At 38.4% G+C, this 72089-nt stretch overlaps 4 protein-coding genes across 13 annotated transcripts; 2 read left to right on the top strand and 2 right to left on the bottom strand.

Moving 5' to 3' along the window:
* Nucleotides 1-1483: 1483 nt before the first annotated feature.
* Nucleotides 1484-2441, bottom strand: LOC715094 (olfactory receptor 10D1B-like). The gene has a single exon (XM_015116159.3). It carries the CDS (start codon nucleotides 2439-2441, stop codon nucleotides 1506-1508), a length of 936 nt encoding a protein of 311 aa, XP_014971645.2. The 3' UTR covers nucleotides 1484-1505.
* Nucleotides 2442-13913: 11472 nt separating this feature from the next.
* Nucleotides 13914-41269, bottom strand: VWA5A (von Willebrand factor A domain containing 5A). 10 transcript variants are annotated; one of them, XR_013404360.1, is made up of 19 exons: nucleotides 40267-41269; nucleotides 40043-40157; nucleotides 39173-39230; nucleotides 38852-39054; nucleotides 38318-38540; nucleotides 38022-38197; nucleotides 37641-37755; nucleotides 33620-33789; nucleotides 33299-33387; nucleotides 32944-33088; nucleotides 32434-32513; nucleotides 26247-26361; nucleotides 25300-25464; nucleotides 24921-25021; nucleotides 24362-24615; nucleotides 19278-19605; nucleotides 18631-18761; nucleotides 15494-15620; nucleotides 13914-14994 (listed from the first exon to the last, which is right to left on the bottom strand). XR_013404360.1 is itself a non-coding variant. In XM_077964573.1 (19 exons), the coding sequence occupies exons 3-19, from the start codon at nucleotides 39213-39215 to the stop codon at nucleotides 14915-14917; spliced, it is 2361 nt and encodes a 786-aa protein (XP_077820699.1). In that variant the 5' UTR covers nucleotides 39216-39230; nucleotides 40043-40157; nucleotides 40267-41269; the 3' UTR covers nucleotides 13914-14914. The 10 variants fall into 10 exon arrangements, 8 of the variants coding, with proteins under 8 accessions (XP_077820699.1, XP_077820700.1, XP_014971505.2 ...); XR_013404359.1 differs by having other exon boundaries at nucleotides 41242-41269; XM_077964573.1 differs by having other exon boundaries at nucleotides 19462-19605.
* A 6191-nt stretch (nucleotides 41270-47460) lies between these two features.
* LOC715028 (olfactory receptor 10N1-like) lies at nucleotides 47461-48390 on the top strand. Its single transcript, XM_001105084.3, has one exon. It carries the CDS (start codon nucleotides 47461-47463, stop codon nucleotides 48388-48390), a length of 930 nt encoding a protein of 309 aa, XP_001105084.3.
* A 6593-nt stretch (nucleotides 48391-54983) lies between these two features.
* LOC709839 (putative olfactory receptor 10D4) lies at nucleotides 54984-55922 on the top strand. Its single transcript, XM_015116153.3, has one exon. It carries the CDS (start codon nucleotides 54984-54986, stop codon nucleotides 55920-55922), a length of 939 nt encoding a protein of 312 aa, XP_014971639.2.
* Nucleotides 55923-72089: the final 16167 nt, after the last annotated feature.

The following is a 72089-nucleotide window of genomic DNA, read 5'->3' as shown; positions in this document are numbered from 1 at the left end:
ACTTCCCATTTTCTAAGATGGTACAGATAATGAGCAATAAATTCTTTTTTTTTTTTTTTTTTTTTTTTGAGACGGAGTCTGGCTCTGTCGCCCGGGCTGGAGTGCAGTGGCCGGATCTCAGCTCACTGCAAGCTCCGCCTCCCGGGTTTACGCCATTCAATGAGCAATAAATTCTGAGGGAACTCAGAGACCGGTGCCGGTGCGGGTCCTCTGTATGCTGAGCGCCGGTTCCCTGGGCCCACTTTTTCTTTCTCTATACTTTGTCTCTGTGTCTCATTTCTTTTCTCAAGTCTCTCCTTCCACCTAACGAGAAACGCCCACAGGTGTGGAGGGGCAGGTCACCCCTTCAGGATCACAGCACAGTTGCCCTTGTTTGGATTCCCCTACCTACCTTCGCATCTCACTCACATGCTGCATCTTCACAGCCAGGGCCTGTTTCCAGGTCTAAGCCCGGCAGGCAGGGTTTGGAAGTGACACAGCACACTAGTATCTCTGCTTTACCCATAGGAGACTGCCTCAGGTCCCAGCCAGAAGCCTTTCTCTTTATACAACTTCCTTATGGTTCAGAAGTAACAGGATTCTATTTAAATCTATTGGGATGCACCACCATCACCACCACCACCACCACCAACAACAACAACAAAAAACCCACTTTTTCTTTTCTTTCTTTTTTTCTTTTTTTTGAGAGAGTGATTTTTTTAAATTGAGGTACAATTTACATAACAAAAAATGAACTATTTTAAAGTGAACAAATCAGTGGAGTTGTGTACATTCACATTCATATTGTACATAGCACATTCACAGAGTTGTGCAATCATCACCTCTACCTAGTTCCAAAACATTTTCATCACCCCACAATCAAACTAAAAAAAAAAAAAAATCAATTTCCTCTGTTTTAATGGATTTACCTGCTCTGGATATTTAATAGGAATGGAATCATACAATATGTGACCTATTGTGTCTGGCTTTTTTTTCCCACTGAGCATTAGCTTTTCAAGTTCATCCATATTGTAGGAGGCATTCCTCATTCCCTTTGGACTGAATAACATTTTTAACAACTTGTAGATGAATAAAAATAAGGACTTATCCAATGCAGGCATTTGAGGATATAGTCACTGCAGTCAAGATGAATAAATGTCACAGTGGGAGGGAAATGAAGAGGAGGAGGGGATGTGGGAGGATGAAGAAAATACAGATTGAGAAGCAGAAGCTCCAAGCTGTTCTGCCTGCTGAGAAGAGTTTTTTTTTTTCTCTCTCTCTCTCTCTCTCAGTATGATTTCCTCAAGAGAGCACAGGCCCCAGAGTCACAAAACCAGCTCTAGAGTCCTCATTCTGCCATTCACTCCTTACATGTCCCTGGACAAGTTACTTTGAGTGTTAGTCTCCACATTGTAAAATGGAAATAATAATACCTGTGCCCTCAATTTCAAAAATACTTGTGAGCACCAAATAAAAATTGTTATAAGCTATGAGGTGTGGTTGAAGTGGTAGTTACTTATTTCTCTCTACAACTGCTCAGGGAGGAAGCCCAGCTGATGTAGGACCCTCCTTAGTGATGATTTCACCTCCTTATTCCTGAGACTGTAGATTAAGGGGTTCAGCATGGGGGTGACCAGATTATTCAGAATCTGAACAGTTGCATCCAACCAGGGGCTGGGGGTTGGCCTCAGGTAAATGAGGACCACTGGCATGTAAAAAAGCAGGATGGCAGTGAGGTGGGCGCTGCAGGTGGAGAAGGCATGGCGTCGGCCCTCGGCAGAGTGGATCTGCAGGATGGAGAAGACGATGCGACTGTAAGAGGTGAGGACGAGAAGGAAACAGCTGAGGGGCATGAGGCCCACGCTGATGAACCCCACCATCTCCAGGGCTGAGGTATCTGCACAAGCCAGCTTCAGCATGACTGGGATATCACAGAAATAATAGTCCACCTCATTGGGGCCACAGTAAGGCAATTGGAAGGTGAGAGTGGTCAGAAAGGTGGCCTGAATGCAGCCAAAGAATGAGGTCCCCATGGCTAGGATGACGCACGCTCTGTGGCTCATGATTACGGTGTAGCGTAGAGGGTGACAAATGGCAACAAAGCGGTCGTAGGCCATCACCGTGTACAGGAAACACTCAGTGCAGCCCAGGAAATGGTAGAAGAAGAGCTGGGATGCACAGCCTGCATAGGAGATGGCTCGGCTATTCCCTGAAAGATAGCACAGCATCTTAGGGGAACTCACAGAAGGGAAAAATATGTCAAAAATAGAAAGTTTGCACAGGAAGAAGTACATGGGCGTGTGAAGCCTAGTGGAGGAGACAATAGCCAGCAAGATGAGCAGGTTCCCCATAAGGGTGAAGATGTAGAAGGACAAAAACAGGACCAAGAGCATAGTCTCCAGACCCTCTGTGTGCGGGATGCCCAGCAGGATGAATTCAGACACCACCGAGAGATTCTTCATGACTGTGAAAACATCTAACCTTGAAAAGGTACCCAAGACACCGAAGTCTAAATACCAATGTCAAGTTCTCAAGCTTTTTGCTGATGAGTGCTTTGGCTATGTTTTTAACAAGGAACAACCTGCCTTCTTATGAAAGGCAAGAGAGAGATCCATGTAAAAAAAAATCAGATAATAAGGAAATGCCTATTTTAGAGTCAGTCTATTCAACTCATGGAAGGAATGCTTTGTAAAGGCAGATGCTTGTCTTCTACAGGATGAGAAGTTTAGAGGCATATTTAAAACACTTCAACTTAAGTTAGAAGCCTATGTACCATGGATTTATTCTTTTTGAGCATATTTACTATTTGAACTCTTGTGATGTCTTTACATAAGAAACTTCTACTATCCATTGTCCTCTGCAACGTAACAGAAAAATAATTATGTTAGAAACTGGAAAACTTAATATGAATCCTGGCTTTTCCATTTATTAGCTATACTTGTTAAAACAATTTACATGACATCTTTCATAGACTTAGTTTCATCATCTGCCAAATGGAAATCATACTTATTATAACATCGGTAACACAAATATCCTAGTATTAAAGTTTATGAAGTATCTGCTAAAATGTCTGGCAAAACTATGAACCCCAATGAAAAGTTTTTTTCTTTTCTTCCATAAGTTATTGGGGTACAGGTAGTTTTTAGTTACATAAGTACATGATTTAGTGGTGATTTGTGAGATTTTGTGCACCCATGACCTGAGCAGTATACACTGCACCATATTTGTAGTATTTTACCCCTTGCCCCACTCCCACTCTTCCCCCCAAGTCCACAAAGTCCGTTGTATCATTCTTATGCCTTTGCATCTTCATAGCTTAGTTCCCTTTATTTTATGTATCTTAAACTTAATTCTTAAGTACCTTCCTTTAATGTCTGTATCCTGTAATTATTTGCAAAAAATATTTTATTAAATAACATCATTGAATAGATTTAAGATTACATACTCTTCAGATTACATCTTTCTAGACTTGAAAGGTCAATGATCTCCAACTCTAATAAGAGATGCTGTTCTGGTTCTTCTGTTTCTAAGCCGACTTAAGATGACTGAAATATTGAGAAGCAGTATCAGCAAGGAAAGCATCCAATTCATGTTCCCGTAATGAAGTAAAAAATACAGTGATCCATGTAAAGAAAGGCAAAGAACAGCACTAATGAGGTAGTTTACATAAGTTAAGAGCAGAGTATAGCACCTGAAAGATTCAGGGATCTCTCATTACTCAGTAATAATAATGGTAATACACACACACACACACACACACACACGCACGCACACCATTTAATGAATACTTACTGTGTTCCAAGGACAGGCTCAGCATTTAAAAATGTATTATTTATTTTTAAAGCATACCTATAAAAAGAAATTACTATTATTATTGCTGTTCTTATCTATAGATAGGAAAGTGAAGCTTAGAAAAATCAAGCACATTTCTCATGCTTAAAAAGCTAGTATGTGACAGATTTGTTAAATTCCATTTCCTGTGCTCTCAGTCATTAGGAAATTGTGCCCTCTGTTTGCCTCTGCTTTCTAAGACAGCCTTGCTTGGCAATGTACCCATTGCTTGGCAATGACACTCTTTCCAGATGCATTCACATCATTGCTTTATATTAAGGTAGGAAAAGTCTTCATGTCCTGTTTCCTCCTGGTCATTTCCAATCTTGACTTTAGAGCCCAATTGATACCTCATTTAGTTTTAGAGATTACATAACAGGTATTTTCTATTCCTTTAACACTAGACCTTAGTATCAGCTCCAATTAAGGAGCTTTCAAGTTGCGGAGCCACATTCAACATAGGGATCCCAATCATAAGCTGTGGCAAGTGTCATGGAAAAGCATCTCTAAAGAGAACGACCAAGCCAGAATGAGTCACCCACATATTACCCAAGAACTGGGCAAAGTAAAGACAGTATAGAAACAGTGACATTCTGGGGAAGAAATGCTTCTGCAGTCTGCCCCTTGTTATTAATTCTAGCCTCACCTGAATCATCTCTCTGAGCAACACAGATTCCCGTGAGCTTTCATCTCTTTGGTCAGCAAAGGCAAGAGGGAGAGCATCTGGTTCTTGCCTATGATCAAACACCATGATATCCTGTGATTCCATAATTTGATTTTTAAGTCCATTTCAGAAAGAAGTCACCAAAGACAAGGAAGATCTCCATGTGTGAACCCATTAGTGTGTGAGGGGAAGAGGCTAACAGTGAGACATAGGTAGAAGTTTGAACACTCACACTGTCCACCTGAGAACACAGTCAAGTTTCCCAACTGTTATAACAAGATCTCACATTTACTTTTTCTCAGCAGAGTACAGCGTCCTCCAGCCAAAGGAGCTTTAATTCTCCTATTTATAAAGAATCAAATCTCATAGGATTTGTACAATCAAGACCCATACACACTCACTCTCTCTGGATTGCTTTCTTGAAATTTCTTTTCAGAACCCCTTAAGCCCTACTTGGGACTCAGTGATAGCTCTGAGGGAGCAATTAGTTTGTCAGTAGCATTCATCACCCAATCATGAGATAACAGTAATAATATCATTGGAAAGTGATGCTCTAAAGTGGGAAATATGTTCCCCCAAGACTGTTTGCATAGTAGAAAAACACTAGTTTTAACATTAGATCGCTTGCATTGCTATCCCTTTGGTTGTCTGTTACACCTTCAAGTCTTTGCTCCAATTCAGATCAATATCATAAGTTCACGATCTCATGATAGTTTGTGTTACCACTTGCCTCATCACTTTTCAAATTATGTATACATGCATGTGACTATATGGCTAGCTCTAATAAACATCACTATTCAAGACAGAAGCCTAATCAGTAGTTATTTATTATGCATCTACTATCATGATGTATCTTCAGGTCATTACTCCTACAGAAAAACAGTCTCACATACTGGACACATTGCTGGGAAGATGACCAGTATAAATAGAGGAGCTATAAACCAAAAAACAATCAACTAAACTGTTATTATTTAATTAACAATCCACTGTAAGTACTTACCATAAACTGTCATGCTAATGTATTTAATTCATGGTCACATTTAATCTCCAAATGAAACTTTAGGAAGTAGATAGTATTACTTGACAAAGAAACTGGACAACAGATTAAATAATCTAGAGATTACACAACTAGAAAGTAAATGAGCTGAGATTGTAATTTCAAAGCCAATTATTTTAAGCACTAGGCTATGCTGAATTACAGAGATTTGAGTCTTGCACCAAAAGAAGAGAAAGAGATTTAATGTGGTCTTCAAATGCTTGCAAAGCTGGTAGGTAGACTTGGTAGGAGTTGTTTTACACAGACTCAAGAACCATGGGCAGATAGAAAGATAGATTTATTTTCAATGTAAAAAATAAATGTTTAATTATTAGAAATTTTACATCAATGAAATAAGCAACCTTTTGATGTAATGATCTCATCACTGGAAGTAATTCAAGAAGAGGTAAAGAGAACCATCTTTCAGGTATACCATTAAGGATATTCTCAATTTGAATGAATAACATGAATTCAAAAACCTTAAAGTTTTTTCTTAGTATGAAATTATTTGATTTTATTTCCACCATAAAACTTTTCAATGATTCTGACCTAACACCATACAAGTGGAGCTTTAAATTAATGATGATAATTCAACTAACCCCTAAAGCAAAAGCAATTATGAATATGCCCATAGCAGTTACAAAAGTAGTTACAAAGGTTACAAAACTGTTACCATTGTAATACCAAGGACAGGTTCAGCATTTTAAAATTTATTATTTATTTTTAAAGTATACCTATAAAAAGAAATTACTATTATTATTACCGTTCTTATCTACAGATGGGAAAGTGAAGCTTAGAAAAATCAAGCACATTTCTCATGCTTAAAAAGCTAGTATGTGACAGATTTGTTTAATTCCATTTCCTGTGTCCTCAATCATTAGGAAATTGTGCCCTCTGTTTGCCTCTGCTTTCTAAGACAGCCTTGCTTGGCAATGTACCCATTGCTTGGCAATGACACTCTTTCCAGATGCATTCACATCATTGCTTTATATTAAGGTAGGAAAAGTCTTCATGTCCTATTTCCTCCTGGTCATTTCCAATCTTGACTTTAGAGCCCAATTGATAAATACCTCATTTAGTTTTAGAGATCACATAACAGGTGTTTTCTATCCCTTTAACAGTAGACTTTAGTATTTTTAAGAGAGGAGAAAAGCAGAACCCCTTTTCTTGTGTTGTGGAGGGTGTACAGACACTGCTCAGATAGAGGCTCAGAGGATGAACGTGGTTTGTTGGGATGTCTTAGTAAGTACATCACATTTTAAATAATAGCTAACATTTTCTGTGGATTTGTTATATACTGGAATTGTGATGAGGGCTCTGTATTTAATATATCTCAATATTTACCAAAAATTTATTTCTATCTATTTTTTATAGTAGAAAGCTTAATCTCAAAGACTTTCATTAACATAACCAAGGTAACAGAGTGGGTTAATGATAGAGTTGTATCTCAAATCCAGAATAATATGGCTTCTCTCTTTGTGTTATAAAGACAAATAAGTTTATTACTAATTTTGATTTTCAAATACTCATTAATAATTAATAGCACCTAACATTTGCAGTTGTTCTAGTTTTCCAATACACTTTTATGTAGTTCTAATTAATTCTTAAGAGCTGTGTAAGGTGGATTTTCTTTTTTTTTTTTTTTTTTTTTTGAGGCGGAGTCTCGCTCTGTCGCCCAGGCTGGAGTGCAGTGGCGCGATCTCGGCTCACAGCAAGCTCCGCCTCCCGGGTTCCCGCCATTCTCCTGCCTCAGCCTCCCGAGTAGCTGGGACTACAGGCGCCGCCACCACGCCCGGCTAATTTTTTTGTATTTTTAGTGGAGACGGGGTTTCATTGTGTTAGCCAGGATGGTCTCGATCTCCTGACCTCGTGATCCGCCCGTCTCGGCCTCCCAAAGTGCTGGGATTACAGGCTTGAGCCACCGCGCCCGGCCTAGGTGGATTTTCTTAACTCCACTTTACAAATAAGGACATTAAACCTCAGAGCAATTCTGGCTTTTCTAAAGTTAAACAGTAGAAGAGCCCAGGCATTCCCAGGTTTAGCTGTCTTTCCACTACATCATCACTGCTTCCCAAAGTGACTCCATACAGAAAGCAGCTGTCTCTGGATGAGAGACAAATTATTAATAGATTCATTTGGATATTTGGTTAAGCCTTCAGTATAACCTTATGGTCATTACTGTTTTTATCGTGGATTCCCTGACAAGATTATGGCATCAAAATATAATGAGATAGGCTGGGCATGGTGGCTCATGCCTGTAATCCCAGCACTTTGGGAGGATGAGGTAGGTGGGTCACTTGAGGTCAGGAGTTCAAGACTAGCCTGGCCAACATGGTGAAACCCCACCTCTACTAAAAATGCAAAAATTAGCCGGGCATGGTGGCATGTGCCTGTAATGCCAGCTACTCGGAGGCTGAGGTGGCAAAATTGCTTAAACTAGGTGGGTAGAGGTTGCAGTGAGCCGAGATCATACTACTGCACTCCAGTCTGGTGACAGAGCGAGAGTCCGTCTCAATAATAACAATAAGAATAAGAGAAAGCGTCAGAGGAACAAACAGAGAGAGTGAGAGAAACTTATTTAGCTCATGTTCTGTTTCCTAGGGAAAAAGTCCCACTAGAAAGTTTACTACATATTTCTCAGAAGAGCTCTCTTGCCATGGTATGACTTGTGGGGAAATTTGCATTCTATTTCCATCATCTTTGTTTAAGTCTGCTTAATTTAATTCCTTTTTTTTTCCTACTCCAGGTATTCAAGTAAGTCAAGACATAGTCTAGCAACAACTGATTCCTCAACTAATCCTTCAGCAAAATTTTCTGTTTATAAATAGCAAGCTTAAGTCTAGGCGTTCTTGATCCAATGACAGGTGTTTTGTTGTTTCTTGGCAGGATAAGGGTCTGCGGTGAATTGTCAATCATGTTTCTTCCTTTGTCTGCGACAACCCAGTGGAGAAGAAGTAGGCTGCAAGCCCCAAATGGAAAGGAGTATAATGATGGCTATTTATTGGGTGACACATATCTGAAGCTGCTATTTCATTTTCTTCCTTTTGTTCTTCCTCCCTTCCTATCATTTTTTTTTTTCCTGGTGGAAAAGTTCTTGGCATCCTGAAAATTTGATGCTTTCTATGGAAGAGGTGTGATCTATCTAGTAGAGGAATATAGAACTGAAAATTTTCTGCATTTTTACTGGGGAGAGATGGAAATGAAAGCAATATCAGGGACTTGAATCCTTGGAAACTCTCTTGAATGATTTGGAATCCTCAATCATCACTAATTCCTAAACAAATTTCATGCTTCTATCTGATCCCACTCCCACTTTCAAAGCCTATAACCTGTTGGGTTATAAGTCAGGTAACCATAACAGGTTAGAATACTGGACCAGTCCTTGGAATCAGATGGAGTAGTTCAATGTCTAAAATGAATCACTAGTTTACATCTCTCAACGGAAATGTAAGCCTGAAAGTATTTGGTGCCTCAATCAATATTAACCAACTATCAGTTATTGGAGCTTCAGAAATTATTGAACCAAAATTCAGAATCTATGCCTTTAAATGTCACACCATGTCCTTTGATCATGCATTCTAATAGATATAGTTATAAGAGAATATTTCGATTTATTCCTAAGATAAATCTGATCCGCCTGAACTACAGCTTCATTTTACAATATCTTCTTTGTTTAATGTGTGTCTATTTAGTCATGGACATTAAGAAATCACAACAGCAGATGTGCTAATTTTTAGTCTATCATAACTGATAGGGTTGTTTTGAATGTGTGCAACTCTATGTATCTTGTACCAGGGTGGTAGTGTCATTCATATATTTATTTACACCTGAACATTATGATGAGATGATTATTGTTTAGAGTAAAGATTTGGTACAAAACGGAAAATATATAGCTGTGTATTAATTATATCTGTAACAGTCATTTTAATGGTTTTATGTAATAGTGATTACAGATTCTCCCAAAACCAGATAATTCAGCTAATTTATTAATAAAGTATTATAATCTTTGTTCTTAATATTCAAAACAAGTAGCTATTCATATTTTTATTTTTAAAAGTAAAAAATAGTAATATTTTCAATCATAGAGTCTTTGTATGCAGTTGTAATTGCTATTAACTTAAAACAGATGGTTTTTAACTACAAGATATTTTTATGAAAGTCTTAAGATAACCACAAAGAAAAGTCTCAAAAGATAAAGAGAAAATAATTAAACCAAAAAATAAAAAATCAAATAAAGGAAGAAAGCAAGAGAAGAACAAGCTCACTGCAAAACAAACATAAATAATTAAAATGGCAGTGATAAGTCTTCACTTATCAATAGTTATTTTAAATGTAAATGAAATAAATTCTCCAATCAAAAGACACAGACTGATCATTTTTATTTGTCTATTGTACCTCAGTAAAGCATAAAACATGCGTTAGCACCAAATGGGAAAATCCACCCCCATCATCCAGTCACCTCCCACCAGGCCTACCTCCTACCCTGGGGATTACAGTTCCACCTGAGATTTGGGCGGGGACACAAATCCAAACCATATCATGTTCATTCAGTTTTTTCTTGTGGTAATGATGAGAATGGTGATTTCCAAACTCTTTGCATGTTAGAGTTGAAACTGGCCTCCATGTAGTCTGATCTACCAAATCTCCACACTTCACTGACCCTTCATTTACAGAATTGTACTTTTTGGAACTTACGAGGTAGAAAACATTTTTTTTTCTATTGTCTATCTAAAGCTAAAAGTTTGTGTTTGTTTGTTTTGCACATAAACCAGTTTTTATTACTAAGTGATGTAACAAACAGACATCCTTAATGGTGAGATGTGAAAATGAGGTGAGGTGTGGGGAAGAACTCAGTAATGCAGTGAGGGTCCGTAAATAGACAGAGTCTCAGGGAGGGATGAGGGTATAATGTTAGGCAATTCTTCGTAAATAATAGTAAGCATAGTCATAAAGCTGAAAGTGGAATTGTATAGGAATACAGTCAGGCTTACATGAGATTATATATATATATATATTTAAAACCTTTGTCAGATATCAAACTCTGTATGGAGTTTGGAATCCATGCTTTTTTAAGCCTTTATTTTACCTTTTTTAAAAAAAAGCTTAATGAAGTGTAGTTTATGTACTGTAAAATCCATTCATTCACTTTAATCGTTTTTTGAGGTATTGTAATATTCAGTAGATTTTTAGGGTAAAAACGCTTACATTTACAACTATAATATTCAAACTGCAGAAAACAAAAGACAAAAAGAAAATCCTGAAAGAAGTCTGCGGGGTGGAAGGGGGAGAACACTTTACCTATAGAGGAAAAAGAAGAGCAGCATGTTTCTTGCCAAAAACTATTCATGCTAAAAGAGATTGAAGTAAAATATTTAAAGTGTTAAAAGACAAGACGGCTGGATGCGGTGGCTCACGCCTGTAATCATAGCACTTTGGGAGGTCAAGGCAGGTGGATCACAAGGTCAGGAGATCGAGATCATTCTGGCTAACGTGGTGAAACCCTGTCTCTACTAAAAATACAAAAAATTAGCCAGGTGTGGTGGTATGTGCCTGTAGTCCCAGTTACTCGGGAGGCTGAGGCAGGAGAATCACTTGAACCCAGGAGGTGGAAGTTGCAGTGAGCCAAGATCGTGCCATTGCACCCCAGCCTGGGTGACAGATCAAGACTCTGTCTCAAAAAAAAAAAAAAAAAAAATTGACACACACACACACACACACGGAGCTATATGTTCAGCACAATTAAGCTTCAAAAGTGAAGAAGAAATAAGGACTTTCCCAGACAAAAAGAAAAACTAAGGGAATCCATTGCCCACAGATCTGTTCTACAAGAAGTATTAAGACAAATTCTTCAGGAAAAAGAAAAAGGATACAGGTAAGAAACTCAGATCTATGTAAAGAAAGGAAATGTCAGGGAAGAAATAAATAAAAGTGAAATGCATATTCTTATTAATCGATGTGAAAGATAACTGTTTAAAGTTATAATAGTAACAATTGGGTAGTTAAAATATAGATATAAGTGAAATTAATGGCAGTGATGTCATAGTGGATGGGAAGAAGGACTTAGGAATGCTCTGTTATAAGGTAACTGCACTACATGTAAAGTGATATAGTGTAATTTGAAGGTGGGCTTAAATTAGTGATAAATGCATATTGCAAACTCCAGAGGCACAACTAAAAGTATTCGTAAGAAACATGATGGATATATTGAATGGAGATAAAATGAAATCGCATAAAATGCCTGGTTAAAGTGAGAAAAGACAAAAATAAAAGTCAAAGAGAAAAATGCAATAAATAGTAAACAGTTGACAAACATGGTAGATATTAACCTAATTTTATCAATAATTACTCTAAATATAAATGATATGGGTAGATAATTTAAAAGTAGTGATTGCCAAAGTGGATTAAAAACAAACAAAAACAAATAAATAAGACCCAACCATATCATGTTTCCAAAAATCCACTTTAAATAAAAAGACTCATATAGGCTAAAAGTGAAGGGATGGAGAAAGATATACCCTGCCAAAATCAATCAGCAGAAATCTGCTGTAGTTACATAAATTTCAGACAAAGTCAACTTCAGAACAACAACAACAACAACAATCAGGGATAAAGTTGAGCATTAAATAATGATAAAAGAGTCAACTTTCCAAGGATGTATAATAATTTTAAATGTGTATGCACTTAGGAGAATATCAAAATATATGAGGCAAAAACTGATAAAATACATAGTTCACTGCACGGTTTTTTTTTTTTCCCTTGGTTTTCTCCTGGTCAATCGATACTCCAGAAAGCAGATGGACTGTTTTTAAGGAAGTAACTGATGTGAGTTGGGAGAGGAAGAGCAGATGCTTAGTGACCCTGAGTAGGACTGTGTTAGAGTTGGGGAAGACAGGGGATGAATTTCATTAATAAGTCTATGTAGAACAGAGAACTCTCCAGGGGAGCTCCTGGGCTGTTTGAGTGGAAGAATCTTGAGGGAATGGTATCCGCCACTTTTCCTGTGGCCAAGTCTGCTGCTATGGGGAAACAAGTACTAGATAAAGGCAACCAATGGGAGATGAGAACAGCTTCTCTCCTGGGCTCCTTGCCTGGACTACCAGTTTCTGAAATTACAGATGGCTCTTCATACTTTCCCCAAACATAAAGCATCAGGCTTGAAATGGGGTTTCAACAAATGTGCCAAAATGCCATTTGCTGATTATGAAGACTGACACTTGTTTAGATTCGAGGAATTTACAGTTGGCACAACATTTCATTGTGCAGAAGCCCAAGTGGAAAAATAAAACCATGCCACTTTAAAACTGTAGTTGTCTTATTTTAAAGAGGACAAAAGACAGGTTGATAATTTTTTTTTGTTTCTTTTGGTTCATTTTGTTTTTTGTTTTAGAAGGCCCTGCACTAAGTCCTCAAGCCCCAGTCTGGAAGCTGAAGGGTGAGAAAAAAGGAGATAAACAATAAATGCTCTGCATAATAAATGTAAAGTTGCAGCACTGTGTGCACAGAGGTTAACTATACAAGTTTCATGGTCCTTAGAAAACTATTTTCTGAGATTACATAGGTAGGGTCTATCTAGATGGCAGACTTGGATACAAGCCTATTTCATGAAAACACTAAGCCTTTACTTCTCAAACTTCAATGTGCATGCATGCTACCTGGGAGCCTTGTTAAATAAAGTAGTTCCTGGTATTGACTAAAATTCTGCATTTCTAACAAGCTTCTAGGTAGTGCTACAACCCTGTTCCACAGATCACATTCAGCATAATCAAACTTGAAGAAAGACTGAGAGATTAGATTCCACTGTGCAAGTCACACAAGTCTTCCTAATACCAGGTAACTCAACAACTTAAAGAAACTCAGGCCTAGTCTACCCATTTTCTGAGTGAAACGGCACTGATGTTCCTCTAGGAATTCTGAGTGGAATTCAAAAGTGTTAATAAAGTTCAAGTTTAATCCCTTGGTTTTACAGATGAGGATATTAAGTGCCTGAGGGTGAAATCATTTGCCCATCATCACATAACTATTTAAGGGTATGGTCAGGATTCTACAGTGGTTTTCTCATTAGTATCCTTTACTTGCTTCATGTAAGAGAAGTCAGCCTACAACAGAAGAATAGAGGGACAGGATACCATGGGAACAGTGGAGGCATCAGAAAAGCTGGGACAGAAAACAAGGGATAATAAAACCAATATAAGTTCAATAAATGAATCTATGGAAGAGTAGACCTCTTACTAAGCTTTTTTTCCCGACTCTTTAAAGTTGTATTTCACTAACTTCAGGTGAAATTTCCACGACTGTGTTCTGGTCAATTTACTATCCTAGCTTAGCTTCCCAAAATGGCAGTAGCAAAAGCTTTGTGGGGTAGGGAGATGAGACCACTTTAAGAACCACTGCATTTACTCATCAAAGGGTAGAAATAGTCGTTTTAATATTGATACAAGTTATTTTAAGGGACAGCATTGATATGAGTTATTTTAAGGGATAGCATATCAAACAGGATCATTTCCACTAGGATAGGGTACATGAGACACAAGGGTCAGGAGCGATCATGGGGAGTTCCTTTCTTCCTAATGTGGTAAGTCCTCCAGGTTCAGGTCCCAGGCAAAGCTCCCATTAAGCCCACCCTTCCCTTTACTGCACTAGATCAGGGCCTGACTTAGAGGACTCATAGGTTCAGGGTAGGACTAAGGATTGCATTATAGACTTCTTCCTAAGGTGTTTCATGATTAAGGAGGAACATCTCTCTCCAACAATTAGAGTTCAAACCAAGTCTTTCAGGCAGTGGAAGAAAAGGCATGTAGGTTGTGCAGGCTAGCAAAGCCCAGGCAGAATGAATCAGGAAGGTCCCCAACAGTGCCACCTCTCACAGAGGACCCCTGGAGTCTCTCTTTTTGTGATCTTGACATTACATTGATCCAGATGTTGGCTTTCAACTTCCCTCTAACTCCTCCTACACACGGAAAACTTCAAAGCTTACCAGTATAGTCCTGACAAGTATATAAGATAGAAAGTGAACAGACAAAGATAATGCAGAAAATTCTCTAGTTCAGGCATTCCCTAACATCAAGGCTGCAATCTTTAGTCTGTAGTTCATGTCACCTGTTTTTCATGTTGTTTCCCTGGAAACCCTGGGAGGAACATTACAAGCCTACGCATGGTTTGAACTCCTTCAAGAAAGGGAATAGGTTCTGGGACCACTGTCACTTTTCTGAGGGGATATGTTGGGAAAAGAAAGATCATATCCAAAGTGAACCTGGAGCAGAGAAGCAAAGTGGAGTAAGCATCCTTTACTTTCATGGCAAAAAATAAAGAGTTATAAAACACAAGAACACATTATCACAGAAGAAGTGATAATAGAGGAAATGACAGTAGCAAATTAAAGGCACTTCTTTTTCTGGATGGTATCTTCAAAAGGCAAAGATAGCAGGATCCACAGATGACTTCAGGAAAGTAATAGCAGCTTTCACAACCAAAGGCATGGTGGAGCCTGTGGTGAGGAAAAACAAGAATCAGGGATGAAGGATCGCAATGAGAGGCTCCTCCAAACCTCCCAGATCATCTAGGAGTTGTGCTTTTCTCTGTCCTCAATATCCCTGCTTTTTCTCCTCTTACTGCCCAGATTCTCCTTGAATCTTCTCTGGCCCCAGATACACTCAGCTGCAGTGAGATAACAAACAGCCAGGAGAATACACTCCAACTCTAGTCTTCTACTCAGCTTGGTACTGAGACAGTAAGGAGAATCAATGCCACTTGTCCTTCTCACAGTTCACACTCCCCATTCGTGTCCCTCTCCCTCCCTACTCACCCGCCTACCTTGTCCCCAATTTAAGATTTCACCCTTGTCCCCCCAAGAAAAGAACTAGCAGGCAGATTAGTAAAGATCTGAAGCAGGATGGTGGAGACAGGTGACAATGGGACTCTCTTGTGGTAACCTTCTGCCAGGCCAGGGAAGGGGAAGGAGACAGGCCTTAGGATTGTGCTCCTACCTGCATGGACACGCATCCAGGCCATGGCCTTCCTTTCCAGAAGCTCCCATTCACACTTCAAGTCCTTACCATTGCCATGCAGCCAGATCACAGCCAGGATGGTGGCCCAGCCTGAGGAATCCACAAGCTGCACAATAGATAGAGAGCTCCAGTTGGCGCAGGAAGTCCCTCAAAAGGATGCAAAAAGATTCGCTCCCTCCTCACTTAGCATCCTTCTAAATGCTACTAGATGGAGTTACCTGGTCTCTCTGTACCTCCAGATACTACTTGCAAGGCATAATGCCAGGCCTTAAACCTCAGGGCAGCAATCCACTGAGTCTCGAAATAGAAAATCCTAAGTTTTAAATCCAGTGTAACCACCAGGACAGTTCTGGAAACCCCTAAGACAAGGCTTACCCAGCTCTAGTAAGAGAAACATAGGCAAAATTACTTTATAGTTTATAAAGTACCTTCATGAGTCTTTTTAATTGTAACCCTTATACCCCCCCAAAAAAACATGAAAAAGTATCAATAAACATTTTTAAGAAAGAAAACTGATTTCAAATAGAAGTATTAACAAAATGATTTGCCCAAACTTAGCCATCTAGCAAATGACAGAAGTGAGACTAAAGGCCAAATATTCTGATTCTAGTTGTATTGCTCTTATTTCTCAATAGAAAATCTCAGCCATACAGCAGAAAATTGTCTCCCATGAGTTTACACCCACTGCTCCCAGCTTCAGTTTTTAGAGTCAGGAGATCAAGGGAAATTCCTATTTTATATCATGACCTTTAAAACTTGGAAATGGGGCCGGGCGCGGTGGCTCACACCGGTAATCCCAGCACTCTGGGAGGCCGAAGCGGGCGGATCACTAGGTCAGGAGATGGAGATCATCCTGGCTAACACGGTGAAACCCTGCCTCTACTAAAACACAAATACAAAAAATTAGCCGGGCTTGGTGGCAGGTGCCTGTAGTCCCAGCTACTTGGGAGGCTGAGGCAGGAGAATGGTGAGAACCCGGGAGGTGGAGCTTGCAGTGAGCGGAGATCGTGCCACTGCACTCCAGCCTGGGCGACAGAGCGAGACTCTATCTCGAAAATAAATAAATAAATAAACAAACTTGGAAATGGTTATCATGTCCTCTCTGAGTGGTCTTATTTCACATTAGAATTCTCAATTCCTCCATTTCTTCCTTAAGAGGACTGCTTAAGTCAAAGCAGCAAACATCCCCATGCTTGTTCTCCTAGTCTAAAAACAAACAGCATAATGATTCCAAAAATACAGCTCCTTAAATAGTCTATCTGGAGGTAAATGCACTTACAGAATTCTACAATCACAGCCCAAGAATACGGTAGCATTTCAGGTAACCCTGTTGTCCTCCATTACTTAGTTAAATATTCTGACTCATACAGTTGTAGTCATCTAAAACCTCTGATTTTCATGTGCAAATGCTCTCTTCTCTACCTGTAGAGTTGGGAATTTGCAACTCAAAACAGTACTTAGCTTTTATTCCTACTATATTGTTTTTCTTTTTTTTTTTAATGAAAAATTGTAACTCATTATTCAGAGGTTTTTTGGGATCCTGATTCTTTTGACTGATAGTTTATCTCCCAGTTTTGTCATCTACAAATAGGAAAGCCTTGGTCTTTATCTTCATCTAAATCTTTATTGAAACTGTGAATCTCCAGAGAATTCAGAGCCTGGTGGGTCTAAAAATCTGTTTCAAGTTTGAAATCAATTCATCATTCAGTGCCATGGGTTTTCAACTAGTTTGTACTTGGTCCATGTTCTCATCATTAAAAAAAATGTATATCAAATTCCTTACTGAAATTCAGACATACCAGGTCTGTTGGTTCACTTGATTCCATTGGCCTGGATACCATTCCAAAGAAGGAAATGTCAATCTGATGTTTTTTGTTCCCAGTGCATCTAAATAATCCCTGTATCCTCTTCCAAGTGTGTATGAATTATCATCTTAATTACTTTTTCTATAACAGCATTTTCCAATAAAAATATAATGCTAGACACATATGTAATTTTAAATTTTCTAGTAGCCAAATTTTAAAAAGTAAAAATAAAAAGGTATAATTACTTTACTGATATATTTTATTTAACCCAATCTATTAAAAAGTCACCATTTTAACATGCAATCAATATACAAATAATTATTGATGAAATGTTTTATTCCTTTTTATATAAAGTCTTTGCAATTAGTATGGATTTCCCACCATAGCACCCCTCTATTCAATTAAAAATTTAGTTCCTCATTGGTATTAGCCACGTTTCAAAGGCACAATAGCCACATGTGACTAGTGGACACTGCATTGGACAGTGGAATTGCAGAATATCTTAAATTTATTTGATCTCTTTCCACATTTTGAAAGTTTAGAATGATATTTGTCCTTCAGGCTTTTTGCACCTGTCTCATGCCTGACAATTTCTCAATGAGTGTTAGAAGATTTTGCAAGTTACCTTGAAATTCTGGAAAGCAATTTATCCTCATCAGTATATTTAAATACATCTGAAACAACTAGGTGGTTCCTATTAACAACACTTCATGTATCCTGACTTCAGTTAACTTTGCCAATGTCTGGACCACTTTCATCAGTATGAAGAGGAGCAACAACGAGGTTATTATTGGGAGTTCTCAAGATAGTCTTAGAACTGAATCTGGCTCTGCTACTGATGGGCTAGGTAAACTCAAGACACCTTTTTAGACCTCCCTAGACTTCAGTTTCTTCATCTATAAACAGCAACACAAATGGGATCTACCTTATTAAATTAATGTGTGAAATAAATAAGCTCACGAATATTAATTGCTTAGTACAGTGCTTGGCACAGAGTAATTGCTCACTAAATATTAGTTATATAACCAAGACCATTGGCAGGGAATACGATTAAAGTGGAGGAGAATGTTGCTTTTCCTTTATCATCCACCAACAAAAAAACCATCAATTCCTACTAGCTTCCCCATTAATCCCTTGCTCTTTCTGCTCTAACATGACCAGAAAAACCTTCAGCCTCTATTTATTACAAATTAATTTACTCTATGGCTCCCTATATTTTCCTTCCTCAGATAGGTCCTGAATCACCTCCATTCTCAATGATGACCTTTCTCTCTCAAAAACATACATACTCCTTTTTCCACTGAATCTTACCTCAGCAGGGTGTGCAGCCGTTATTTCTTCCAAACTCACACCTAGGACCTTGGCTAGATCTTCATTCAGATCCCAGGAACCATTTGCATTTTGGTGGTAAATCAGCTGCACAAGATGATTCTCTCCAAAGCCTTTGAGGAGAAAGAAAAGGGGAGGATGAGAAATTATGGAGCTATTGGCCCCTCAGCATACTTGAATTTAGGGCTGCTAAATTCAGAGACAGGCCATAGCAAGAATGCCATAGAAAGAAAGTCATCAGACAACATCCAGAAGATCAGTCTTCAAACCCTACTTGTGAAAGGATGACCAGTGGAACAGGAGCTCACAGGGGGTGGCAGTAGGGCTCTGCCGGGGGGCGGGGGGAGCCCGCAGGCAAGCCGTGTGAGCTGAGATCGTCAAGGGAGTTTGTTCAACTAGGGGTCACCCTAGACTCCACTGAGATAGCAGGTTTCAGGGTCCTATATGATACACTAATGAAGCTACTTGGGCTGACCCTGGGAAACATAGGGGTGGAACAGATCTGACCATCTGCCCGCTGCTTTTCAAACAGATGACCTCCTGGGTAAAGAAAGCCAGAGGCAGCAGAACATTGAAGGTTAGTTTCTCAGTCCCGATAGATTGGAGGGGTGAACCAAGGCCTGCCTCACCTGCATGGTAAGTTTCCAAGTTGGTTCTGTGGGTGGAGGAATGAGTCCTTTCCAACAGACAGGGGAACTTTTCGAGAGACATCCATGTCTTGTCATAGCTGTAACTACAAGCTTTTAGCTTGCCTAGTCCTATATGTGTGACAGAAAAACACTGTTGAGAAAATGTTCCTATTAAGGTACTCACCTGGACTGTGCCGGTCCTTGTGATTTATCAACCCACAGAGACTGTAATTGTCCACCTGGAATGAGACGGCCTCACAACACATAACTCTCCTTATGGGCTGAGATGCAGAAGGAGGACGGTCGGAGGGTAAGGCCTTTCGAAAACCTGAAAAAATCCATACAAACATTAAGACGGTGGCACTCCCTGCTCTCTGCAGTGGACGAAGGACCCTGACAATTCGAGATACCCTCCCGTCCACATGGGCTTCAGTCACCACCCTTACTGTGCTATTTTTCTCTCATATGCCCACCTCCTGTACAAACCCTCGCCCTCCTTCTAGTGTGTCCTCTGGAACTCCTGACACACGCTAAACAATTTTTCCTGCATCTTTAGTTTGACTACAGGAGGCTTCTGCCAGCTAAGTCTCAACTTAAAACTGAATTTATCCTCCCAAAAGACTATTCTCCTTCCATCACTCTCAAATGGTTGTTGCTCAATGTACCACACTTCAAGTAGGGAGGTAGGGTTGGCAACCTCTTCAGTCCCTCATGCTGCATCCAGATCATTAAATGTGGCTTACCTTCCACATGTCGTCACTATTGTCTACTTCTAATCCCTTTGTTACTTCCAATCATTCACTAAAGTATCTGAAAACTAGACCATAGACTTCCACTCCATTGAAAGGCCAACCATCATCTTGAGAGATTTCATCACCCATGTTGATACCCTACCCGACACCCTAATGCAAAGCTTCTTTGACTTCATCAAATCCAATGACTTCCACTTCATTCTACTGCTGCCACTTCCTCCCGAGCCATGAAGACCTTGTTATTAGAATTGTCCCACTCATAAAAAATAAACTGAAAAATTGAAGCTGGGTACAGTGGTTCACGCTTGTAATTCTGACCCTTTGGGAGGCTGAGGTGGCAGGATCACTTGTGCCTACAAGCTTGATACCAGCCTGGACAAAGTAGCAAGGTCCCATATTTGTAAAAAGTTTTAAGAATTATCTGGGCATGGTGACATATGCCTACAGTCCCAGGCAGAAGGATCATGCAAGGTCAAAAGTTTGAGACCAGTCTAGGCAATGTAGTGAGACCTCATCTCTAAACAATATAAAAATTAAAAATTAGCCAGGCATAGTGGTGCATGTCTAGAGTCCTACCTACATGGGAGGCTGATGTGGGAGAATCACTTTAGCCCAAGAGATCGCAGCTGCAGTGAACTACAATCACACCACTGCACTCCAACCTGAGCAGCAGAGTGAGATCCTGACTCAAAAAAAAAAATTTTTTTTTAAATTCCTAGTTTTAAAATACAATATCTGATTTTTCTAGTTTTCTAACTTAGAGATTTCTGTTTTACCTGATCTTTGACCTCATCTGGACTACTAAGTTCTTGACTTCTCTACTTTTTTTCCTATATGTCAGCTTGCTTCCATCAAGCTGTCTAGTGTTACCCTAAAAACAAGCTTCCTAGCATTACCCTGATACCAAAACCAGATAAAACAACAAAAGTAAAATTATAGGCCAATATCCTTGATTAACACAGACGCACAATCCTCAAAAAAAATACTAGCAAACCACATTCAGCAGTACATTAAAATGATCATGCATCATTATCAAATGGGATTCATCCAAGAGATGAAAAGTTGGTTCAATAAACATAAATTGATAAACATGGATTGCACTAACAGAAAAAAGGACAAAAACATATGATCATTTCAATAGATGCAGAAAAAGTATTAAACAAATTCAACATCCCTTCATGATAAAAACTCTCAGCAAATTAGGTACAGATGAAATGTACCTCAACATAATAAAGACAATTATGGCAAACTCACAACTAATATATTGAAGAGGGAAAAGTTGAAAGCGTTTCCTCTAAAATCAGAAACAAGACAAGGATGCCCACTTTCACCACTTCTATTCAACATAGTACTTGAAGTGCTAGCCAGCACAATGAGGCAAGAGAAATAAATAAAAAGAATCTAGATTGGAAAAGAGGAAGTTGCCGGGCGCGGTGGCTCAAGCCTGTAATCCCAGCACTTTGGGAGGCCGAGACTGGGGGATCACAAGGTCAGGAGATCGAGACCATCCTGGCTAACCCAGTGAAACCCCGTCTCTACTAAAAAATACAAAAAACTAGCCGGGCGTGGTGGCGGGCGCCTACAGTCCCAGCTACTCGGGAGGCTGAGACAGGAGAATGGCGTGAATCTGAAAGGCGGAGCTTGCAGTGAGCTGAGATCCGGCCACTGCACTCCAGCCTGGGTGACAGAGCAAGACTCTGTCTCAAAAAAAAAAAAAAAAAAAAAGAGGAAGTTAAACTACCCCTGTTTGCAGATGACACGATCTTATACATAGAAAACCCTGAAGACTCTATAAAAAAAAAAAAAACTGTTAAATATAATAAACAAACTCAGCAAAGTTGAAGGATATAAAATCAACATACAAAAGTCATTAGTGTTTCTATACACAAATAGCAAGCTCTCTGAAACAGAAATCAAGAAAACAATCTCATTTGCAATGGCTACAAAATAATTAAAACATTTAGGAATAAATTTAACTGAGGAGGTAAAACACCTCTATACTGAAAATCGTAAGATATTGATGAAGGAAATTGAAGAAGACACAAATAAATGTAAAGATATCTCACATTCATGGACTGGCAGAATAAATATTGCTAAAATGGCCATAATACCCAAATCTATTTACAGATTCAATGCAATCCCTATGAAAATATCAAAGACATTCTTCACAGAATTAAAAAATCATAAATTTGTATGGAATTATAAAAAAAAAGTCAAAGTAACCTTGAGAAAACACACACACACACACACACACACACACACACACACACACAAATAAAATGCTGGACGCATCGCACCATCTGACTTTAAAATATACTACAAAGCTATAGTAATCAAAACAGCATAGTACTTGCATAAAAACAGACACAGACCAATGGAACAGAAATGGAGAGCCAGAAATAAATCCACACATGTACAGCCAACTAATTTTTGACAAAAGTGCTAAGAACACAATAGGTGAAAGACAGTCTCTTCAATAAATGACATCGAGAAAACTGGATATGCACATATGAAAGAATAATATTAGACCCTTATCTCTCATCACATAGAAAAACCAACTCAAATGAACTAAAGGCTTAAATGTAAGAGGTGAAACTATGAAACAACTAGAAGAAAACATAAAGGAAAATATCTTTGACATTGGTCTGGGCAATTATTTTTGGATATGAGCTCAAAAGCATGGGTGACAAAAGCAAAAATAGATAAATGAGGTTACCTCTTGTGTATAGCAAAGAAAACAATCAACAGGGTGAAGAGACAACCTACGGAATGGGAGAAAATATTTGCAAACCAAACATCTGATAAGAGTTTAATATATGCAAAATACACAAGGAATTTAACTCAAAACCAAGAAAGCAAATAACCCTATTTAAAAACGGACAAAAGATTTGAATAGACCATTTCTCAAAAGAAGACACACAAATGGCCAATAGGTATATGAAAAAATGTTCAGCATTACCAATCATCAGGAAATTGCAAATCAAAACCACAATGAGCTATCACCTCACACCTGTCAGAATGACTACCACCAAAAAGACAAAAAATAACAAGTACTGGTGAGGACATGGGGAAAAGGGAATGCTTGTACACCGTTGGTGAGAATGTAAATTAGTATAGCCATTGTGGAAAACTGTGGCTCCTTAAAACGTTAAAAATGGAACTACTATATGATCCAGCAATCCCACTGCTGGATATACAGCCAAAAGAAAGGAAATCAGTAATATCAAAGAGATATCAGCACTATTCACAACAGTCAAGTCATGGAATCAACCTAGGTATCCATCAGTGGATGAATGAATGATGAAAATGTACTATATATACACAATGTCACATTATTCAGCCATAACAAAGAACAAAATTCTGTTATTTGCGACAACATAGATGAACTTGGAGAACATTATGTTAAGTGAAATAAGCCAGCCACAGCCTGGGTAAAATGGCAAAACCCCATCTCTACGAAAAATACAAAAAATTAGCTGGGCATGGTGGCATGGTAGTCCCAGCCACTCAGGAGGCTGAGGTGGGAGGATTGCTTGAGCCTGGGAGGTTGAGGCTACAGTAAGCCATAGCAACAGTAAGCCAGTAAACCATGATTGTGCCACTGCACTCCAGCCTGGGCAACAGAGCAAGACCCTGTCTCAAAAACAAAGAAAGAAAATAAGTCCAGAACAAATATATAAAGACAGGATAGGCAAATATATAGAGATAGAAAGTAGGTAAGTGATTACTGGGACTGGTGGGGAGGGGAGTGGAGGAGAAGATAGGTGGGGTCAGGGAGAGAAATGGGAAATGTCTGTTAATAGTTATGAAGTTTATTTCTTGGTGATGAAAATGCTCTAAAATTGATTGTGGCAATCAACGGTTGCACAACTCTGTGAACATACTAAAACACATTGTATTATACATTTTAAATGGGTGAATTGTATGATATTTGAATTATATCTAAATAAAAAAGGTATCTATACATATAAAACTCAAAACCAAGAAAGCAAATAATCTTATTTAAAAATGGACAAAAGACTTGAATAGACACTTCTCAAAAGAAGACACACAGATTAGGCAGTTTGGTTACTCAGTGTTTACCTGCACTTTCTGCATTTTAATGTTTGTTTTTTTGTTTTCTCTTGGATTATTTTAAATCTCCTTGCCAATGTGATGCATTCTAGTTCCCTGGGACAGAAAAGTTTAACACTAACCAGAAATCCTAGATGTCGAGGTAGAAGGAAAACAAAGCAACTTAAGAACATTTCACAGCCTTTTCCTTTAAATAATGTGCTCAGATAGTCAGAACCTTTTATTATATACGAGTCTGAATAGAATAAAACTCATTACCTGATCGGCATCTTATCTTCAATGGGGTAGAAGCACCCAACAGCATTGGCCTTGGGATGTCCCTATGAGCCAGAGGCCCCTGAACTGGCTTGTTGAGCTCCTTATTGATAGCAATGAAAGCTGTGAAGGAGCTTATGACACCAGACTCAAGGCTGAGGTTCAATGCATCTTTTTTATCACTTGCTGGAGTCTCCCTGAGGCCCATGTCCTTGGTCTGGAGCAAGGACTTGGCAGCAAGGCGGTGAATGGTGAAGCTAAAAGGAAAAAATTAAAAAGTACTGAAATGTTGGGAAAGACACCCATATACCAGTTTCTCAGGGCTCCTAAAAGTTAGGAATAGAAGAGTTAAGATAAAGTCAGATAAGGGGAGAGATAAGACTTGGGTGGTTTAGAAATAAAAAATGATTGTAGGAAAACAATTACAATGAAGCCCAAAATTAAGAGAAGAAATCTAATCCCCAAAGATGGCAGAGGAAAGAAGGAAGGAAGGAGGGAGGGAGAGAGGGAGGAAAGGAAGGAAGGAAGGAAGGAAGGAAGGAAGGGAAAACTGAATTCTCACTTGACATCAGGCTTGGGTTGTAGAAGAAATGTCGCTTTATCCTCAAAAGTCTTGCCCTGGAGTGTGTATTTGAGGCATACTTTTCCTGTTGTCTCTGCTGCCTGCAAATTAGAGATGAGTAGAAATGATGGAAGAAGGAGATCATCCATGGAAGGATCAGAACAGGGGCAGGTACCCAAAACAATGTATTAAAATATCTGATGAAGAATCGGGTAGCCTAGGAAACCAGAGACCTGAAACGATGGGAAGGAAGTAGGCTAGCTCTACTTGGCAAGTGCCATCATCTCTGGTTGAGATTGAAATCCACCTACCAGCTTTAGTGAAATGGTCAAGTGTGGTAGCTCTGTGACTAGAGGAACAAACAAGAATGGGAACTCACTGGCATCCTCCCGGTCAGTTGGGCATAGATGATTAATCTCTGACCCCTAAAGATGACGGTCTGTTCTGGGGAAAGCATTTTAGCAGACAGACCAGGAGGCAAATGCCAGCTCAGAGAGACATCCTCTACCACAGGCTGCAGAGAGCGTTTCAGAGTCCTGAGAGCCTAATGGAGGGAAGAGAACAGAATAAACACAAATGATATGGACAATGGCAGCTACCATTAACTGAACATTTATTTATGTATCAGATATGGTACAATATAATACATGTCATGCCTACTCCTCAATACTATTCCAGGAGATGGGCTTTATGTATGAAGAAGCTTTACATATGAATAAGCCAAAGCTGAAATATTTAGTACCATAAATGTAAATAAAGAAAACGTTTGAGTAACGAGACCCTTGGAGAAGGGGATTAGATAACAGGTGGCACCAACTGGGAAAGAGGAGCTTAGAAATACCACCAGAGGGGTCTTCTCCTTGTGCAGAAAGATGAAATGGAATAGCAATTTACTACCTCTTCCAATCCATTAGATCTATCACGATTATTCCTTCTCCTTCTCTTTGTATAGTTTGCATGCAGGATGCGTGTAGTACAAAAAGAGGTTCTAAAGTGCAGACCTAGAATCTTAGTCATGAATGACAGTCAAAGCTCTTAGTTTGTCCATGTCTGGTCTTAAATGCAAAGGCCCCGATCCCTTTCAGCATCTTGTCTCTGCGCTTGCAGCTATTGGGACCAGATGTCATATTTCCAGATACTACAGAGGGCTTCTATTACATGAGGCCAAAAGTAGCCTGACGAAGTATACAGCCTAAGGCCTTGGGGATATAGGAACAGGTATCCTGGAGGAAAGTTGCTACCCCTGCCCTTGCACAGTGTCCCCACCCCATTCCACTTTGGTCTGGATTGCCACCTCCGGACAGACACAGCCAGTCTGTCCCTCACCTTGGACTGCATCCTGTCTTTGCCTGTGATAAATTCTGAGGTGCCGCCTGATGCCCGGGCAATACCTTTTATTAGGCTGGTGGAGGCACCTTCTCCGATACCGAATGAGAAACACCTGCAATTGTAAAAGGACAGAGGTTAGACGCAAGTATTAAAGAATAAACATATAAAATTAATACATATGGCCAAAAATACATAAGGAAATAGTCTACTTTCTTGACCAAAAGTGTAATAGCTACCATTTACTGAGTATATTCTATATTTTAGGAGGTATAAAAATGCCTTAAATCAATGATTCAATTTAATCATCACAAATCCCCTAAAAAGCAGGCTTCTGCTTCACTTTGCAGATAAGAAACTGAGGCCCAGAAAGTTTAAGAAATCTTTCCAAGATCATGCAACTACTAAATGATAGCAACGTCACTGGAGCACTGATCTACCTTACTGCAAGATCCCTCTGGCAAACTAACAGAAAGATAGAAACTAACACCAGTTCCTACCTAATGATGTGCTGGTACCGTATCTCCCCCAGCAAGATTATTCTTAGGGAAAGGAAGTGTGCCTCCTGCTCTTCTAACTGGAGAGTTCTTGCCCTGCCTTAGTCCATGTGCACCAAGTAACTTCTTAAACATAATGTGATTTCCCAAATAGAATTATATATAAACAAAGAATATATTGGTAGTACTAGCACAGGTGCTTTTGGAAGGCATGTCAGACAGAGTTTTCATTGCAAATTAATACCCTGCAATTTTGGTTTATGTATCAGTCTCTCTTCGATTAGTGTGAGTCATCATCTCCAAGTCTAGTGGCATCAGCATTAGGATCAATGCTCTACACTTGTTAGACTCAGGAACAGACTTCTAACTGGACCTACCTGTAACGAGACTTCCTAAATACTACGACCTGACAGCATCTTCATATCACAACCTTTAAATTTCTAACATGATCTTTGAATTGTAGCCTATGTTATAAAGTGCTGTTATTTTTTTAAGGTCTTTTGTATAAAATCAAAACTAAACAATTTTGGCTGGGTGTGGTGGCTCACAATTTGGGAGGCCAGTGCCAAGAGTTCAAGAGCAGCCTAGGCAACAAAGTGACAGACCCTATCTCTAAACAATCAAACAACAAAAAATTGATGACTGACTAGAACTCACGACAGTGCTACATGTGGATGATAATAAAAATCAAAATATTACAATAATAGCAAAAGTTTATATAGCACTTACTTTTTATCTAGCGCAGTTCCTAATACATTCCCTAGGTATACTCTTTTAACCATAACAATAAATCTGTAAAGTGAGTACTATTAGGATCCTAATTTTCATGTGAGGAAACTAAGGCATAGAGAGATTAGTTGATTTATGTTCTGCAGGCAAGCAGAAGAACTGTAACTTAAATCAATGACTTCTGACTTAAAATATAACACCCTAGGAAAGTTCTGCTCACAGCAATGCCACTGTAAATTGTTTCAGGCCAGCAGAGAACTAGGAAAGCCATATACAATATTTACAACAACTTGTTTGAAAACATCAAAGGTCTACCAAGACAAAAATCTATGGGCCAAGACCTGGGAGAGGAGAGAAGCCAAGAGAAATGAGCCCAGCATCTGATGTTCCTTGACCCTTCGAAGCAAGTGCCAAGTACAAAGACAGATGACTCAAAACCCAAGCGGTTACACGCAGGCGGGAGGAACAAAATAGCAATTCGCGCTTTTCATAGCAAAGGTGTTCTTGTAAACACCTAAGAACTGAGGATACAACCCTAAAGGACTACATCCCAGAGGTAGAGGTGAATCCGAAATAGACCAGCCATCACCGTGCCTGAAGTTCATCAGACCCTCACTGGATTAAGATTATCTGTTCCCAGTCTATCCAGTGACCATTCAGAAGCAAAGAATGAAAAGAATGCATCCTCTCAGAGGGAAGATGTCATCTAGAGGATCATCTAATTTCTATAATTTTTTATTTGACAACTAACAAAAATAGAAAATCCTCAAATATTGGGAAATTAGGCACTGTACTTATAAATTATACAAGCTTAAAAATCATAATGATAATTGGAAAATATTCTTAAGTGGATGACAATGGCAAATGGCATATCCACATTTAAAATTCAGCTACAGATGTGCTTAGATCTATGGCTCTCAATATGCAATTAGAAAAGAAAGTCTAAAACTCAACTATCAAGCATCTTTCTCAAGATGTTAAAAAAGGATGGCCAATAAACCCAAGGTATGTAAAAGAAAGAAAATAATAAAGATAGATAGGAGTAGATATTAATGAAATAGAAAACACTTATATGATAGAAAGTACCAACAAACACAAAGGTGCTGGTGTTTTGAAATTATTATTAAAACTGATAAATATCCAGTGCAAGGAAAGAAATATTAATAGAAAAGGCACAAATAACCAACATTAGAAAAGAAAAGGTAATATCACTACATATTCTACAAAATTTAATAATATTATTAGGCAATATAATAGACAATTTAATGCAAATAAGTTCAGTAAAATATACAAACTTTTATAAAAAATAACACATAAAATATGAATAGTTCAAAACAAATACTTCCTCAAAAAAATATCCAGGCCAAGAGAGCTTTGCTGGCAAATTATAATAAATAGTTATGAAAGAAAATCTTTTGGAGCAAGGAAAAAAGGCAACCTTCACAGCTCATTTTATGATACTAGCATAAAATTGATATCAAAACCTGACAAGATAAGACAATATATGTCAATATTTCCCACGAAAATAGATTCAAACTCCTAAAAAATGTATTATCCAAAGGAATCAAAAAATATATGAAAGAGATTAATATATCACAACTACTTTGGGTTTATTCCAGAAATTCAAGGTTGGTCTAACATTTAAGAATTATCATTAGAATTCAGACTTTAAAAGAAGAAAGGATAAAATCATACATTAATCTAAACAGATACATAAAATACATTTGATGAAATTCAACAATCATTCATTATTCAAAACGTAAGAAAAGAGAGAAAAGAACCCTCAAAACAGAAATAAAAGGGAATTTCCTTAATCGTAGAAAGGATAACTACAAAAAAAAACAAAAAACAAAAAACCCTTATGGCAAACACCATACTTAATTGTGCAAAGTTGAAATGTTCCCGTTGAAGTCCAAAATGAAATAAGGATATGATCATTTTGATTCAGATTTCTACTAGAGGTTCTCTCCAGGCTAATCCAGAAGGGAAGAAAAAATTTTAAAAAAATAAGAAAAAGAGAATATTTTTAAAAATACGAAAAATAAAACTGATATTTTTTGCAAATGTGATTCTTCATGGAATATCTAAAAGAGCCTGCAAATATATTATATTTGCAGACTCTTAAATTAAAATATAATTTAATTAATATCTAAATTAATTAACATCATTAAATACAAGTCAAGGTAAAACAAGCTATAGAAATTCATTTCTAAATAGAAATAAACAACCAGTAAATAAAATTATTAAAAAATACTATTTAAAATAGCATCAAACACCTAGGGAAACAATTTAATAAAAAAATGCACGAAGCCCTCTACACAGAGAATTATAAAATATTACAGAGAGATTTTGTGTGTACAGGCTTCCCTTATCTGCAGTTTTATATTCTATAGTTTCAGTTACCTGCGGTCCACTGCAGTCCAAGCATATTAAATAAAAAATTCCCAAAATAGACAATTCATACATTTTAAATTGTATCCCATTCTGAGTCGTATGATGAAATATTGTGCCATGCTGCCCAATGCCACCCTGGACATGAATCCTCTATGTCCAGTGTCTCCATGCTGTCTATATGACCGTTAGTCACTTAGCAGCAGTCTCAGGTAACAGACAGATACATGTGGTATTGCAGTACTTAGGCTCAAGTGACCTTTATTTTACTTAACTGTTCATTTTATTATTAGTTATTGCTAATCTCTTCCTGTGCGTAATTTATAAGTCAAATTTTATCATAGGTATGTATGTATAGACAAAAAACATAGCTGAAACAAATGTGGTAAAAGGTTGACAACTGGTAGACCCAGGTGAAGGGTATATGGTGTCCATTGTACTTTTTTTTTTTTTTTCAAGATGGATTCTCGCTCTGTCACCCAGGCTGGAGTGCAGTGGTGCGATCTCAGCTCACTGCAACCTCCATCTCCCGGGTTCAAGCAATTCTCCCACTTCAGCCTCCTGAGTAGCTGGGATTACAGGCACACACTACCATGCCCTGGCTAATTTTTGTATTTTTAGTAGAGATAGGGTTTCACCATGTTGGCCAGGCTGGTCTCAAACTCCTGACCTCGTGGTCTGCCCGCCTCGGCCTCCCAAAGTGCTGGGATTACAGGCACGAATCACTGCGGCCAGCCCATGCCATTGTTCTCCATTGTTCTATTTTTGCAACACCTCTATATGTTTAAGGTTTCTTAATAAAATGTTGGAAACAAACACTTCGAGAAATCAGAGACCAAAGTGAATGAAAGGATATACTATGTGAATAGATTGGAATGCTCAATATTGCTTAAATAGATCTAGTCAATGCAATTCTGGCCCATATACTAATACGTTTCCTTTTCTGGTAAAAACCGACAAGCTAATGCTAAAATACAATTACTAACAGTCAAGTGTAACCAAGACAGTCTTGGTTATGAAATGAACAAAACTGAGGGCTTATCACTATTGGAAATCAAGATTTATCATGAACCTGTACTAATTTATATGGTGTAGTTCTAGCACACATCTAGATGAATAGACCAATGCAATGGAACAGAGGATCCAGAAACAATGTACATGTGCATAGATGCTTATTGATGACAGAGATGACACTGTGGAAAGGACCAACATTTCCATAAATGGAATAGGGTCAATTTGATATCCACATTACAAAAATACAAAACCTTGGATAGGGAAAGACTTTTTAACAGGACACAGAAAACACTAACCATAAGGGAAAAGATTAGAAAGTATCGAACTACATTAAAATTAACAACTATTACTTGAATACATTTTGAAGCTAAGAGCAAACTATAGAGTATTTCTAGAACATACAATCAACAAAGAGCTTGTATCCAGACTACAGAATGAACTATAGATCAATAAGAAAATCAACCTAATAGGAATAAATAAGTAACAGGAAAAAGACTTGAAAACACATCATGAAAGAGGACATACAACTGGTGAACAAATATGAAGTAGTGCTAAACTTCATTCATCGGCAGGAAAATGTAAATTAAAACTATAATAAGACACCACGACACACACACAAAACTAAAATTTAAAGACAATATCATGTTTTGGATAGGAAATGAGGTGATTGGAACACTCCTACAATAAATAATTAAATTAGTACAACCATTTGGAAAAATGTTTGGCGTTCCCTAGAAACTCCACAACTCTTGTCTACTCAGAGAAAAATCTACGTATATAAATATGTATGTATGCATATACACGCGTGTGCAAAACAATAATGTACAAGAATACAAAACTGTTCACAGCAGCATCATTTTTAACAGCCAAATCAAAGTCCTACAGCATTAAAATCAATAGATAAATTATGGTATAGTCATTTTATGGAATACCATACATCAGTGAAAATTAACTATGGCTATACTTAAAGTATATATGAATTTCTCAACATATTGCTGAAAGAAAAGAAACAATATACACAGAAACAAAAACATATTGTATAACTCATTTATTTTCACTCAAAAACAAGCACAAATAACCCATGATGTTGTAAGTCAGGAAAGTTTTAGTGTGTAGTGACAGGGAATAGGACATGATGGAAAAGGGTACAGATGGAGAGGCCTACTACCATTCCAGGTTTTACCTATGTGGTGATGACACAGTGCATTCACTGTGATAATTTATCCAGTTGTATACTTATAATTTTTGTAGTTTTCTGCATGTTTTACTTCCCTAAAAATGTTTATAGTAAAAAAAAAAATTAACATCTTACTATTCAATTCTCGTGTCCATTGTAGTTTAGAAAGAATAAGAAACAATGGTTTTGCTGTGTTGTTGATGTTATTTGGAAAACTGTTTTTAATTTTTATAGGAAAAAATAAATTTTCAGCTGCTAAAACTAAATTCTGAAATCATTTGGTCCTCTTTAAGGAATGTCAACAGTGGCATCATGTAGCACTACAGTCTGTATGCCACTACTTAGCTCCAATTACCCAGAAATCACATTTTCTTCATACCTGTGTTTCTGTCTGTTGATCCTAACTTCTTTAATTACACTAAACGTGTCTGTAACTTCTCCATCTGTAAAGACAAAAAGCTGTACAAAGAAAGAAAATGTTCATCAGGTCTTTGTCAAGTTCATTTTAAGAAACCAGAATTTGCCCTTGAAAAATCCACCTATTTCATTGCAGAGGCTCTGGTACCTCTTCAAAGAGGCATGAAATCCCTAACGTTTCAGTCGCTAGCACCACATTCGCACATGATCTGTTCAGAACCCAGGGAATTTTTAGCATCTCCCCTCCTAGCTGCATCTAAGTTATTGTGGCCTCCATAAAAGGCCTTCCAGTGTCCATTGCATGGAGTTAAGGAAGAAGAAAAATGCATCGTCTTTTTTTTTCTATTTACTATATGATAGAAGACTGTGAATTACAAACCATATTTCAACACACTGCATGAAGCTCAGGGGCACAGATTCTTAGGGATTTCACATTTGCAGTCTCTTTTGTGAGCTCTGTTCCACTTCTTACCTGTAGGGGGTGGCCTGGGATGGAGGGTCCTCTGTAAATGTTCTGGAGTGGTGCCAAGATTTCAGTGCCCCCTAGGTCGGCCTGCATAAGCTTAACTCTCCCCAGAGCCTCCTCCATTGTTTGCTGAGTGTACTTCACACTCTTCCTGAGAAAAACAAACACACCCAGTTACATGAGGGCTACTTAACTTTGCCCGGTATAGAGTCCCTGAACTGAATTGAAAAACCCCCATGAAAAGACAGTCTTATCCGAAACCCCCAATGCCAAAGTCAACTCCGCAGTAACCCCTTTAACAATTTAGTCGCTTTCTTTAAAGTCTCATTCTGTACTCCCTATTGTCTTTCCAGAAACTTACGGAAAGTATGCCTCATAGGAAGAGCCAAATCCATAGATGTTGAAATAACAGCCCATAGGTAAACTCTTCAGCAGCAAAATCAGTGTTTCCTGAAGGTAAGAGAGCATGAGGAGACAGAGCGAGAGAGGCTCGTCAAAACACACGGGCCCTGCCAATCGACTCTGGAGGATGTAGGCCATCACCCACCTTGTGCCTTCTTACATTCCAAAGCTAACCTCGGGGTCGTCATGCTGCTGTCTCAGGCTCCAGATAGACCCTAATTTAACCCCTCAGATTCATCCTCACTTGAGCATGTGACCCAGAAGAGGAAAGAAGCTTTACCTTGGCTGCCTGGATGCGCAGCTGAGATGTATCCTGGCTACTCATGGGGCTCTGCATACTTCCTGAGCGGTCCATGAGGAAGACAAACTCTCCACAGGTATTTGATGGTTGATCTTCCGGGATATTTGGATAGAAACTCACCATTGCGGATGGATCTCCCATCAAACGACCTGTTCAGAAAGGATACAGCCATTGTAAGACAAAAAGGAACTCAAGAATCCTAGTACCTAAGAATCAATGGTAGTGAATTCAATTAAGAGCTAAGAAAACTGAAATCTAAAACACTATGATGATTCGTATACCATAACTGCTTGCAACGGGGTCGAGGTGAGTTATAAATATATAAGACAGACAAAAGCAGAATAGATATGAAAAAGAAGAAAGAGGATAGAAGTTAGTAGACACAAGCAATAGTTAAAACATTATCACTGATTACCAGTTTCCTGGCAGCTAGGCAAATGAATGAAACACATTAGGTTAAAATGTTCCAGCATTTGCCAAAAGAATCAGACAAGTTTATCTACAGAATCAAACCTTTTCTTCAAATCAAATAAACAGGAAATGTATCACATGGGCCTTAAGTCTTTAATTACAGCTTTGAAAAAAGTGATACTCACATGGACAATTTTTCAGTTGACAATTTACAAGAGTTGAGAGTATAAGTATTACACCCACTGAGGTAAGTCTGTCTGCTTTGGCTATGAATAACTCGCTGATAGTCCCCAGAAGAAAGGGAATACGTGAGATACGTGTTGGATTCTATGAGCATCATCCAAACAATGGTGTGGGGGTGACCACAGGATCCCAGTCTATCTGGCCACATTGTCAAAGCCATAGCTGTGACTATTTTTAGAAGCAAGTGAGGGCTGATACAGGAACTGAAATGCTAGTATTGAGATAGTGATGCAATGAGAATGGCTGGGTTAACTCCAACTTTACAGAAAATATAAGAGGCTATATAATTAAATTCCATTATCCCGTTTTTACAAAGTGGTTCCAGGATCATAGGTTTATATTCTCAGTAGACCCGGGATTTGGTATGACAAGAGAATGTGGCTCAGTTTAATTTCTTTCCCATAGGATATGTCAATCACCAAACTGGCTTCTGAATAAGATGGATGTTGCCCATCAAATATATGATAGGACACTGGTTCAAAAATAACATTTATACAATCCAGATGTCTGGATATATGACAGAGGAGGAGCTTTTTTGGTGAGCAAGGTTCCTTTCCATTCTCAGAGACAGCTGTTTTAAATGGAGCTGGTGCTATACTGAGGAGTCAGAAAGGGTGGCATGAGTATGATATGGGGTAACACATTTAACCTGTTTACAACAATGCCAGATGAATTGTAAGCGTTATATGTGGATTATCTACTATAATTTTAGCCTGGCTCAAATTATTTTCACCTCCATGAGTCTCAGCTTCTTTGTTTTCAAATGAGGCATTTCAAACTTCAGCTCCTCTGCTTGCTAGCCTCATGTCTTCCTCTAGCCTCATGTCTTCCTCTGAAAAACCAAGGTAGTACCACCTACGTCAAGATTATTTTAAGCAGGGGTATCCAATCTTTTGGCTTCCCTGGGCCATATAAGAAGAAGAATAATTGTCTTGGGCCACACATAAAATACACTAACACTAAATATAGCTGATGAGCTTAAAAAAAATCACAAAATAATTTCATAATGTTTTAAGAAAGTTTACAGATCTGTGTTGGGCTCCATTCAAAGCTGTCCTGGGCCCCGTGCGGACCCCAGACTCTGAGTTGAACAAGCTTGATTTTAAGAGTTAAGTAATATAATATACTTAAGGAACTCAGTTTAGGGCTCAACTCAGATTAAACCCGTAATAACAATATTATTAAATTATTTCTAAATTGTATTTTTACACACTTTTAAAATTAAATTATAAATTTAATTTTAGAAAGACATTATGTTCTTAATATCATAAGTACATCTGTTCTAAGTTTGTAAAAAAATAACATACTGTGTTTTTGTCATATAGCTGTAGGTTTCATTTGGCAGAACTCTAAATGGTTTTAGTGAGCCAAGCTGCCGCTTAAAGTTGTCATTTGCTTCCTTGTGTGGATGAGAACAGCAAGTCGTTTTGACTAAATATATGACCTGGGAAGCAAAACTTGAGCAGTCCTGCTGGAAGGGATTCACAAGACTGTAAAGACTGTCCCTGATGTTCCCCCTTGGCCTTCAGAACTGGTCATGGGGACTAGATGAGAAAATCTACATAGGGACCAAGGGAACTTCTTAGAAAAACAGGGACTGAGATCTCAATGCTTACCTTTTGAGATCCAACGTCATGGAACTTTCTCTGGTGAAGACAGTCCTTTAAAATAATCTTAACTGACAAGTAGGTCACTGTTGTGGGAGTATTTCATGGACACCCAAGGAAACAGTCACCATAAGGAAAGGAAAAAGCAGAACACTAATGTACAGAGACAGAGCATGGAGCTTCATGGAAGAGGAGCTGGTTACAGCAAATCTGGTGGAAACTGGGAGCCCCTTGAATGACCTTAGCATGGAGAGCTGGCCCTGAGGAAGAGTGGTTGAACAAGTGAGGGAAAACTAAAAAGTTCAATTTGTGAGCTCAAGTATGAAGCTACTTTGGAAGCAAACATTAACAATGAGAGAGTAGGGTACTCTGCAGAAAAACAACTATAGGGTATTTTCTTGATAACAGTTATAATTATAAAAGCAAGAGCCTAACTCAAGTCATCTCACTTTGAATATGATTGTCACCAAGGACATGTCCATTCCACCACGTGTAAATGCTTCAGAAGTCGCAATAGCACTCCAGTCCTGCGTCATTGAAACCCAGGAGCATGGCAGCCCAGGAAGCCCCCAAGAACACAGCAAACTGACATGGGTTATACCAATTTAAATTCCAAGAAAGAGTGTGTATACATAAAGGAAAATTTCAAAAGCAAGAAACATTAAAAGAAAACAAGAAACTAAAGTTATTAAGAAGCTAAACTTAGTCTTAGGAATTAAAAAGCTGGGGCAAAACAAAAAGTTTTGGAGATGAAGGGTGGTGATGGTTGTACAAAGTGAATGTCCTGAAGACCACAGAATTGTACACTTAAAAATAGTTAAAATGGTCAATTTTGTTATGTATATTTTATTTCAAAAAAGAGAGAAAAAAAACTTCAGTTGAGACTGCATGTAGCTGTGATGAATCAATCAATAAAAATTATTTATTAGATAAAAAAGAAATTAAGAACTAAACTTAGTCAATCTAATCACAATTACTGCTTGCATTCTTCCCGTGTTTTAAAATGTTTTTCCTAAAGCACAGATTATTTTATAGTGGTAATCTGTCTATAACTTACTTTTCTTTTACTTAACATTCTTTGGAGGTCATTTTTCCAATTACTTCAATCTGTCAGTGTACATTATTTTAGGAGCTGCATAATAACTCATGAAGTATACCTAGCATAGGAAATTTAGCCACTAAGAGACATTTTGATTGCTTACTAGTACTTGATATTATTAAAATGGTGGGGGACATCTCAATGCATATTTTTACTTATATCTAGATTTATTTCCTTAGGCAAGATTTCTAAACGTGAAATTATGAAAGTTAACATTTATTTAACATATATGGCCAAATTTATCCTCAAAAGGTTAATTCACCACACCTTTTAAAGCATGAAGCATCAGATTTGGAAATCATTGATAATTTGAAAGGTGAAAATGTCACATGATTATTTGGATTTCTGTCAATACTGATCATTGCCACATGTTTATAAACTGGCCATGTTTTCTCTTGTAAATTATCTGTTCCTGGCTTTTGCCCAATTATCTACTGATCTACTTAAATTTGCCTACAAGACGTATCACATGACAGTCATTAAACCTAACCATTTTGGCATGACATAGTGTAAACTATTTCAGTTTTCACACGTATTAACCACCACTGGAGGGAAGGAAAGAAAAGAGAGTAATTTGACAGTAATTCTAAGACAGGGAGGTGCCCCTTAGAGGATTACTACAAAGGAAGAAAGAAAATACCTGGCTTCATTTTAGGCATCTCCATCTCCAAAACCACGCTGGGGGTATGCACCTCACTGTAGTAAATCAGGAGTTCCACGTCCCGATCAAACTTGTGTCCAGCAGCCAGGGAAACCTGAGTTGGGGACAGGTAAAGGAGCCACATTAGAATCATCACTGCTTGCTACTTGGGGCTGAGGTCAGGGCTACAGTCCTCCTCCATGAGAGACATGACCAGGAACAGAGGTGAGGCTGGAGAGAAGGCTCTGGAGATTAAACGAGGATATGGAAGGAACATGTGGGACCCCCTCTGGGTTATCATTTGGGAAGAACTGGGTGGGGACTAAGTCAAGACTCAAGCAACAGAGGAACTGACAACAGCAGTATTCTCTCATTAACTACCTGAGCGGAAGTCTTGTCTTCTCCTAGGTACTCAGTGGGACTCAAGGGGCAGTTGGATTGGACCTTCTCAATGCCATGCTTGGAATCTATGGTGGCGACCATGCTGAGTGTGTAGGGCAGGTCCTCCACAGGGACTATAGGAGTCTTCACATTAAGGCAACTGTCCTTCGACGACCCTATAAAAAGTGAACTAGTTCTGTTTTCCTTGCCAACACTTTTTAAGACACTCTCAACCTTAAGAAAATTTCCCCATTTATGTCACCCACCACTAGTATTCAAAGGGGAGAGATACTCACCAGAGAATTGGTATCTAGGATTCAGGACAGCTGGGAGGACAAAGCGCAGAGCCCCATCTGTTTCCAGAGGCAGCTCCTGCACATACTTCAGGGTGACTGAGGCCTTCGACCCAGGTTGGAGGTTACCCACATTGCAAGAGAAGATATCCCTGGAGCTGCTGTCCTCCTCCAATAAGAAGGCCTGGTGGCCCTGGGAGATGGCTTTCTCGTAGTTGGTGCGGGCCTGAGAAGAACAGGGCGAGGGATGGGAAAGAAAGGGAACATCCAAGGTGACATGGCTGAAAAAGAGACGAGTAGTGCAGAGTGACTGTGATTGGTCTTGTCTAATCACAGCTATACTTTGAATGCCTCTGATTGATTTTTCCCCCCAAATGATTTTAGAAAAATGGCGGTTAGAAAAGAGTGGAAGAAAGAGCTTTCAACATCAGCATGTTTTGTGAAAGTATATTTAGTAGAGATCATAAAGAGTATGCATTAAGGAAATAAGAAGGGAGGAGGTAATGTAATAAGAAGGGAGGAGGTAATTTCTACTACCTTCATCTTGTCTTGTAATTCTGCTACAATTTTCTTCCCATCCACCAAGGCCTCAAAGCTGTAAACAGCAGAGTCTTCATCCATGGGGAACAGAAAGACGGCCTCCAAAGGAACTTTCTCCGCGTTCTCATAGTTCAAGGTTGCAGACACATCAGCCACAAACTCGTAAATGGACACGCTCACAGAGATACTCTTCAGTGGCACTGTAGATAGACCAGAATTCAAGTTCATCAAGCTTCAGTAGGATGCTTCCTTGTAGATCAAGCCTTGTGCTAAGTGCCGAAGATTCAATGGCGAGTAAGAGTCACAAAGTAAGCTTACCTGGCTCCCGTTGGAGGGTGAGTAGGCCATAGAAGTGCACCATGGTGATGCAAGATTTCTGCAGAAAAGACATATCACAAACAGGGAGACATGTTGGAAGTTATCTGTTCAAACACCAGTACTTTATGTGCTTTTCTCTGGCATAAGAATACAGTCAAAGGGTTAATGTTGGAGTTAGGAAGTTGGAACCTTTAAAAAAAGGAGACAAAGATTTCCATCAAAAGGCTCCCTTTAAATGGCAGTTCTAGGTGGGGAAGGTATAAGATTCACTGGTATCTACTAAACAGGAAATCTCTGAAACACCCTGAGGCTGTTTCAAATACCAATTCCACTTTCTCAAAAGTGTGTTTAATTCACCACTCCTTAGGCATATGGAACAGGTGTCACTAACCCCTCTGAGTCTCAGTATTTTCTTTCTAAAATGAGTAGCATCATATCCACACATCATATATGAATTAATACATGTGAAGTCCCTAGAATAGCACATGGCCCATGGGAGGCATTTATTCAATGATGACAGACATCACTATTGCCCCTATTATTATTGTAACTGTTAATCAATAAACCTCTGCCGTCATTCACTTTGGATCATGGCATTCAGGGACATGCTGCATGTGAGAAGCTGTGTGATCCAATATGGACTCCTGCCACAGGCCATTTATCTTGTGGCTTTTCTTTGGGACTCAAAATTAAAAGATACCAGTATATTTGTTTGTATCCATCCAAGATATTCTAATATATATAAATATTATATATGCACATAGCCTACATTGGCACCCCAACTAAACAGCACCAGTAAATCAGGCTTTTCATTCCATATCTGTTATTTTGAGAAATTGGATAAAAACTGAGTGTGGCAAAATGACTCACAATTTGACAGCAATGCAGAGGACAGCAGCAGGTGTGAGGAGAGAAGAGGATGCTCAGAAAAGGGCTTCTCTGCAGACCTCTGACCTGGGCAAGTTCTCTGGTAGAACAGGCTGGGCTGGGAGAGGGAAGAATTTCCAATAACTCATTAAGCAGACAGCCTAAAGCAGGAGACTCACAGGAGTGAAACAGCTGAAAGAGAAGCTCTCAGGCTGGGCAATACTCACCAACGGTGGCTTGAGTAAAAGAGAGAGACGCAGAGGGTGTCCCCTACAAGGAAATAGCCTTCACTTCCTGATTCTAAGCTCAGAAAAAAATCCTCCGTTGAGGAAAACTTGCTATTCTGCACCCTTGCCCCCACTCTTCCGAGTACAAACAAAATTAGTTTGGGTCAGAATTAGTTCTGTCTTTCAGGATGGCACTTCAGAAAGGCAACTTGCAAGGCTTAGGTAGAGACTGGCCACCAAGCTGAAAGCCATGAATCTGACGCAGCTGGGAGAATACAAGTCTTCTGGCCTAGCCAGGTAGCCGCTTCGGGAATGCAGTCCCAGCAGGGGCTGCTCAGCGGCTAGAAGGGAGGGAGCGGAGCTGGGTGGCACCACCGGCCACACACACTCCTGCGACCTGTGGCAGGGGTTGAAGTGGAGAACCCGGAACCAGACAAGAAGGAGATTTGGGGTAAGAAGTGGGGCTTGGATAAAATCAGAGATTGATTTAACCTTTCCATTTCAGTCCCAGATTTCCAATGTCCACGTATTTACAGAAGGGACTGCGTCAGTCTCTTACATCTCTATATAGAAGGGCTTAGAGGCTGCAGTTGATTGGAGTAGATGGAGGCTTACAGCCTCATTTCCTCAGCTTACACTACCTTGAAATTCAGAAAACATCAACTGTGTATATCAAAGAAAGAAAGGGGGTGAAAAAGTAAAGTAAAAGAGAAGGAAAGTAGGAAGAAGGGCCTTCAGATTAGGAGATGCCTAAATCCCTCCTTCAGCCTCCAAAAGATTTCCCTAAACTACCAAACTTGCAGGAAACCTTCCTGGGGTTCATACATCAGGATGAAATCCTCCACCCGTGGGGCGTGCAGTTCAAGGAGCCCCTACAAATTTGGGCACTGGGGAAAGGGAGCTAGAATGCGCAGCTCTCAGTCTTCCAGAGCAGGGGATGGAGCCAGGCCCTGCACCGACAGCTTGGTCCCCTACCTTTTTCTCCTGCAATCCGGAGTGCTCTGAGTCACAGCGGAGTGAGAACAGCTGCGGTCACAATTTCCGGAAAGAACCGCCCCTTTCTAGGGACCGTTTATAAAGTAGGGACTACAAGACTAAGGGATCAACGGAAAATTATTAAACAAATAATCGAACTTTCCCTTGTTTGTATCAAGGGAAAAGTCTTCGACTTTGGAACGTTTGCTTTTTTTATTTGCTCTTTGCTAAGGAACAATCAGAGAACCGGCAAAGAGAGAAAGGGAAAATGCTGCAACAGGAACAACATCAACAATGACATGAAAAACTGCATATTTCTGTAAAAGCTTAATTGCCAAGGGCTTACTGTGTCCTGGGCCCTGTTAATCAAAACTTTATGGACATTATATCATTGACACCTTATCTCTAATGTGAGTCATTTTTCCCCAAGTTGCACCTTCCCTAAAGCACGGGGAAAGATAAGGAGATAGTGCAAGGCACACACATCTGCTCTAATGAGAGACGCTCTAGCCAGGGAATCCCTAGTCTTCCTGTCATGGGTCACTTATGGGATCCTGAAACCAAATGTTTGGGTTAACAATGTAAGTAACTGAGAATGTCTATGCTCATTTACCTGGCTAAAGCACATTAGAAGTTATCAAGGTCCCCATGACTTCCCTATTTCAAAACAACCTATTAAATCTGGGACTTAAAGTGTCATATTGCTGTAGAGAATCTATAGGGAAAGAATACATGATACATATGGAAAACACAGCTTGATTTTGGTCTCTGTGGTGTATTTTTTGTGGATATGTTACTTTCCCCAAGTTATTTGTTCTCTCGTCTGAAACATGGGGATAATGACATACCTCCACTGATTGTGTTTTTGAGATCTAATGAATCTTAGTGGCCATAAAAGTTATATATATATATATACACACACACCCGCATTTATATACATGCATGTGCATGCATAGATGTATATATGTGTATGTATGTACACCACACATGTATATACAGTTACATGCATGTAATATATGCATATATAGTAAAGCATAACATAAGTAAAAATTCTATTTTATCAGTACTGGGCCCTACAACCATGTTTTTTAGATGTACTAAACTAATTATGAGAGGAAATTATCCTTTTCTCTGGAGAGAAATCATGTCTGGTATTGTTCCTTGTAACTGTGCCTTCTTTCCATTGACTGAAACATCTGAGCAACAAAAGGGAGGAGCTGGAAACATGGGCAGAGTTCATCATCTGATCCTGCTGGGCTTAGAGCTTAGCACTAAAAGTCTGCCACAGACCAGGCATGCAGCATGGTTAGAGGGCACTGAATCAGGAAACACACAGAAGATGCTGGTTGTTGAAAAGACAACTATGTGAAAATTCCCGTAACCGAGCACAATATACACAATTAAACCGACATAGATGAGGTATCTTCACTTAAAAGTCTGTCCTTGTGCCTTAGTGTTGCCAGGCATTCCTCAAGATTGATTCTCACCTTCTTTTTTATACTAATAGGGACCCCAAGTTTCACAAGGTCTATGACCATTCAGAATGAAAACATTGCCCAGCCTCCCTTAAAGCTGGTATGGCCTTGTAACTAAGCTCTGGCCAATAGGGTACAAGAAATAATTGCAACACCATGTCATGCCCTTTCAAAGAAAAGAGGATGGCCTCCCATTCACTTTACCCTCTTCCTGCTCACTGGTGTGAATGCAGGTATATCCTGAGCCAGCTTGAACCATAAAGACTAGACCATAAAGCCTAGAGTATTTCCCCTAAAACTGGAGAAGCAACAAGATAGAAAGATCCTGAGTCCCTGACACTCTCATAGAGCAAGTCACCGTATCGTCACAGAATTTTACAGGATAAAGTAATGAATTTCTCCATGGTTTATTACAGCTCTTTGGGTCCTTATCCTACCCTAATACATTTAATTATGATTAATTAAAAAGTAGGCTTTTAAGGAAACCGTCTTCTTCGGAATATGAAAAGCACATTTGCTTATAATGGAAATAGAAATCTGTATATTATGAGAACAATATCCAATTTACTTTAGCACCCACCACTGTAACACATGTGTCCTGAATTATGCTGGTGTGTGTTGATTATGTTTATCATAGTTTGCTATTTATTTTTCTTTACTTCTTCTGAGAGCCATTTCCCTTCTTGAAATAAAAAGGCTGTCATAGAGTTCTTAGCACTCTATGACACTCTGTTCTGGTTCAGAACAGGCTTTCAATAAACTGTTTTGCTCATTGTCTCATTTCTGTTATTCTCTTTCTTCGATGTTCTATATCTTTATCATCACGGAGAGTTTTAAGTGTACGGTTCTGCTTGTTGTCTCTCCTCTGATGTTTCCATAGCAATTCATCTAAAACTTCCTGCTGTTCTTATCAAACCTGAGCCCTTTATGTGGCTCAGGTTTGATAAGAACAGCAAAAATTGTAAACCTTTAAGAAAATAAGTTCTTAAAATGCATGAAGTTATTTGATTAATTTATAAATACGTATAAATTCCGGTGGTTGAATATACGCTTAGGCCTTGTAATTGCAATCTACTATCGATATTGGAGAATAGATTTCAAAAGATCAAATAACAAATGCTCAGACATGTGCACAAATCTTATAAGCATTTATTACATATTGGTGATAACAATTGTAATAATAGGTATAATTTTCATAAGATCACTGATAACTTGGAAATTTCATGTTTGAAGATATCACATACAACCTGGGCTCAGCAGAAACTTATAAATGAATGGATAGGTAGGGTGGATTTACAAATATGTATAGTACTATATATTGAGTTTCTACTTGAAACCAGTGCTAATTATTTTACATAGTATGTCAAATTACATTAAAGACAGGAATAAAGCCGTGTCATCACAAATGATTAGTTGTTTGTCAGAAATTTCTTGGATAATGGTGACCATTGCTTAAGAGGAGCAATTTTCATTGATTACAAGCAAATATGCTCCTGACAAACCCAAAGCATAGATAAATGCCAAAGGAGATAGGCAGGATGCAGCTCAAGGGTCTAAAAATCTATGAGGGCTTGTAAAGAACATACGTTGCTCATCCAGAGGTTCAGAAAATTGTAGAGAAAACAAGAAACCAGGTTCTAATTTATCAGGATCAACTTGGCTCTGTCACAGAATTGAGTCTGTGAGCTTCAGATTCAGTCTGGGGCTTAATTCCTACCTCTAGTACTTAATAGTTGTATAATCATGAGAAAGCAATTTAACTACTCTGAGTTCATGTCATCATTTGTCATAGAATGTAATACTATCCTTATTTTAAAGATAAGCAAATTGAAGGCACGGCAGAGTCACAGAATTAGTAAGTAAGAGCCTAGATGTTAAACAAAATCTGCCAGGCTTAAAATCTTGTCTTCCCTTATTGGCTCCTCTCATCCAAGCAGAGAACAATAGAATTCTCTATCTTTTTCAAGGTTATGTCAGGAGTATCATCATATGTAATCCTTACACAATTGTGTGAGGTAAGTATTATCTCAGTTCGTCAAAAACAAACATTAGTGGATACTCACTATATACCAAGCACAATATAAGAACATCCCACATTTTGGCAATATTTTTCCATTCACTGGATCTTGATTTCCAACATCTAACTACTTTTGTCATTTATCCCCTACATTTTCTTAGTTTAAAAGTCACATAGTACACTCCACTTTTCTGTACTGAGTTATTAAACCTCTTTTTCTAGGAATATGTTAAAATAACTACACAGCAGTTAACTCTATTTGCCCTCTGTTCATTAAGCCTAACTGAAATTGTTCAGAAACCTCCCAAGATACCTACGTGAAGAGATGACTAATCCGGATCTTGGAGGCCACCCAGTGGCCATGCACTTGTTCTTTAACAACTAAGGCAAACATACAAACTCATTTCAGGTCCAGATGATCCCCCAGAGAAAGCAGACGAAAGGATCCTGGGGTGGGGAGTTGGGATACTGGGGAGAATGAAGAATAGTAGCTTTCCCCCAACAAGAAACCCCAAAGGACCCCAAAATTCAAAGAACTCGATACAATAAACAGAATCTCTATAGACTTGAGGCCTTAAGACAATAATAGAGTACATCAATTTCATTAAGATCTTGTGATAACACTTTTCCAGGTTTGATTATCACATGATCTAAGACATGTGATCTAAATCTGGTACCTAAGATTGTGTGAATAATTTTGTCCTATTTAAGATATTTTTTACAATAATTCCTTTTCACATTCTTTAGTTGTTGCTGTGACAGAACTTTCCACTAATCGTAATTTCATTCTTTTCCTTCTCTTCAGAAAGGTCCATTTGCCTTCCTTAACTCTCCTCCAGCAAGAGGTAATTATGAGTTACAGCAATTTTGAAGATATTCAAAGCTCATCCTCTCTCTCCTAGCTCAGCAATTAGGTACTCTACATTTCAATGAATATCTAAATTCCTTTTACTAGGCATGGTATCTGAAGCCTAAAGTAGGCTGACTACAACCATTGTTGGCTGGGGTTAAGAAAAAAGACTTAAAATAGTTGAAGGACCAAAGGAATAATTCTAGAGAATTTAAAAAGTTGATCGAAATAAACACACTTGTTGGATGCTGCTATTTCTTAAATCCTAGTGATACAATGATGAGCAAGAATAAACATGGTCTCTTCATAGAACTCACAGTCAGATAATATCCATAAATTCATTTCCAACTTTTCATTCATTCATTCCTCTAACAAATATTTAAATTCCAGCTATTCAGAAGTACTATGGTACGTGCTGCAGATTCAATGACAAATTATAGCCACTACTTTCAGGGATCTAACAGTCTAACAGAACCTGAACTACATTCCTTCAGTATTTCCTGTGTATATGTGGATTATATTCATCTATCTTACCACTTCCATATTTTTAGAGGCTAAAATTATCAATCAATAACTATTACTTATAAAGAGAATCAGAGAAATTGACCAGGAATTGTAAGTGGAAATAAGGGCAATTATTAGTTTTCATATTTGGGAGTATCAAAAATAAATACATCAAAAAAGTAAAAACTGGAAATGAAAATATCCTTCTTGAATGATTCACAAGAGCCTTTATATTCAAGCATTGTCATACCCCAGCGGCAGTTACATGTTCTCAGCATATACAGTTAACTCTTTCCCTTAAAATAAAACAGTCAAATTCATAGAAGCAGTGAGCAAAATGATGGTTGTCATGGGCAGAGAAGAGAGGAAAATGGAGAGTTACTAATCAATGACTCTAAAGTTTTAGTAATGCAAGATGAGTCTAGAGATCTGTTGTACAATATTGTCCCTATATTGTTAATAATAATATTGTATTGTATTCTATACTGAAAATCTGGTAAGAGAGTACCTCTCATGTTAAGTGCTCTTACACAACAAAATCATAAAAAAATTTTAAAAGACAAAAACACACAAAAAGCTTCAGAATTGAAATATTTTAGTTTCATTATTCTAAGGATTCAAAAATTCCAATTGTTAGCAAAGATGAAATATTTCATATCTGCGTCTTTATATATGATGTGACTTCACTCAAACCTAAAACTAGGATATGATAATACATCTCAGCTGCTAATCTCTAAGCAATTTAAAACCCTAGAGTAACAACAAAATTAGTCACTGCTAGTGTCTTTTCAGACAAATGAATATTTCCAAATAAGAATGTGCCAAAACTAAAAAACTAAAAACTTTATCTATAATTAGAATGATATTAACACAATCCAAATCTTAATGCTCATTGCATTGTATCTCAGTCCATCATTCTTATTAGAAATGTCAATGACAAAATTGACTTTTGGTGAATAATTAGTGCATCTGATCACATCTTCGAGTAACTGTAGAAATATTGTGAAGAGGAATCAGGAGGATCTGACTTAAAAGTTGGTCTTTTTAGGGCATTCATTATTGTATCATTAGTTGCGGACATTAATTATGTTCTCTGTTCTCTTAGCCCATCCAACATTTCACCATATTAATGTTTCATTTTGTTTGCTGTCTATAATCACGAACAAATATATCTCAAGATGTGAAGGCATATGCATGCTTTACTAATCCCTAAATGTCTGCGGAAGAATCTCTAATTCTTAATTTCAACATCAACTTAATGTTTAAACGAAAATTGGTGCCAATGAATGTATTGGTATTGTACTTATCCCAATCTGCCTCCACATTCATATTTTCACATATTTTGTGAAAACCCAGACTACCCTTCCATGAACATGAAGAATCACACATTGCTGAATGAGTTCATTCTACGGGGAATACCTCAGACAGAGGGACTGGAGGCTGTACTCTGTGCTGTCTTCTCATTCATCTACCTCTTCAACCTACTTGGAAACTTACTCATCCTTGTAGCAATTGTTTCTTCCTCTACCCTTCACATGCCTATGTATTTCTTCTTGGGACTCCTGTCTATTTTTGACATATTGTTCCCATCTGTAACATGTCCCAAGATGCTATTGTATCTCTCTGGCCAGAGCCCAGTCATTTCTTACAAGGGATGTGCTTCACAGCTCTACTTCTATCACTTATTGGGTTCTGCTGAAGGCTGCCTCTATTCTGTAATGTCCTGTGATCGCTTTGTTGCCATATGTCACCCACTGAGGTATATGCTCATCATGAAGCCTGGAGTCTGTGTCAGCCTGGTCGTGGTAGCCGGGTTGGTGGGTTGTCTTCACGGCACCATTCTGACCTCCTTTACCTTTCAGTTGTCCTACTGTGGCCCCAATCAGGTGGACTACTTCTGTGACATTCCTGCTGTTTTACCCCTGGCTTGCACTGACAGTGCCCTGGCCCAGAGGGTGGGTTCCATAAATGTTGGCTTTCTGGCTTTAACACTTTTGATCAGTATCTGTGTCTGCTACACTCTCACTGGGATTACCATATTGAGAATCCATTCAGCAGAGGGCAGGCAGAAAGCCTTCTCCACCTGCAGTGCTCACCTCATTGCAATCCTCTGTGCCTATGGACCTGTAATCATCATCTATCTGAAGTCCACACCCAACCCCTTGCTTGGTGCCATGGTGCAAATATTAAATAATATTGTCTCACCCATGCTGAACTTGTTAATCTATTCCTTAAGGAACAAGGAAGTGAAAAGGTCCCTGAAAAGAGTATTCCGAAATGTTTTACTTACTGTCTGTGAATAAATTATGAGATATTATTGGGAATAAATGTTATAATTAACATTATTCTTTGTCTCTTAATTCTGGATAAGGAATCCAAAGGGCATAGCAAGCACTTGGAGACAGATTTCTTGTCTCTATAATGGGTAGCCAACTTTTCCTGGTTGAGGACAGAGAGGATCTGTAGCAGTCCAAGAAGTACCCTTCAATAGTTCCTCTCTGTATAAATCAACATTCAATTTTACCTTATTTTTTTGCTCCAATTAAAATGTAATTGTTCCTCTTTTCTGTGTATAAGCATTTCAGTTCTTCCATCTTGCGAAGAAGAAGGTTAGCTAACATTCATAGAGCATGATCTGTCTTCTGGGCATTGTGATGAGCATTTCACATACATCATCTTATTAAATCTTCACCCCTATAAAGTAGATTTTATGTAACGTAGAAAAGAGTTTTGAGGATTAAAGTCTTCAAATAGTGAACCCAATGTTACACATTAAGCATCAAATCAGACCTCAAACTCAGCTCCAGTTAACTCCAAATCACCTCCCTGCTATAGATTCCTGTACCACATAGCTACCTTAAGTGACCTGCATGGCAATTTACTCATCCTAATTACTTCTCTCATGATACAAATAAGTTGTTCGATAAATAACTGGTAAAGTAAGTACTGACAGAGGTTACATCTATATACAGTCAGCCCTCAATATTCATGGGTTCTGCCTTTATGAATTCAACCACTGCGATTCAAAAATATTCAGAAAATAAATTTTACAAAGTTCCAAAAAGCAAAACTTGAATTTGCCTCATGTGAGTACTACATTGAATTCATGTGCATGAAATGGCGGTAGGCATTGTACTAAGTATTACAAGTAATCTAGAGATGATTTAAGGCATACAGGAGGATGCGCATAGGTTATATGCAAATACTACACCATTTTAAATAAGGGACATGAGCATATTTGGATTGTGGTATTTATGGGGGTCCTAAAACCAATCTCCTGAGGATACTGAAGGACGACTGATTTGACTTTATTATTATCTCCACTTACTCTATTCTATTACCAATTGTTCCCACCTGTAGATGGTGGCACTGAGATACAGCAATAAGTGTCTTCCTTGTGTACTACATCTAGTTATGCTAAAGCCAGCCCTAGATCCAAGTCCTCTTAAGTCCTGCTGTGTCATCATTTTCCTATTGCACCACACTGCCAATATATCAAAATACTCTTTAGTGTAAAAGCAAGGGGAAAGTCTTTCCATCCAGTGTTGTTGAAGAGAAGATGGTCTAATTATGGGGCTTAATTAGCATGCTCATTTGATTCTCCCAGCAAGTTACATTTTGTAACTTAACTTCCAACAAGACTGGAGTTGATAACTGTTTCTCAATTTTCTCAGAATCTAAAGTGAAAGAACGGGTACTATTAACTGGGGATCCCACAGACACGCCAGCTCCTAGTTTCCATGACATTTTAGTTATTTGTAGTTCTTCTATTCCATTTGTAGTCTCCAAAGTTCCCTTCCTATTTGAAACCAGTAAACAAAAACAAGTAAAAATCTCTAATAAAAATGCTTACTTTACAAATAGCATGAAGCTAAAAGGATAAAATGATAAAGTGAAGCTCCTTCAAGCATAGTTAAATGGTTTTAGTGCACTAGGAGGATTCTAGGGCTCCTCCTAACTTGATTGGCAAAAATCCAAGATGCCACAGCATCTTATTCCCACACATTGGGGATGCCTATTAGAGACAATATGCTGAATTCAAATAACCCTAGTGTTAGTTTGCTGTTCTACTAATGCAGGATATTTGTAGAAGAATCTACATGTCATGATATCTGGTAAAGCCTGACTAGTGTTTAGGGACAGATATTCAACACACTGATACTTCTATAATAGATTTGTTTTCTAGACAATGGAAAGTTTCATAAAAGTAGAGATTATGTGTGTCTTGCTCATCACTGTATCCATAAGACATAGCCCAGTGACATAGTAAGCTTCCAGTGTAGGTTTGTTGAATTAATGAATGGATACCTCTTTACCCATTAAATTATGATGCAATTGTATATTTATTGATACAGAGGAATATGTGTGAAATAATTAAGGTACGGAATAATATTATGTCTGAATTTAAATATACATTCATGTTTAGGTAAAATTGATGATATATGAAAAACAAAATCTGAATGACCAACTTTTTGGCTTTTTCTAAATTAATGTTGCAATGGCTGGCACTGAAAACAAACACTAACCATTTAAATCTTTCCTGGATCTAAAAGCACACAACATGAGATTTTATTTAAAACACAAATGCACACATACAAAAACACACACAGACACACACAATCACTTTTTAAAATCTTACCTCATTAACAACTACAGCAGCAAAACCAAATCACCTGATTGAAAAATGGGTAAGGGACTTAAATAGACATTTATCCAAAGAAGGTACACAAACGGCAAATAAGCACATGGAAAGATGTTCAATACCACTAAGCACTAAGGAAATGCAAAATAAAGCCACAATGACATATCACTTCAATAAGGATGGCTACTATTTTTAAAATTACCGTAGTAATAAGCTTTGGCTATGATGTCAGAAATTGGAACCCTTGTACTCTAATGATGAGAATGTAAAATGGTGCAGCTGGTATGAAAAACAGTATTGTATTTTCTTAAAATAGTAAAAATAGAATTACCATATGATCCAGCAATTCCAGCTCTTGGTATATATACAAAAGAAATAAAAGTAGGGTCTTGAAGACACATTTGAACACCCACATTCCTAGCAGCGTTAATCACAATAGGCAAGGGCTGAAAGCAACCCAGCATTCACTCAATGAATGGATACACTAAACGTGGTATACACACACAACAAAACATTATTCAGACTTAGAAAGGAAGTTCTGACACATGCCACAACATGGATGAGCCTCAATGTTGACATTATGACATTATGCTAAGTGAAATAAGCGAGTCACAAAAAGACTGTATAAATCCAGTAATATGAGGTATCCAGAATAGTCACATTCATGGAAAAAGAAACTAGAATGTTGGTTCCCAGGAGCCACTGATGTTGGAAGGAAATGGAGAAGTTGTTTAATGGTTATAGAGTTTCAGTTCTGCAAGATGAAAAAGTCCAGGAGATTAGTTGGGCAACGATGTAAACAGTTGATCATCAATGGAAATATACTTAACATTACTGTACCATATATTTCAAAATGGTTAAGACGTTAAATTTTATGCTTTGTGTATTTTACCACAATTTTCTTTTTCTGAGACAGGATCTTGCTCTGTTACCCAGGCTGGAGTGCAGTGGTGCAATCATGGTTCACTATAGCCTGGACTTCCGCGCTCAAGAGATCCTCCCACCTCAGCCTCCAGAGTAGCTGGGACTACAGGTGCACACCCAACACCCAGCCAATTTTTGAAATGTCTTTTAGAAATGAGATCTCATTATGTTGCCCCCAGGCTGGTCTCAAATTCCTGGGCTAAAGGGATCCTCCCATATTGGCCTTTCAAAGTACGGGGCTTACAGGCATGAGCCACCACACCTGGCCTACATTTTTTTTTTAAAGGTTGCTTATGCAGTTTTCACACATTCTGTGATTTATTAGTTGTCTCCTTTTTCCTATAACTACATCTACTTTAGTTGAACCCTCCCAAATCACTGTTTCTTTATATTTTATACCTCCACTTGGTGTGGGGAGAGAGTTTGAGAAATGTAGTCAAAGGTAGCTTTTCAGAAGATCTGCCTAGAGTAATAATCATAAGTTACCATTAATTGAGTCCTTACTCCTTACCAGGCACTGTGTAATTGCTTTTTATGTATTATCTACTGTAATCTACATATGAGTTCTGTAAGATCATTTTACAGAAGATGAAATGAGATTTAGGGATGTTAGGTAATTTTCTTCAAGCCACACAATTAGTTTGTGGATGTAAATGGGCATCTGTCTCAGATCTTCATGCAGCTATGCACAATACAGCAAATTTGTTGAAACTTTAGAATAAACATTTGGCCTTCCACATCCCCCCAAAAAAACTTATCCTAACTTTTTTTTTTGCCATTCAATCTCTCAGATGCGTATTGAAGGTATTTAACTCGGAAGCTTTAATAGATGTCAGGAAGTATAAGGACAGATACTTCAAGTGCTAGCTTAACATTATTTTTGAACTCCCAGCATATTTCTTCCGTCTTTCTTTTTTTTAGGATGTTTTCTTTTTTTTTTTTTAATTATACTTTAAGTTCTAGGGTACATGTGTACAACGTGCAGGTTTGTTACATATGTGTACATGTGCCATGTTGGTGTGCTGTACCCATTAACTTGTCATTTACATTAGGTATATCTCCTAATGCTATCCCTCCCCCCTCCCCCCTCCCCACAATAGGCCCCGGTGTGTGATGTTCCCCTTCCTGTGTCCAAGTGATCTCATTGTTCAATTCCCACCTATGAGTGAGAACATGCGGTGTTTGGTTTTCTGTTCTTGCGAGAGTTTGCTGAGAATGATGATTTCCAGCTGCATTTCTTCTGGCAACAGCCTCTTTCACTCCCTGCTGGAGAACTGCCCATCTCCATCCCACCGTTTAGCCTGTACCCTGCTCACAGAGATCGGCATGTGACTCAGCCAAGGAAGTCAGAGTCCAATCTTGGGGTGAGGCACACAGAAGCAAAGGTAGCTGAGGTAGAACTGGCTGATGGCGATGCCCTGAGGCTGCTCCATGAATTCTAACAGCTAAGGTCCCTCCAGCTGCCCTACTTCCCACCCTTCCTGGGCCTAGTTTTCCATTAGTTTCTTTAGTTCTCTAAGCTACCCCAGTTACTGTTGCTCACAATAGTCAATTCTGTCAATACTAGGTAGGAAAATAAGGTATAATTTATTTATTAAAAAAGTATGCACACATGAAACGCAGTAAATATAAAAACACACAACAAATATGTGTGATATATGTGTCAAAGGAATGTTTAAAAATATTCTTCCACAGAAGTATATTTTACAAAGGAAATGATACTAATCAGGCTCTCTCTCTTTCTCTCTCCCTTTCTCTCTTCTCTTCTCTCATTCATTTCTAAGGTGTAATTATACCAAGTAGTTAATTGCTCCCTTGCTCAAAAAGTTCCCTGAGTTGAGGGATTAATACCCCAGGGAAGACCAAGGTTATTTAAAATGTCCTGTATTGAGGAATGATTGCAGTTCCTAGAGTTAGACAGGAAATTAGTGTAAGGCAGCTGATGCATATTTAGATTTGTGGCATTCTATTTGAAAGTGGTTGAAAAGTAAAAGAATTCAAATCACCTACTTGTAGACTCTAGGCTGATTGGGATTTCGGCACAAACTTCTTCCTTCTGCTGGGGAAGGAAAGGAAGACAACGCTCACAAGCAGCCGACAATTATGTTCCCTGTTTCCCACGTAAGTGCACACATTTTGTCCTTCACTTTTTATCTTGGCTTTCACTCTCTTTCTCCCTTCACAATCTCCAGGAAAAAAGAGAGAGAGAGAGAGAGAAAGGGAATCATCTTAGGTACTAGAATATATGAGTTGATCTATAATCTGTAGATCTCACTGCTGAAAAAAATTAAAACAAGTAGAAAAATATATTCGCTTTTTTTAAAGTAGGAAACTGGGAAAGGAAAGGAGTCTTTACTACTGCTACCCTGTACCTTCTGCTGCCACAAAATTAGGATGTGGCTTAACTTGGGTCTGGTTAGACAATTACAGACTTTGGAGACAGAAATGAAGTCTATCGGTTACTCACGTGCACTGAATTCAGGTGACTGCAGAGGATAAGGAACTTGTGATTGCAATTTTCTGTTCATTAAGAGCTATCTGAGATCCTTCTTTTGAATAATTTCTCACTGTCGACCCTCATGGCCAGGGAGACAATGAGGGAAAGATACTCTACATTTTGTATATGTCTTACTGAATTATAACTGTAAGCAAATTGTTTTAGATGAATATAAGAAATTTAGATGAGACCTTGTTTGTTATAAAGACATTAAGTATTTACATTTGTCCTTTTAGAGCATGTATAATTTATGCTATTTAATGGTAAATATGAAGAATGGCAGCTACGAGACATCGTGCAAGGCTTCTTGGTGAAATTATTAAATGAGAGGCATCTGCAATTAGAAACTGCACTGCAGTCTTCTCACTTGTAAGTGGGAGCTAAACAATGGGCACATGTGGACGTACAGAGTGGAATAACTCTAAAAGTTGATTTGGGTGGGAGGGGGCTTGGTGAGGAAAGAAAAATTACCTATCGGGTGCGATGTACACCATTTGGGTGAAGGGTGTGCTATAAACCCAGACTTCAGTACTTGGCAATATATCCGTGTAACAAAATATATCCATGTAACAAAAATGCGCTTGTACCTCTGAAATCTGTAAAAATAAAAACTTACAAACAAGAAAAGAAACCACGGCAGAATGATATCCATATCAGTACAGAGCAAAGCAGGCAGATCAAGATGATTCTACCAGGAAGCATTCCTCTGTAACTATCTAGATCTCTTGCTGCTTTTCCATTTCATTGATCTAAACACAGGTAATTTACATGCATATTAAATTTAACCACATATTTCTTTTCACAGACACCCAAGAGTTGATTCCTCCCTAGGAATGAGAAATCACACAATGGTGACTGAATTCATCCTTCTGGGAATCCCTGAGACAGAGGGCCTAGAGACGGCCCTTTTATTCCTGTTCTCCTCATTTTATTTCTGCACCCTCTTGGGAAATGTGCTTATCCTTACAGCTATCGTCGCCTCCACTTGGCTTCACACTCCTATGTATTTTTTCTTGGGAAACCTCTCCATCTTTGACCTGGGTTTCTTCTCTTCGACAACTGTTCCCAAGATGCTGCTCTGCCTTTCGGGGAACAGCCGTGCTATCTCATATGCGGGCTGCGTGTCCCAGCTTTTCTTCTACCATTTCCTAGGCTGTACCGAGTGTTTCCTCTACACAGTGATGGCCTGTGACCGCTTTGTTGCCGTATGTTTTCGTTTGAGATACATGGTCATTATGAACCACAAGGTGTGCTTTACGTTGGCCACAGGGACCTGGATGAGTGGCTGTGTCCATGCCACGATCCTAACCTCCCTCACCTTCCAGTTACCTTACTGTGGTTCTGACAAGGTGGGCCATTACTTCTGTGATATTCCTGCAGTGTTACCGCTAGCCTGTAAGGACACATCCTTAGCCCAGAGGGTAGGTTTTACAAATGTTGGTCTTTTGGCTCTCATATGCTTTTTTCTCATCCTTGTTTCCTATACTTGCATTGGGATTTCCATATCAAAAATCCACTCAGCAGGGGGCAGGCAACGAGCCTTCTCCACCTGCAGCGCCCACCTCACTGCAATCGTTTGTGCTTACGGGCCAGTCATCGTTAACTATCTACAACCCAATCCCAGTGCCTTGCTTGGTGCCATAATTCAGATATTGAATAATCTGGTAACCCCAATGTTGAATCCACTAATCTATAGCCTTAGGAATAAGGATGTAAAATCAGCCCTGAGGAATGTATTTCCCAAGAAAAGCTTTGCTCTGGGAAATAAATGAGACAATTTAAAGCTTTGCCGGATTTAAGATTTTGATTACATTTTAAAGTTTGATTCTCCATTCCCTAAGGATATTACCCATCTACTGCCGCCAAGGCATGTTGAAATGAAATGTACTCCGAATCAATCTACTACTCAACCTCGTTGTTTTAAAATATGTGCCTGTTGGTATATTTCCCTATACTTTAGAATTATTATTATTATTATTTTTACTTTTGGAGGGCTTCAAGATAGGAATAAGAAATAATGTGTAATTGCCGCTCTCCAGGATGGAGTGCAGTTGTGTGATCTCAGCTCACTGCAACCTCCGCCTCCCAGGCTCAAGCGGTTCTCCTGCCTCATCTTCCTGAGTATCGGGGACCACACCCGGCTAATTTTTGTATTTTTAGTAGGGCCGGGATTTCACTGTCTCAAACTCCTGGCTTCAAGTGATCTGCCCGCCTTGGCCTTCCAAAGTACTGGGATTACAGGCATGAGCCACTAAGCCCAGCCTAGAATTAAATATAATTAATAGAGTAATTTAGCCGACATTGCACATCTTTCTTTCTTTCTTTCTTTTTTTCTTTCTTTCTTTCTTTCTTTCTTTCTTTCTTTCTTTCTTTCTTTTTCTTTCTTTCTTTCTTCTTTCTCTTTCTTTCTTTTCCTTCCTTCCTTCCTTCCTTCCTTGGCTTGCTTCCTTCCTTCCTTCCTTTCTTTCTTTCTTTCTTTCTTTCTTTCTTTCTTTCTTTCTTTCTTTCTTTCTTTCTTTCTCTTTCTTTCTTTCTTTCTTTCTTTCTTTCTTTCTTTCTTTCTTTCTTTCTTTCTTTCTTTCTTTCTTTCCTTCCTTCCTTCCTTCCTTCCTTCCTTCCTTCCTTCCTTCTTTCTTTCTTTCTTTCTTTCTTTCTTTCTTTCTTTCTTTCTTTCTTTCATTCTTTCTTTCGTTCTTTCTTTCTTTTTCTTTTTTGTCAGGGTCTTGCTCTGTAACCCAGTCTGGATCGCAGTGGTGCAACAGTAGCTCACTGCAACCCGCATGGGCTCAATTCTTTTGTGGTAAGGATTCTGTTAACACCATGGACACACACCTTCACCTCAAACATTTCTTTGTTCTTTAAACCTTTTAAAGAGTTAAGAGAACACATTTGCTTTCTCCTATCATAGTCCCAGTTAAAAGTACATATATATATACATATACATATATATATATATATATATATATATATATATATATATATATATAAAGGAAGGGGAGAATGAAAGAAAAGAAATCAGAAAATCCTATTTTACTGCAGATTATGATCTTTAATTTTCTGCCAATCAATATTAAAACTCAAAGTAACTTAAGTACTGTTTAAGGTAATCCTTCTACTATTCAGTCTTGTGCGACTTCAAGATTTTTCCAGCATACAGATTCCTTTGGAATCTATATATTTTCCTTGTGTTATTAAATCCCTGGAGAGCTATGTGTACATTTTTTCCTGAAAAAAAAGTATTTTAATTTAATTAAAAAAGGAATGTAGATGTATTTCTATGTCTGTCATAGAAAGCCCATGTTAGAATTTTCATTGAAATCCAGGTAACAATAATAAATTTGTACACCTGAGAAAAAGCACATTTCTTTTTTTCTCGTAATACAGCCTATATAGTTTATTTTTCTTCTTCTAATCTCTGTGTTCCATAATGCTGGGAAAAAGTAGGTAAATTTTGCTTATGGAAATAATGTTACATTTTATAATGAATGTATTCTTGTTTCTCTTTTCCTGATTTTGTTTTCTGTTTGTTTTTATATTTTACTTCCAAGTTGTCTGCCTTTTCTTTTAAGCTATATTAAGTCCTTTTTGTAAACAAGCAGACAAAAAGAAAGATGGAGGGAGGGAGGGAGGAAGGAAGGAAGGGAGAGAGAGAGGGTGGGGGGAGAGAGAGAGACAGAGAGAGAGAAAGAGGAAGGAAAGAAAGAAAGAAGGAAAGAAAAAAAGAAAGAAAGAAAAGAAAGAAAGAATGAAGAAAGGAAGGAAGGAGGGAAGAAAGGAAGGAAGAAAGGAGGGAAGAAAAGAAGGAAGAAAGGAGGGAAGAAAGGAAGGAAGGAAGGAAGGAGGGGGACGCAGGGTGGAGGGAGGAAAGAAAGAAAAGAAAGAGAAAGAAAGGAAGGAAGGAAGGAGGGAGAGAAGAAAGGAAGGAGGGAAGGAAGAAAGGAAGGAAGGAAGGAAGGAAGGAAGGAAAGAGGGGGACACAGGGTAGAGGGAAGAAAGAAAGAAAGAAAGAAAGAAAGAAAGAAAGAAAGAAAGAAAGAAAGAAAGAAAGAAAGAAAGAAAGAAAGAAAGAAAGAGAGAGAAAGAAAATAAGGGAGATAGAAAGCAAGCTTATTTAGAGCTCAAATAGTACTTCATGACGGAATGATTATTACCTTCCTTCTCTTATCTTCAATTCCTATCAACACAGGTGATTGAACATCAGCTCTCCAAGTGGAAACTATAAGCCATCACACTGAGCATGCAGTGAGCTATTAAAAGATATTAAATGAGCTCCACTGAAGGCACATTGGTGGCCGGTGACTTGTGATGTGCTATGTAACAGTCTCTAAGATGAGTTAACCATAAGTGTACCTCACAAGCAATCAGGTAGTCAGTGACTCTATCTAGAAATAAAATAGACACTAATTCAATTTCAAGAAGTCTTTGTAACACTGATGTTCCTTCCAGATAAGTAATAATTGGATTGTAATATTAAACATGTCACACATTAAAAGATAAAATGTAAATAATGGCTTTATTTCCCTTTATCTCGAATATAAACATCGAAACAGGCAATAACCGTCCATTACAGCAAGGTTGTTGTAATTTTAAATGTTCTGTTAACCAAGACACATAATAGTCACTCCTATCTTCAATGTCCATGTTTTCTTTCCTGGCCTTCTCTTTTTGGCAGGCAAGTGCTGAAACAGCCATATGCTTCACAACCTCCACTCTTCTGTCTTTTAACACGCACATGTGCACGCACGCACACTTCTGTTTTAAGCATGTCACCACTTGTCACTACAAAGAAACAGATGGCAATACTAAAAAATAATAATCACTTGTAAAGTTACAATGGTTTAGAAAATCTCTTTGAATTTTTCCCTGACAGTTTCCTCTAATGAACATCAAAATGTCATTCCAGCTCTTCTCTCCAGTTACTTCACTTTTCATCCAAGGGTCTGGTTTACAGGCTAAGCACCTGGATTCAGAAATTTCTTTAGTTAATCGAAGAACCACAAGTAGAATCCGGGTCTTCTGATTTTCAGTTCAGTTCTCATTTTACTTCACAAACTTATAATGCCAAGTGAGAAATTTATGGATAACCTTGATGCAACATAAGTTTAATTAATCTTTGCACAAGTTATAACAGCAATAAATATACTAAATAAAAATAAATATTTTATTGTAAGAAGGTAACTTTATTGAATCAGAATGTTTCTTTCTTCTAATATAAAACATTGAAAGGTTTTAAAAAAAATTTTGACACAAATAATTTCTAGTTCTTCTGTTCTGAGAAAAGCATTCCTAGAAGTTTCATCAAATTGACTTTTAAAGAGTTAAACAATTTCAGACTTACGGAAAAGTTGAAAAAGTAATATAAAGTCCATATATATTTGTTACTCAGATTCCCAATGTTATCAGCATATTGTATTTGTTTTATTTCTTCTCTTTCTCATTCTCTCTCTGCCCCTCCAATATTTTGTGTGTGTGTGTGTGTGTGTGTGTGTACATTTTATTCTGAACGAGTTGCAATCATGTGGTCTTTTTCCCCGTGTCTTACTTAAAGTGTATTTCCTAAAACAAAGGGTGTCCCCTTATATAACTATAATATAGTTATCAAAACCAGAAAATGAATATGGATACAATACTATCATCCAATCTACAGGTATTCTTTAGCTTTTCCCAATTATTCTAATAATGTTCTTTATAGCACAAAATGTCCAGGATTATATATTGCATAATGTTATTTATCTTTTTTTAAAATCTGGAATAGTTCCTGAGTCCTTTGTATTCCAGGACATTACTGTTTTTGAATATTTTAGGATGCGTACTTTGTAGAACATATATCAGTTTAAGTTTGTCTAATGTTTTCTCCTGATTAGATTCGGGTAATGTGCTTTTTTTTTTTTTTTGCCAGTTCTTCCTTTATTTTATTTTATTATTATTATTATTATTATACTTCCTGTTCTAGGGTACATGTACACAACATGCAGGTTTGTTACATATGTAATGTGTTTTCGATGGAGCCAACTCTGAAATGATACTGTGTTCTTTCTAGTATATTATATCAGGAGGTACTTGCTGTGAATTTGTTCCATTAGTAGTGAGGTTAATTTTGATCATTTGGTTAAGGTAGTGTCTGTCAGACTACTCAACCATAAAAATTATTATTTTACCTTCCCAATTAATAGTGATTTTTTGGAGGGATAGAAACTTTGCAATTATGTACATATCCTATTACTTCTCAATTTTACCTGCTAGTTTTAGCATCCATAGATGATTCTTGTCTGAATTGATTATTGTTATAATTGCCAAATAATAACTTTCCAAATTAATTATTCTTACCACATTAGGTAATTGGTTTTCTATTATAAAGAAATCTTTATCGCTCCCTCTATTTGTATGAAAATGCCACTGTAACTAACTGAATAAAGCATGCGATACCAATCTTTTTGTTCTGTCAGCTGGAATCATGGGAAAAGATGATTACACTAGGACATTATCTCTCATCGGAGGAAAAACATCCCCTTTTAAGAGAGGAGATGTAAAAAAATATTAAAGGGAGATCCTTCCACTAAACTAGATGACTTTTAAGTTACCTTCCAACTCTGAAATACTAATTCTGTGATTCCATATGGCTGTCTCATAACTGTAAAATCACTTACGTCGTTGGAAAAATGGAAATATAGACAGAGGAAGAAATGGCATATGGGAAGCCTGGGAGGGAGGGGTGTTAGGAAGCCTTTGTAAATCAGCCAACAAATAAAAAAATTCTTCTTTCAGTTGCTTGGCACCCACCAGTTGTAAACATTAAATATTAAATACTAGGCAATAACGGCAGTCAAACAAATAACAGGATTTATTTGTTTTAAGAAGAGACATGATCAGAATATATTATAGACAGATCACCAACATTTTTGAAGACAGGAGATGCAAGTTCCCTGGACCCAAATCTCGCCATTGAACACAGGGCTGTTCATGAGAATAAAGGAATGAATAAGTTTACATTAGAGCCTCTGGAAACACCATTCACTCACTTCAGAGTGTACATTAGAATATAAGGCTTGACTATTCCTGTATGTATGTGTTGCCGACTACCTCAGCCAGGAGCAGTTATACCTCATTAACCTCAGCATTATACAAGTACACAATACGATTATAGAATAGTGTGCACAGTAAACTCAGATCGTGACAAAGTCCTAAACCACTGCTTTCAGTCTCTGAAATGCGGTCTACAGCATTTGCTATGAAAACATTTCTGAGTTAGGTGCTGCAGAATTAGAAAATGAACCTGTTTCCCAGAGTTCTTGGGAAATCACATCAAGAATTCCATCGTCCATCTCAATCAGGACTTTATTTCTATCTATACTTTTACATCATCCAAAGCTGTTTAAAAATTTCACAGTTTCTACAAAATATAATTGTCTTGCACGCTATACTAATCAAAAGGCCTAAGTCAAGTGCACTGGGAATAGAACACTTTTTTTTTATTTTTGTTTTTTGATGGAATCTCTCTCTGTCGCCCAGGCTGGAGTGCAGTGGCGCAATCTCAGCTCACTGCAAGCTCTGCCTCCCGGGTTCACGCTATTCTCCTGCCTCAGCTTCCCAAGTAGCTGTGACTACAGGCGCCCACCACCAAGTCTGGCTAATATTTTGTATTTTTAATAGAGACAGGGTTTCACCATGTTGGCCAGGATGGTCTGGATCTCCTGACCTTGTGATCCACCCACTTCGGTCTCCCAAGTGCTGGGATTACAGGCATGAGCCACCGCGCCCGGCCCAGAACACTTTAAAAACGTGATTTCTTTGTCCATTAAAATCTTAATAAACCTTTATGGTTTTCTGTAAATTATCACCTTCAGCACATGATATGAAATAACTTTGTCTAAAACCCACTTACGTGGGCAATAAGTTAAATGGCAGACCCCTACACGGTTTTTGGACATTTGTAAGGGATGGGCACTGAGGAGCCTGTGATACAACCGAACGTAGAGCAAATCACCTCTGTAGAATGAAGGAGATTTTGTCTGGAGAGAATGCAAAACCATAAACATGGCTTGCAGAGTTATAAATGTAGGGTCCCCTGATTATAAGATGAGTTAGAATAACTGTACTTCATTTATAATTGGTGTGTCAGAAACACAAGGCTCAAAAGGAATGGAAATTAATAGGTTAAGCATATACTGAATTGCGTGTTATTATTCAGCACTTATTTGTTGACATACTCTGTGCAATAGTTAGGATCTTCAGGTACAGAGGTGAATAAAACTAACATGGGCCCTACCTTTAAGAAACTTACATTAAAGGAAGAAGGGAGCCTTAAGTAAAACTTGGAGACTATGATGTCACCACTGTAAATTTCTAAATATCTCATGAAAACAGGAATACCTGACATTTCTTTACCAAAGAGAGAAAGAAGTATCTATTGGCAAATTATTTCCCAGGATATGGCAGGCTAATAGCCTATGAATCTCTCAATAAGATATTACTGGCAGTTGAATTCTAAATCCAGACTCACTGTTTATGGGTTCCAGGCAACCTGCACAGACTGTACCCTGACAGGATGACATCAGGATTTTTCTCCTTTCTCTCACATTGTCTCTGTTTACACTCCTAACTTCCAGACCACTAGTTCTCTCATATAATTTTTGCAGCAGCAGTTGGTTGAAATTATACCATATACTGGGTCCTGGGAATATTATTTTGCTTGAAGCTTGAAATGTTACTAGGATTTTTTTTATTGGTTTTTACTATTTTAGGTACTGAGTTGGTACTGCGAAATTCATATATTTCCACTTGGAAAAGCAGAAACTAACAAACAGCCTCCTCGTTGGAGCATTCAAATTTGGAAGTACTAAAAGGAGCCTCACCCTATTTCATCAAGAGAAAGCCCAGAGGTTAGCCACAGAAGAAGGACCTTTGGCCTCAAATAAGGCACTCAGCCTTAGAGTAACATGAATATAAAATTGTGGAGGGAGAAATGTCGGACTTGTCATTCTTTGGACTTTAATATACAACAAAAGGATATTTCATATTTGTATTTTAATTTCTTTCTGAAAATTTAATAAGAAAAATTCATATTCAGAATTGATATTTGTGTGCAGTTTAATTTTGTTGGCATTATATTATTTGGCATATTTTAACGCTTGTGAATGTTCGTTTTACAGTTTTTTCTTTGGGGCTATATTGAATGCCATGACTAGACAATTTGTGACGAGAAATAGATCAGAGAATGCATTTTTGGCTGAGAGTGAAGCGTGTCCTTGATATTAAATCAATGTACACTGTGTTCTGAAGAGAGCCAAGCAGGGCATCCTGCTAGCTGATTCCTGCAGCTCTCCCTGGGTTGCCTGGCAACAAGCTGGCTGAAGTCAGAGTCGTGCTTCCCCTCCAGCAATGGAGAAGGCAATCTGAGATGCTGCTGGTTCCAAGGCTTTAGAAGAAGAGAGCTAGGATTTTGCCTTGCATTCTTAATCGAGTTTTATCATTAATGATACTAACATTTGCTCCAATTGGATCTTCATTTCTATTTATCGATGTTTGGTACACAGAGACAACGAAGTAGGCAGAAAGGTGACTGATTAGGCTCCCTCGGCATACGCTATCACATCATTCTATTCCCAGGTCGCTATGGCGCTTCCTACAATCCAAGTTGCTTATAGGCAAGCGAATGGATTTATGAACCAGAATTCAATAACCATGTTTAAATTTCTTCCTAACCTCAGCCTAATATGTATAATGAAGCATCACAAATACTTTCTAAAGTGCATACCAAGCTAAGCTTCATGCTGAACACACTACAAAGAAGGTGATCTATCAGTTGTCAGAGCCTCTTAATGAGGCTCAAGATGTGATAGTGCCTGTGATAAATTAGCATTTTCTTCTCTCTTCCATCTTTAGAGTAATGACTTTACATCATGCTGAGATGCCCGAGTCAGAAACTAAGAGCACACCTCTACCTTTTCACACTCCCACTCGGCTGATCATCCATTCAGTTCCATAACTCTATTTTAAAATCTTTTTTGTATTATCATCCACGGTCCCTATCAATTGGTCCCACTTTGTTTCACACCTTGATCACACCCTGACGTCCTCTTAAAAAGAATCTTAGCCACTACACTGGCCCCTGTCCAGCTGCCTGTCCACACTGATTCATATTTTAACACATTTTCAAAACACCGTCTGATTACATTGCTCACTGGCGACTCTTCACAGCCCGGAGGATGAAGTACAAACATCATAGCACATCGGGTAAGAATCTTTATCGCCAGATCCTGCAGGCCTTTCTGTTCACATGTCCGTGTATGAAACTGAGTTGTGGCTTCTCAAACACACTCTGCTGTGGGACCAAGAGTGTTTGATAAACCTCTACTAAACTCTTCAATCTAGACTGCTCTCAAATGGTGTCTCTTCCATAATCCCAGCTCTGGAGAAGTTCATTTCTCCTTCATTTCTCTCTAGTTTGTAGGTTACTGATGGACTTCCTTCAGCAGCATACTTTAGAGACTGTGGGGAATGCAGACCCGAGTTGAATTCCCAGAAACTCTTCTTACTCTCTGTGTGGCATTGGGCCTATTACGTGAACTCCCTGAGCCTCGGTTTCCTCCCTTTTGGTTCTGAATAATACAGCTCCTACCTCCCCTCATGTGGATATTGGCAGGATGATGTAATATCTATTAAGTACATCACAATGCTGGCTCATAGAGCTGAAGCAGTAATTTTTAATTATTTTATTTAATTCCCTCTCCTTCTTAGCTAGGTTATGAGATTCTTAATGAAATTGTAAATCTTAAACATCTAGTACAATGCCTTAAGCACCTAGTACAATGCCAAGTACAATAATAAGCAGTCAATAAAGTAATGAAATATTACTAATAGATACATTCATAAGCCAATGTCAATTAACAAACATTTATTGATTAACTATGATGCTAAAGAAAATTAATCGATATGCTGTCAGAGATACAAAGCAACTTGAAATTAGCCTTGGAAGAACAAGAAATAATTATATAAAATGATCATAACTATTATACTATGACACAGGCCAACTAAATAGCTCTGACAACAGCAATCATGGTCTCCAGTTAAAACTGATTTTACAAAGACATCATAACCATGTTTCATTCTAAAATTAAGAGTCTTATTATCACCAATAATAAGACTTATATATATATATATTATATATATATATAAGAGATCAATAATCTTATAATAAGAACTACTGAATTAATCTTTCCATAATAGGAACTATGACTACAGAGGGAAAATAAATCTCCAAAAGAAGACCAAATTTATTTAAACTCTCAAATACTTGGAGAGATTTGTTTCCTTTAAAGCAAAAGTAAGTAGAAACTAGGGTATCTATAAAAATCTGATGAGATGTTTTGCGAGTGATTTTCTTTTTCTGTAGATCTTAATAAAGGCACTTGCTAGTCATTGTGTGTTCTCACTGAAACAGTGTTCTCATCTTCTCCATAGTCCTTTCAAATTTATTTATTTTATTTTTAATTATCAAATAGTAATCCTACATACTTATGGGGTACAATGTGATAGTCACCATATCACTCCATTATGAAAATTTATTCCTCTTATCTAACTGAAACGTTGTATACTTTAACCAACGCCTTTCCTTTCTCCATCCACCCTCCCCATCCCCAGCCCCGTCACTCCAGCCCCAGTAACCACTATTCTAAGCTCTACTTCACGAGTTTGACTTTTTAAGATTCCATTTATAAGTGAGATCTAGGACTATTTGTCTTTTTGTGCTTGACTTATTTTACTTTGCATAATGTCCCCCAGGTTCATCCATGCTGTTGCAAAGGACAGGATTTCCCCCCTTTTTGAGGTTGAACAATATTCCATTGTGTACATACACCACATTTTCTTTATCTACTCATCCATCGATGGATACTTAGTTTGTTTCTATATCTCGGCTATTGTGAATGATGCTGCAAGGTACATGAGCATGCAGATATCTCTTCAACATACTGATTTCAGTTCTGTTGGACACATACCCAGAGGTGGAATTGCTGGATCATATGATAACTCTATTTTTCCCATAATGGCTGCATGAATTTACATTCCCAGCAGTAGTGCAGTACGCAAGGGTTCCCTTTTCTCCACATCCTTGCTAACACTGGTTACATTTCATTTTTTTGATGATAGCCATTCTAATCTGTTGATGCTCCCATATGATGAGGTGAGTTTAGAGGTAGGAAAAATGTACATCTTCTTCTTATGCATTTTTCTTCATCTCATGAAAGGGTCTGTAGTTTAATAAAATCAGATCAGCACAGAGGTCAGCATGGTTCGTAGAGGGAGACAGAAGCTAAGGGTGGAGAATAGGAAAGAGCGTGATTTGCTGGTTTTATGAAGATTTGTAAGGTGAAAACATATGGAAAAAATAATGACTCTATTCAAAGAGTTTCCTCTGGGGAGGGTGCTAATGAGGATTATCTGAAATTAGAAAGCTCAGTTTAGAGACAGATACTATTAAAAAAAGAATGCCTGCCAATCCAAGTTACAAATTAGCAACAGTTTTTTATGGTTTTTCTACTTGTTGTACGTAAAGGCTATTTGTTTAGAAAGATTTTTATCATAAGCAAAATATTCCTTTCATTGATATCCTGTGTCGATTCTTCTTTAAAATGAAAAATCACACAGTGATGTCTGAGTTTGTTACTGTGAATGGCTGAGGGCTGGAAATTGTATTTCATTATCCTGATTACATCATGTAAATTTTGTACCCTTTTGGGAAATGTTAATTCAGGACCCTTGTTTGTTCCTTGGGATTTCACACGTCATGCATGTATTTTTTTTCCTCAAAAAATATTGTTGTGATTGGCATGAGTTTTTCTTCAACAATCGCTTTACCTTCAACGCAGAAATGGGCCATCCATGTTCAGGGCTGTCCTATCCAAGTTTTCTCCTTTCCTTGCCTACACTGCCCCGAGATCTTCTTGCATTCACTGACACAGTGCCACCCTTTTATTGCCATTGGTTATCCACTGCAAGATACGTGCACCATTATGCACAAACTGTATATACTGTTCACCACAGGGGCCTGGAGAGGCTGCTAGCTACACGTCAATTGCCTGATGCTTTATTAGGCAGCTACCCTAATCCTGTGCCAAAGAAGTTATGGCTGTTATTCCCATCACATTCCTGAAGTCAAACTGTGACCTATGCAAGCATATACTAAGCCCAGAGGGCAGGCGTTCCTATGCGTCTCTCTCTCTCTGTCCTCTCTCTTTTTCTCTCCCTCTGTCTTCCATTATTTCCATATCTTATATCTGCAATGAAATTGACATACCAAAAATTATCTCTGCAGACAGTGTGCATGGCACTTTCTCAACCTGCAGTGCTCACCAGTCTGCAACTCTTTGTGACCACGGACAGAAGAAGCTCAGACCAAGAGCTCTTCGCGATTCTGTGATTCAGAGACCAAATTTGTGTGACCCTCTCCTTGAACTCCTTGATCGCTAGCCTGAGAAACGAAAGTGTGAAACAAGCTTCAAATAAAATATTTAAAGAACAAATTTTATTCATGAAAATAAATGAGAAGATGATGAACTTCTAAAGGAATTTTGAATATTCTTTTCTTAGCAGCTTTCAAAAAAACTTTGCATTAAATAGTACTGTGTCTTTAACGTCATTCCTAAACCCTATATGCTAGTGTGAAAATTTGCTAGTACCCATGCTTTTAAAGTAAATATAGCTTATGCGCATAGCAGATATATAGCAGATATTCAATTGCTATTTATCATTGGATTTGCCTGCAAAGTAAACAATTTTTGGTTCTTTTCTGATTTCTATGGAAGAAGCCTTGGAAGGCAGCCTATACTGCAAAAACATCCACTAAAAATAATAATTTCCCCTATGTCAGAACACTGAATTCTAAACATGTTTTCGAAGAAAGCTTACTCAAAATTAAACATTTTTCAATTTCTGTACATGAACAAAAAATTAAGAAGATTTTCTGGATAATGCAGGATTTTTTTTGGAATAAAGTTAAGCTATATAGAGAAAAGAAAAATTCACCTCAATTATCATAATGATATTGCAGCTCTTTGTGTTCATATGGTGAGAATTGTCTTAGGTTATCTTTGATTCAGCTTTTTTTTCTATTAATAAGAGGAAAATGCAAATAATGTTGTTTACATAAAATGTTATTTTGTTTTTTTTTTTAAATGCATGTTGACTTCTGTTACTGAAATGCTGGCCTGAGGACTTAATCAAAATGTCAAAGCATACAGTAGGAGGCAATTGAAAAATGTATGACTCACTCTTAAGCCTGTTGCTTATTTTTATGCACAATAAGGAGGCAGAATTGAAAGACAAAATGTAGAAAACAAATTGATAGTGCTCTGCCCAATAGTGTGAGACGGTAATTCCATTGAGAGAGAGGCAATCTTGCAAATTATCACAGCTTAAACTATACGTTTCTTCTCATCAACATAGCTTTACTGGTTCTGAAAATTAATGTTTTCCCGTGGGAGATTTGTAAGGCTAAGCAGGTAGCTCCTAGGTAGCAAAGAGGAATATTGAAACAAACTGGTGGAAGTCAGTACTGCTGGATGCAGCGTGATGAAGGTCAGGGTGAAATTCGGTCTCATGGTTAGGGATTAGGCTTTCTAGAAATTTGATTACTAGATATAGAAAAGGGTTAGAAGAATAATTTTCAGAGCGATGTGAGCATGAAGGGAATGAAGCAAGATTAAAAACTGGGCCTATCTGATTCTGCAAAGGGTTTAACATCTTGGGTGAATTTTTCTTGTTCATGAAAAAACCAATATTGCAGTGTATATCTTATAGAATTCTCTGTATCGCACCTATTAAAACATCTGGTATATATTCACAACCCATGGGTGATATTGTGAAGAATAAAGAAAAATAAACATGAAGGGGAAGTGTGGTCCATTTCACTGAAAGGAGAGGCCTTATCAGCTGGAATGTCAAACTCATCTACAGACCCAGAGATGTCCAAATGGATCACACTACTTGGATGAAGAACCTGCTGAACTGATCATAAATGAGGCATATTTTAAAGGTTGCCAAGTTCTGTGCAATGTTCTGAGGATACTGAGAGCAACAGAACCTGGTTGTTGAGATTCCTTACCATATGATGTAATTAATATGATGGGCTGCAGTGAAACAGGGCGGGTCACATGCCCAGGAAGGATCCACATGATTAATATCCAATGCCAGCTTCCTTGTACTGAAGAATCCACACGTATTTGACTCACCTTTTACAAACAAGCATGGTCCATGCAGTGGTGGGGTCCTTAAGCTGTGCCTGGGATATTTTATGAATTCTCACTAGAAGTACATATGCTGTGCAGTTGTTCTTCTCATCTGCATCAGTGTCTTAAACTATATCAGCTCCGTATTGGATTGAGAGTATCCTGTGAGTTCGTTTATCAGGCTGTTATGACCTCAGAGCTCCACTGGTGGCAGCTACCCACATTCTCTCCTCCATAGCCTCTCCAGGGGTGCCAGGTATTGAAATGATCAGAGAGCCAGACGGTGCTCAGCAGCAGCAGGAAGGGCACACAGTACTGAGAGGGCACCCTCCAGGAGGTAAATGAGAACATTAGATAAAGCCTTTCCCGTTATGTCCCTGGGGAAGATGACCCAACAACAGGGAGGGAAGGCTAAAGCTTAGGTGACCCTGTGGCCTTAGGAATGTGCAGTTACATGGTGAAAGAACTTCAGGATTCGATTTCCCATGCCATCAGTTCTCTGTCTCTTCCTAGGACCCAATCAGAAGACTCTCAGTAGGGTTTCTCAGTGGAAACTAGATTGCATCTACCTAGGGAAGGGTAAAATATAAGATCCTGTTAATGACAGTTATTGGGTCAATGGTAGCAAATCTCCAAAGAACTCTGAATTATTCTAGTAAAACCTATATAGGAATGAAATAACCAGAGAAATGGTCAGAAATGAAAATGTACTAATCTTAAGTGGCATTAAGGGCACTGAAAGTCCTCAGTGATAAGTGATAATAAGATGGAAAGTGAGATACCTTGTCAAATATCGAATGTTAAATTGAGATGCGGGCCAGTTTCCTCTTATCTCCTTAAGACACACATCACATTATCTCACAGCTGCATGACAGAGCGCGGTTGTTATGTTTTCCAACGGTCTGTTCCTGAAGACCCGTGCTGGCCTCCAGCTCATCCATACTCTTGTGTTTACTCGTTCCCGACATTGCTTGCCTTGCATCTGTTTTAATTATTCACAGGGTCTATAGAATCAGTCTGTTATCTACTTTTATCCCCAACTACCACTTTTTCACTTTTCCTCACCTAGGCTTTGTTCTCTTTGGGCAGAGAATGTGAAAAAGACACATAATTCCCCATGTAGTTACGTTCAAATGAGTCACACCTGCCACCTCCTTTTAATTCCAAAGGTTGCCACGTGTCATTGCAGAGTGTTAGAAAAATAAAAGTATCAAAATCTTAGGAAATCATAATGAAAAAAATGGGGCTTTTGATTTTAGTAGAAAGAGTAAATGTGCCCTAAAACTTTGATCTCTTTCTCTAACCATAGAGAAATTACAGTGAAAATGGAATAAATACTAACTACAATTGAAAACAAGAAAAAATAATTCTCTATTGTGATATCTTCTTTTTTTTTTTTTTTTTTTTTTGAGACTCAGTCTGACTCTGTCACCCAGGCTGGAGTGCAGTGGCACGATCTCTGCTTGTTGCAACCTCCGCTTCCTGGGTTCAAGTAATTCTCCTGCCTAAGCCTCCCGAGTAGCTGGAATTACAGATGCCTGCCACCACACCTGGGTAATTTCTTTTTGTTTTTAGTAGAGTCTGGATTTCACCATGTTGGCCAGGCTGTTCTTGAACTCCTGACCTCAGATGATCCACCCGCCTTGACCTCCCCAAGTGCTGGGATTACAGGTGTAAGCCACTGCACCCAGCCTGTGATACCTTCTATATAAAAAATATATAAGTTTTCATTCATGGTTCCTGGCTTATAACTCCCATAGCTCTAGTTACGGTCTTTTGTTGTAATGTTGGGGCACTTAGGCCTCGGAAAACAGAATCTCTCTGGCCTTTTCCTGCCCTCTTCTCACCAGCCCAAGCGGGACTCTAATCTTCTCCTGCCTTTCTGATCTGGGGTCATGTAACTCCCATTCCAAAGAGGGTCCTGCCCTGTACCAGGAGGATGGAATGCTGCACAGAGAGGCCAAAAAGAATCTTAACAGGCAGGCCTTGCTTGGTTTCCCCACTCAGTCTATTAGTGTTAGATCATACCCTTGTTTTCCAATCATATTTCTATATGGTTGCCCCTACTTTGATCCTGCCTATCCAATGAAGCCTCTATAAAAGGCCCCAGAAAACAGGGTTCGGAGAGCTTCTGGATAGCTGAGCACATGGAGTTTCCTGGAGGGTGTTGTACCTGGGAAGGGCAGGGAAGCTCCTCACCCTTTCCCTGATACCTCACCCTACACATCTCTTCATCTGTATCCTTTGTAGAATCCTTTAAAATAAACTGGTAAGTATAAAAAGTGTTTTCCTGAGTTCTGTGAGCCACTAGCAAAATAATTGAGCCCAAAAAGGGGGTTGAAGGAACCCCAACCCTACGCCAGAATTTCCAGAGGCCCTGACTTGTGACTGGAGCCTAAGTAGTGGGGGGGTTGGGAGGGCAGTCTTTCCTGGGGACTGAGCCCTCAACCTGTGATGCTACTCTAGGCTGATAGTGTCAGAACTGAACTGGAGGACACCCAACTAGTGTCTGCAGCAGAATTGATTGGTCACTTGGTGTGTGGGGAACCCTCTCCCCACGGCAGAAGTCTCCCATGTGGATTATTACTGTTGAGTGAGACAATAGGAAATAGGCACACTGAGTGTTGTTTATGCCACTCTCAAACAAACAAACCCAGACGATCCTGAATCAGGGCACCAACACCACCCATCTGAGACTGAAGACCAAAGCTGCTC

The sequence above is a fragment of the Macaca mulatta genome, chromosome 14 (assembly GCF_049350105.2).
Source record: "Macaca mulatta isolate MMU2019108-1 chromosome 14, T2T-MMU8v2.0, whole genome shotgun sequence".
Taxonomy (NCBI): Eukaryota; Metazoa; Chordata; class Mammalia; order Primates; family Cercopithecidae; genus Macaca; species Macaca mulatta.
Note: the sequence above shows the minus strand (reverse complement) of the source record. Positions and strands in the feature narration are given on the sequence as shown.

Excerpts from the sequence above, each read along its gene's own strand:
- LOC715094 (XM_015116159.3), bottom strand. The coding sequence starts at position 2,441 with ATGAAGAATCTCTCGGTGGTGTCTGAATTCATCCTGCTGGGCATCCCG.
- VWA5A (XM_028834119.2), bottom strand. The coding sequence starts at position 39,215 with ATGGTGCACTTCTATGGCCTACTCACCCTCCAACGGGAGCCAG. Across the intron at positions 38,198-38,317 it reads TCCTAGATACCAATTCTCTG|GGTCGTCGAAGGACAGTTGC; the intron begins GTGAGTATCTCT and ends CACTTTTTATAG. Across the intron at positions 33,790-37,640 it reads GATGCCTAAAATGAAGCCAG|GTCGTTTGATGGGAGATCCA; the intron begins GTATTTTCTTTC and ends CTTTCTGAACAG.
- LOC715028 (XM_001105084.3), top strand. The coding sequence starts at position 47,461 with ATGAAGAATCACACATTGCTGAATGAGTTCATTCTACGGGGAATACCT.
- LOC709839 (XM_015116153.3), top strand. The coding sequence starts at position 54,984 with ATGAGAAATCACACAATGGTGACTGAATTCATCCTTCTGGGAATCCCT.